Genomic DNA, 60,948 nt, shown 5'->3' with positions numbered 1-60,948 from the left:
GCAGGTGTTCCTCAGGACAGTATCCTGGGCTCAACCATCTTCAGCTGTTTCTTCAATGACCTTTCCTCCAGTAAAAAACATTAATTGATGGTTGCACATAGTCCTCAGACTCAGTCTGTACCCTGGATAACATTCAAGCTTAGATTGATGAGTGGCAAATAACATTCACACGACACAAGTGCCAGGCAATGACCATCTCCACCTCATATTCAACAGCATTTGCATCACTGATCATCCCCTATCATCAATATCCTGATGGTTATCATTGACCAGAAACTTAACCATCAGCCATATAAATACTGTGGCTATAAGAGCAGTTCAGAACTGGGAATTCTGTGGAGTGCAAATCAGTCCAAGTCCCCCAAAAACTACAAACCGTCCACAAGGCACCATGCATCACCATACTATAGGAAAAATATGATTGCGCTAGTACAGAGATGATTTACAAGGATGGTGCCTGTACTGGAGAATTTTAGTTATGAGGAAATATTGGGTAGGTTGGTGTTTTCTTTGGAACAGGGACCTATTTGGATTTTATAAAATTGAGTGGTCTAGATAGAGTGGATAAGAAGACCCTATTCCCCTTGGTTCCATAACCAGGGGGCATAGACTTAGGGTAAGAGGTTTACAGGGGATATGAAAAAAATGGTAGAAGAAGAAACCCTCATAACATTTAAAAAGTACTTGGATATGCAATTGAAATGTTATAACCTACAAGGCTACAGACTGAGCTGGAAGGATTAGGCTGGATGGCTTTATTCAGCCAGCACAAACTTGATTGTCTGAATGTGGCTGTAAATTTCTATGATTCTATAAATCAAGAATGTGGAGGAATATACTCCACTTGTCTGAATGAGTGCAGCTCCAACAACACTCAAGAAGCACGACACCATTCAAGACAAAGCAGCCTACTTAATCAACACCCCATCCATCAATTTAAAGTCACTTCCTCCACCACGGGGACAGTGGCAGCCATGTGTACCATCGGTAAGAAGCATTGCACAAACTCACTAAGGCTCCTACAACAGCACCTTCCAAACCTGCGATGTCTATTACCTAGAATGACATGGGCATCTGATGCACGGGAACACCAGCACCTGCAATCGCTCTCCAAGACACACCATCCTGACTTGGAAATATATCGCTGTTCTTTCACTGTCGCTGGGTCAAAATCCTGGAATTCCCTTCCTAACAGCACTGTGGATGTAACCTGCACCCACATGGACTGCAACATTTCAAGAAAGTGGCTCACCACCACCTTCTCAAGGGCAATTAGGGATGGGCAACAAATGCTGGCCCAGCTAGCGATGCCCACATCCCGTGAAAGAATAAAACCAAGTTGTTAGTGGTCATTGCCGAGATTGTGCATGCAAGTTTGTGTAGCTAATGCATGATTATGTTCAATTAAACTACGTTTAACCACTGCAAACATGACGTACGTACAAATGAGGAGAAGTAGGCCATTCGGGCCTTCGAGCCTGCTCCGCCATTCAATGGGATCATGGTTGATCTGATTGTAACCTCAACTCCACATTCCCACCCACCCCGATAACCTTTCACCCCCTTGCTTATCAAATTTTTAGTGAAGGGAACATGTGAAAATGTCTTACTATGTCCATTGGAACTGTGAAAAAACATTCAGCAATACAATAAAGTTATAGTTTTTCTCCTTCCAAATTTGGATTCTAACTAGTGAGACTATTTGACTTATATAACACTGTAGGGTGCAGAGGTTTGTGGTGATAAATACAAGTCTCAAACCAGAAACATATTGGCACACTGAAGTACACTTTAAGTACAAGTTTAAACAGTGGACAGTGGATATTTAAGGACATTTATCCCTAATACGGCAGAAATATTGTGCTTTTTTTTTTAAGACTGTTCATTTGACAGGTTCTTGGTGATGGCATTCTTCCACCACCAATTAAGTACATCACTCTCTTAAAAGGGGCAGTTTAAAATTCACTACACGTTGCTTTATGTTCAATGATGCACAGAATTACTCAAATATTGCAGCAGAACAAAATTATTTATATGTCAGCTACTTTAGCACCTAGAAATCTAGTTTGAAGTTCCTGGTTTAGCAGACATTACTTAGCAGAATGAGTAACCTTTACTAGTCTTGATTGGGTTGTCAAATTCCAGGCCTTATTAGAAAAGCAAAAATGGGGTGATGGAAGAACTAGAATTGTACAGTTCAATGAAAACGAAATCACATTTTGGTTACACAGACATCCTCCAAAAGTTGCTCTTTCTGTTGGGGCAGAATGCAATCTAACAGGGATCCTGCAGTGGGTGTTTTGTGTTTATCAAACTGCAGCTAAATTATCAGTAGAGAACAACAGGCTTACCCATATAGGCAGCAAATAAGTTAATAAATCAAGGTATGAAAATATTCTCTCATTTACCAGTTTATTTTACAATGGTTAGGAATCATTCTACAAGTTTAAGGCAGTTATACTTATAATTTGATTTAGAAACTATACTCAATTATAACATAAATCTTAGTTGAAAACTTAAGTGTTATTAATATAAAAATGAAGACTAATTGTCATATTAGGATGTTGGAATAGCACTAAATGTCAAACAATGCATTGTGAGACAATATTGAATACATCTATATGATATTATTTATTTTTTTCTTAAAAAACATTGTAATTCAGCCTTTGATAATTGTAAAAATGAATAAAGTTGGCAACCAAATATACAATAGTCTTGAAGATATTGGCAACTGCTGAAGAAAATATTTTGGTTTCTGGAGAATCAAATACAAATGACGTGCTATGTGGCATCTCAGAATTGGGTTTTCTGCACTGAAGTTTCTCTTTTCAGGTCAGATGTAGTGCTGTTGTTTCCTTCTGAAATACATGTAACACCCTGGCTGTAAACCTTCTCCATGGAGCCATGAAAGCTTCTCTCCTTTTTAGACTTGGTGTATACAGGCCTTGTTAATGCAACAATCATAAAGCACTTAGTTGTCACCTTTAAGTGCTACAAGGCAGCTCTGCAGCAACTGCAAGTGTCCCTGTGGATAAGAAACAAATTAAATCACTTTGCTAGAATCTTGAGCAAATATAACACATCTAGTTTGATGCAATCATACAGGGTCAGAATATAAATTTTGCAAATCATGCCAAAGTTAGGCAATACTTTGTGCTATTCACTTACAAATACAGTTTCATGTTTCTTAAAATACTCAATGATATTTAAGGAGATTAGATAACAAAGATCCGAGAGACATAGATGTTTAGGATCAGCATTCAAAATTCAAGGGGGCGGTGGGTGAATTCGCCCTTGAAAGTGCCCAAAAAAGCCCTGGAAAATTGAATCATGGGGGCAACCAATGGAAGAAAAGCCACCCCCGTACATGAAGCTGAATAATCTGTGAGAAGCTGCCCCTCCAATCACAGTTTCTTTCTCGCGCTTGCTGCTGATAGGCTCAGCAAACATGGGAAAGAAACAGCCTGTGATTGGAGGAGCAGCTAGCAGTGGGAAGATGAGTAGCAGTGCATCAGCCTGACCTCTGGAGAGGCGGTGATCAGAGAGACTGGGGGAGGAGGTGGGGGGTGAAATAGTGGAAGCGAGGCTGCCGGAGGAAGAGAACAGTTTAAAACATGTCCACAAAGAAATACTCAGCTAACTGGAAGCCAGGGAAACTTGAAGTCGCTGAAATAATGAATTCCTTACAAATGAATGTGGAGTGTCTAGCTTAAGGATGTGTAAATTCAGGAGCTACTGTAGGGGAAAAAAATGCAGCAGATGCTATTATAATGAGCACGACGTTAATTGGGTAATTTAATACCAAGCAGTTTTATTTCATAAGAAGGATTTGCATTTATGGGTTACCACATCTCAAAGGGGTGAATTGCTTGAGGTGCAGTGACTGTGTTAGAGGCAAGCATGAACCATTTTACATATACTGAGATCTCAAATAGTAATGAATGACTTGCATTTTAATAGTACTTTTTAATCACCTTAGGACATCATAGAGTACATTACAGTTAATTAAATACTTTGGAAGTGTAGTCACTGTTGCAATGAGGGAAATGCAATGAAGTAAATGATCAATTAATTTAGGGGAATCTAGGACTAGGGAGCATAATCTAAAAATTAGAAACTATACACAAAGGGTGGTAGAAGTTTGGAACTCTTCCACAAACAGCAACTGCAGCTAGATCAATATCAATGTTAGATCAATTGTTAAGTTTAAAATCTGAGACTGAGATCTCAGATACAGTAAAAAGGGTAGTAATGTCTGGTTAAAATCTTCCAACTTTGTGTAAATGTAATGAAAATGCATTAGCTATGACCTCACCAGTCCAAAAAAGATGTGTTTAGGGTGATGGCTTTTATGTGCAGAAGTGTGTCAGGTATTTTGAAAAAAAAACTTTTGTTGCCAACTTATGCCTGTTGTCTTATGCCAATTTAAATATTGTGTCTAGGAAATTAATGCTTTCCTTGTGTGTTGTGGCTTTAAGTTTAATGGAGGGGTGACAATTATTGAGGATATTGGTGAATTCCGCTTCTGTGCGAGTCCAAGTACCCCATGTCAACACAAATAGAGAAGGTAATTTTACTCTGTGACTGCATCACCAAATAAAGGAATTAATGAGAATTACAAAGTAGCCCTCAAAAATCTCAAGAACCCTCAAAAAACTATTTTGACTCCTGTTTAGGATGCAAACGCTTAACTTACAAGTGTGATTTAAATTTAAGAATGACGAAAACTATGCAAGTCTCATTGACAGAGACCAACTCTTAAACATTTAACCAGCTATGATCCCGTCACCTCTGCATAGAATAAGTGAACACATATATAGGAAATGCATACACACAAATCCCAAAAAAACAAAAACTACTCACTCTTAATCAATCTCAAAAATGTTACTGTGCATAGCACTTATTGCAAAAAAAATCTCACGCAAGAACTGAAGATTTTTCTAATATTGCAATATGCACAGTTCAACTATTGAAGGCAATGCAATTTTTTATTTCTTAAGTAAAGCAGTCTTTGCAACAAAATTGAAACAATATTTTTGTGGGTTATGGCCTGGTTCATTTACCATCTCCCAGTGTGTTTGGTTTGGAAATCTTGGTGCTTTTCCAAAAAATGCAAGGACCATTTGGTGCAATGAGCAAATAGTACACTATAATCATAACATGACTAATCATAGTTTACTTCCATTTAGGTTAGCGCGCCTGAAGCATCTACACTCAATTTGTTTCGCAGAGATGGGTAAAGAGAGAGAAGAGGAAGAATAAGGGAGTTTGAATAAATAGAGGCAGGGAACAGGTAATTTTAAAAAAAAGGTATGTTCAGAAAATTGATGCAAGGTTATAAAATAGCTGTTGCTTTTGCCAGAAACTTAGTAATGTGCTTGAAGCTATCGTTCATAGCTGCAGATGACCAAAGAACTTCTGACGAAGGATAATTGATCTTAAACGTTAACTTTGTTTCTCTCCACAGATGCTGCCTGACTTACTGAGTATTTCCAGCATTTCCGGTTTTTATTTCAGATTTCCTGTATGTGCTTTTTGCTTCTGTCAAAGACAATGTCTTTGGCATCCTCGATGTTTAACTGGAGGAAATTTATGCTTATCTGGGACTGGGATATGGGACAAGCAAGCTGACAACACTGAGGCAGTTGAGTGGTCAATCGAAGTTGTGGTGAGGGAGACCTGGGCATCGACAGTATATGCGAGAACCTGATGTTCTGTCTTCAGATGATGGTGCCAAGGGGCAAAGTGGGGGAGTCAAGAACAGATCCTGGGGGGGATACAGAAGTAACAGTGCAGGGGTGAGAAAAGATGCCACTGCAAGAGATTCTCTGGCTCCGACTAGATAGCTAAGAATTTAACCAGGTAAGGGCAGTTGGCTCAGCTGGGCAATGGAGGAGAGGCATTGTAGAATGAAGGTGCAGCTTTGTCTGAGTGCAACAAGGCTGAGTGCTTAACTCTGGGAATTTGATGAGTGAGGAAATTTGGTACAGTGAGGGGGGAGGAGCTGTTTGGTCTTTTACAAAAAAAGGAGTGGTTTGAGAGGGAGCCAAAGACACCAAGACCTGAGAAATGGAGCCCAGAGTTGTGAATTAGGTGAGCAGGTAGGTGATTGGCAAAACAAAAACAAAAATACCTGGAAAAACTCAGCAGGTCTGGCAGCATCTGCGGAGAGGAGCACAGTTAACGTTTCGAATCTGAATGACCCTTCAACAGAACTAAGAAAAAATAGAAGTGAGGTGAAATATAAGCTGGTTTAAGGGGGTGGGACAAGTAGAGCTGGATAGAGGGCCAGTGATAGGTGGAGATAACCAAAAGATGTCACAGACAAAAGGACAAAAGAGGTGTTGAGGGTGGTGATATTATCTAAGGAATGTGCTAATTAAGGGTAGAAAGCAGGACAAGCAAGGTACAGATAGCCCTAGTGGAGGTGGGGTGGGATGAAGGAATCGAAAAAGGCGAAAAGGTAGAGATAAAACAATGGATGGAAATACATTTAAAAATAATGGAAGTAGGTGGGAAAAGAAAAATCTATATAAATTATTGGGGAAAAAAGGGAGGGATCGGAAAGGGGGTGGGGATGGAGGAGAGAGTTCATGATCTAAAATTGTTGAACTCAATATTCAGTCCGGAAGGCTGTAAAGTGCCTAGTCGGAAGATGAGGTGCTGTTCCTCCAGTTTGCGTTGAGCTTCACTGGAACAATGCAGCAGGCCAAGGACGGACATGTGGGCATGAGAGCAGGGTGGAGTGTTAAAATGGCAAGCGACAGAGGTCTGGGTAATGCTTGCGGACAGACCAAAGGTGTTCTGCAAAGTGGTCACCCAGTCTGCGTTTGGTCTCTCCAATGTAGAGGAAACCGCATTGGGAGCAACGAATGCAGTGGACTAAATTGAGGGAAGTGCAAGTGAAATGCTGCTTCACTTGAAAGGAGTGTTTGGGCCCTTGGACAGTGAGGAGAGGGGAAGTAAAGGGGTAGGTGTTGCACCTTCTGCAGTTGCATGGGAAGGTGCCATGGGAGGGGGTTGAGGTGTAGGGGGTGATGGAGGTGTGGACCAGGGTGTCCCGGAGGGAACGATCCCTGCGGAATGCTGCCGGGGGGGGGTGAAGGGAAGATGTGTTTGGTGGTGGCATCATGCTGGAGTTGGCGGAAATAGCGGAGGATGATCCTTCGAATGCGGAGGCTGGTGGGGTGATAAGTGAAGACGAGGGGGACCCTATCATGTTTCTGGGAGGGAGAGGAAGGTGTGAGGGCGGATGCGCGGGAGATGGGCCGGACACGGTTGAGGGCACTGTCAACCACCGTGGGTGGAAAACCTTGGTTAAGGAAGAAGGAAGACATGTCAGAGGAATTGTTTTTGAAAGTGGCATCATCAGAACAGATGCGACGGAGGCGAAGGAACTGAGAGAATGGGATGGAGTCCTTACAGGAAGCAGCTGTGAGGAGCTGTAGTCGAGGTAGCTGTGGGAGTCGGTAGGCTTGTAATGGATATTAGTGGACAGTCTATCACCAGAAATTGAGACAGAGAGGTCAAGGAAGGGAAGGGAAGTGTCAGAGATGGACCATGTGAAAATGATGGAGGGGTGGAAATTGGAAGCAAAACTCCTCCATCACCCCCTACACCTCAACCGCCTCCCACGGCACCTTCCCATGCAACTGCAGAAGGTGCAACACCTGCCCCTTTACTTCCCCTCTCCTCACCGTCCAAGGGCCCAAACACTCCTTTCAAGTGAAGCAGCATTTCACTTGCACTTCCCTCAATTTAGTCTACTGCATTCGTTGCTCCCAATGCGGTTTCCTCTACATTGGAGAGACCAAATGCAGACTGGGTGACTGCTTTGCAGAACACCTTCAGTCTGTCCACAAGCATTACCCAGACCTCCCTGTCACTTGCCATTTCAACACACCACCCTGCTCTCATGCCCACACGTACGTCCTTGGCCTGCTGTATTGTTCCAGTGAAGCCCAACGTAAACTGGAGGAACAGCACCTCATCTTCCGACTAGGCACTTTACAGCCTTCCGGACTGAATATTGAGTTCAACAATTTTAGATCATGAACTCTCTCCTCCATCCCCACCCCCTTTCCGATCCCCCCCTTTTTTTCCCAATAATTTATATAGATTTTTATTTTCCCACCTATTTCCATTATTTTTAAATGTATTTCCATCCATTGTTTTATCTCTACCTTTTAGCCTTTTTCGATTCCTTCACCCCACCCCCACTAGGGCTATCTGTACCTTGCTTGTCTTGCTTTCTACCCTTAATTAGTACATTCCTTAGATAATATCACCAACTTCAACACCTCTTTTGTCCTTTTGTCTGTGACATCTTTTGGTTATCTCCACCTATCACTGGCCCTCTATCCAGCTCTACTTGTCCCACCCCCTCTTAAACCAGCTTATACTTCACCTCACTTCTATTTTTTCTTAGTTCTGTTGAAGGGTCATTTGGACTCGAAACGTTAACTGTGTTCCTTTCCACAGATGCTGCCAGACCTGCTGAGTTTTTCCAGGTATTTTTGTTTTTGTTTTGGATTTCTAGCATCTGCAGTTTTTTGCTTTTATCTTAGGTGATTGGCAAGTCAGGTTTCTTTTCTCTAACCTAGGACAGTAGTGGGAGTTGTAGCCAGTGGTGGAGGGAGTGAATGTTTAAGGCTTAATCTTAAACAATCAATCACTAGGAAAAAAGTACTGGGAAAACAAATGGGACAAAAGGCTGACAAGCCCCTTTGCACCTGATGGCCTGCATCCTGGGTCTTAAAAGAAGTGGCTACAGAGATAATGGATGCAGCGGTTGTAATTAACCAAATTTTTCTACATTCTGGAAAGGTCCTAGCAGATTGGAAAACCACAAACGTAATAGCTCTATTCAGAAAAGGAGAGAGACAGAAAGCAGGATTAGCTGATGATTGGCATTGGGAAAATGCAAGAATCCATTATTAAGGAGGTAGTCACGGGACATTTAGAAAACCATAATACAAACAGGCAGAGTCAAAAATGGTTTTGTAAAAGGGAAATTGTATTTGACAAATTTATTAGGGTTCTTTGAGGATGTAACAAGTAGGGTGTTAAAGGGGTATCAGCAGATGTAGTGTATTTGGATTTCCAAAGGTATTCAATAAGTTGCCGCATAGAAGGTTACTACACAAGGTGTTGGGGGTGTTGTATTAGCATGGATGGAGGATTGGCTAACTAACAGGAAAATGAGTCAGGATAAATGGATCATTTTCAGGTTGGGAAACTGTAAAGAGTGGAGTGCCACAGGGATCAGTGCTGAGACCTCAATTATGTACAATCTATATATTGATGATTTAGATGAATTGAAACCAATTGTATTACAGCCAAATATGCTGACGATACAATGATAGGTAAGGAAGATGGTTGGGAGGTTAAAAAGAGTCTACAAAGGGATATAAGTAGTCGTTTGGTAGTACAGAACTTGAGTATTGCTGAAAAAAGAGACATGTCTAAGCTTTTCGTCTTGCACTCATCAGGACATTCGCAAGAATGCCAATATAAGGGGGAAAACAACAATTTATACTGTATGTGAAGAATGTGCTGATTGGTTGGCAAATGGTGTTGCCATGGAGAATGCATCATTGATGGTGACTAACAATTAACTGCCAAGCGTTGTTTGAAATTTAAACCAGGCAGCTCAACCCTGATTGGTCAAGGCATTGCCTTGAGGAATGAGTCAGTGAATGGCTGTCACTTATTTTGTTTAGCTGCAATAGGCACAATGTATGAACATGTTCTTTCTGTCTGCAAAGAACAGGGCCCTGTGTATTGATATATGTAGCTTCCAGTACACGCAAATACACCACACTGTGAGCCCGACTGACAATCTTAAATTGGTTGTCAGCGTAATTCTTAGCACATTGAGGATTATTTAGCAAATGTTGTCCAATGTGCTAAGAATGTCTCTTTTTTTCAGCAATCTCAGGATATAGATAAGTTAAGTGACTGGGTAAAACTTTGGCAGGTGGAGTATAATGTGAAAAAAATGTGAGGTTTGGCAGGAAGAATAGAAAAGCAGAATATTTCAATAGAGAGAGATACTGCAGATTGCTGTGGTACAGAGGGATCTGGGTGTCCCTGTACATGAATCATAAAAAGTTAGTATGTAGATACAGGAAGTAATTAGGAAAGCAAATGGAATGTTGGCCTTTATTGCAAGGGGGATGGAATGTATAAGTAGGGAAATGTGCTAAAACTGTTGGTGAGGCCACAACTAGAATACTGTGTACAATTTTGGTCTCCTTGTTAGGGAGGGATATACTTGCATTGGAAGCAGTTCAGTGAAGGGCCACTAGGCTGATTCCTGGGATGATGGCGTCATCTGATGTGGAAAGGCTGAACAAGTTAGGCCTATACTCATTGGAGTTTAGAAGAATGAAAGGTGATCTTATTGAGACATAAGATCCTGAGGGGGGGCTTGATAGGTTAGATGCAGCTAGAATGTTTCACCTCGTGGGGGAATCTAGAGCTTGGAAGCAGAGCTTAAAAATAAAGGGTCTTCAATTTAAGACTGAGATGAAGAGGAGTTTCTTCTCGCAGAGGGTCATTGGTCTTTGGAATTCTCTTCCCCTGAGACCAGTGGAGGCTGGGTCATTGAATATATTAAAGGGTAAGCTGGACAGATTTCTGATCTACAAAGGAGTCAATGGTTATGCAGAGGGAGGTGGCAGGCGGAAAAGTAGAATTAAGGCCACAATCAGATCAGCCATGGTCTCATTGGATGGTGGAGTAGGCTTGATGGGCTGAATGGCCTATGCCTGTTTCTACTTATGATTTTAGGATGGTGTGATCAACCACGTGAAAGGCTGCAGATAGGCTGAGAAAAATGAGAAGGGATAGAGCATTATGGTCACAATCACAACCATAGACTGATCAGTGCTGTTTTGGCATGGGAAAATTCTGATTGGAAACAAGTTGAGGAAATATCACATTACATTTTTAAATTGTTGATGCTAGCCTGATATTACTAGAAGAAATTGCAAAACTGCATATTTTGTTAGTTTCGTATCAAGGAGGTGCAAGTTAAGTCTGTTAGTGACATAAACTGTACTGATTTCTGCTACTGCCTACTTTCTACTTGCAATAAACCAGATTTTAATATATAAATGCGGTCAAACAGGTTCATACTCATACAGCGAGCAGATGTCAATGTAATGAAATGATGCATAGCAAGGGTCTTGTTTCAGCAACATCTTATTTACTCTTAATTCTATTAGGTCAGATGGACAAGATTTTCCAGAAGGAAAAAAAAGTATCAGATGGGATATTATCTGCAACACTGTTGAAAAAACAGTGGAGTCTGGAAACAAAGACAAAATAATTCAGAGCATAATGGTCAAAGGAACTTGGGACAAATCAATAGTTTTGGGATACTTATGAAAGCCTTCAAAAGGTTATAGTGGATGATGAAATTTGGTTCTTGTGCTTCAAATTTTAAAAATGTTAAATATCAATATACATTTAACACAAGCTCTAAACTTAGAAGGATCTTAAATGGATTTAATACTTCAAAAATATTACCTTAGAATGCTTTAGTTCCAATTCTGCCAATTCTACAAGATTTTTTCGAAATGCTGAAACTCTTCGAGTTTTGAAGTCTATAAGCTCTAGGAACAAAGTTTAATCATCAAGGCTACATGATCTCAAGGAAGACAGATACATCTTTAATCATCAAGACAACAAGTGACAGATGCTCAAATACATACTCCATTCATGATTTAATTAGAAGATTAGTCCAATCACTCCTAAGTAATCTGCAGATACAATCATTATGTCAGTCAATAAAGGCACCATGGGCTGGATTTTACCAGCCCTCTGGGGGCAGTCTGGGGTGTGGGAGAGAGGGGGAAGGCGACATAAAATGGCAAGGGAAGGTGTGAGGTGGGAGTGGGGGGGCACTGCTCGTCATCTTCCTGCTGCCATGCCATTTTAACAGCGCTGGAGCAGGCGCAGGCTGGCCTTCCTGCCCAGAGGCCGTGAGCCACGAAAGTGGTCATTTTTTCTTGACACTGCTGGCATTTTAGCAGCACCATTTGGGCCCTTGACCACATTGGGAGGCTGCCTAGTGAACCCTGGTGGCCTCCCTGCTGGCTTGGGGCGGGGGCGGAGTGGGTGTGCCTCCTATTCAGGCATTGTAGCCCCTTAGACAGCAATAGATGCCCCCATGGCAAACCACCAAAGGCCTCATCAACCACTCCTTAGCTTCTAGCTTTATGCTGCTCCACTAAATCGATAGCCCAGAGAATGAGATTGAGAACTCTCTCTTCTCAGGAGTAGCCCAACAACATGAAGATTTTGCTTACAAATGTAATTCTGAAATTTAAATGACAGGAAAACATTTACCTTGTTTTGCTGACTCTGAAAGTTTCTCAAATTTCTGACAACATAACTGCTGATTGGTCTCAGCTTGAAGCACATCTTTATTTTTAGCTCTTGATTTATCCAGCAGTTTGTTTGCATTTTCATAATCCACTAATGACCTTGCTCGTCTATAAAGGAGGTCCTATGTACAAAGTCAGGCAGCATGAATAATTTTATTTAAAATAGTGTATATGAAGTCCATAAAAATTACACAGGATTATACAGATTGAACTTATGCATATAACTCAGTTTTGAATGTCATCACTGTAACTGCTGTTTAATACTTTGCGTTAAGTAAAAGTCAAAGAAACTGCAAAGGCTATGGGCCCTAACAATCTTCCGGTAATAGTACTGAAGACTTGTGCTCCAGAACTTGCTGCGCCCTGAGCCATGCTGTTCCAGTACAGCTACAACACTGACATCTACCCAGCAATGTGGAAAATTGCCCAGGTATGTTCTGTGCTAAAAAAGCAGGACAAATCCAACCTGGCCAATTACTACCTTTTCAGTCCACTCTCAATCATCAGTAAAGTTAAGAAAAGGGTTAACAACAGTGCTATCAAGCGGCACTTGCACAGCAAAAGCCTGCTCGCTGTCCAGTTTGGATTCCGCCAGGGCCACTCAGCTCCTGACCTCATTTCAGCCTTGGTTCAAACATGGATAAAAGAACTGAACTCCCGATTGAGGTGAGAGTGACTGCCCTTGACACCAAGGAGCCCTAGCAAAACTGGAGTCAATGGGAATCAGCTGGAAAACACTCCGCTGGTTGGAGTCATACCTAGCACAAAAGGAAGATGGTTGTGGTTGTGGTTGTAGTCATCTCAGCTCCAGGACATCACTGCAGGAGTTCCTCAGTGTAGTGTCCTCAGCCCAACCATCTCCAGCTGCTTCATCAATGACCTTCCTTTCATCATGTCAGAAATGGGGATGTTCGCTGATGATTGCACAATGTTCAGCACCATTCGCGACTCCTCAGATACTAAAGCAGTTCATGTCCAAATGTAGCAAGACCTGGACAATATCCAGGCTTGGGCTGACAAGTGGCAAGTAGCATTCGCACCACACAAGTGCGCCAGGCAATGACCATCTCCAACAACAGAGAATCCAACCATCGCCCCTTGATGTTCAATGGCATTACCATCACTAAATCCCCCACTATCAACATCCTCGGGGTTACCATTGACCAGAAACTTAACTGGACTAGCCATATAAATACTGTGCCTCCAAGAGCAGATCAGAGGCTAGGAGTAGCGCGACGAGTAACTCACCTCATGATTCCCCAAAGCCTGTCCACCATCTACAAGGCACAAGTCAGGAGTGTGATGGAATACTCCCCACTTGCCTGGATGAGTGCAGCTCCCACAACACTCAGGGAGCTTGACACCATCCAGGACAAAGCAGCCCACTTGATTGGCACCACATACACAAACATTCACTCCCTCCACCACCGATGCACGTTAGCAGCAGTGTGTACCATCTACAAGATGCCCTGCAGGAATTCACCAAGGCTCCTTCGACAGCACCTTCCAAACGCATGACCACTACCATCTAGAAGGACAAGGGCAGCAGATAGATGGGAACATCATCACCTAGAAGTTCCCCTCCAAGTCACTCACTACCCTGACTTGGAAATATATTGCCATTCCTTCACTGTCGCTGGGTCAAAATCCTGCAACTCCCTTCCTAACAGCAATGTGGATGTACCACCCCACATGGACTGTAGCAGTTCAAGGCAGCAGCTCACCACCACCTTCTCAAGGGCAACTAGGGATGAGCAATAAATGCTGGCCCAGCCAGCGAAGCCCACATCCCGTGAATTAATTTAAAAAAAATTGACACTGCCTCCACCACAATCTCAGGCAGTGCATTCCAGATCTGAACCACTCGCTGTGTGAAAAAATTTTTGCTAATGGCGCCATTGGTTCTACTACCAATTACCTTAAACCTGTGCCCTCCAGTTCTCAATCCTTCCACCAATGTGACCTATCTGATCTATCCAGACCCCTCATAATTTTGAATACTTTTATCAAATCTCCTCTTAACGTTCTCTTCTCCAAGAAAAACAGTCCCTACTTCTTGAAACTTCCTATGTAATTGAAGTTCTTAATTGCTGACACTATTCTCACAAATCTTTTCTGCACCCTTTCAAATGCCTTCATTTCCTTCCTAAAGTGCGGTGCCCAGAACTGGACACAATACTCCAGTTTAGGCCAGTGTTTTATACAGGTTTAACATAACTTCCTTGCTTTTGTACTCTATGCCCCTGTTGAAGAAGTCCAGGATGCCATATGCTTTATTAAACGCTCTCTCAGCCTGTCCGGCCACCTTCACTGATTCATGCACATATACGCCCAGATCCCTCTGCTCCTGCACCCCCTTTAGAATTATATTCTTGGTTTTATATGGTCTCTCTGCATTCTTCATACCAAAATGAATCACCTCACATTTCTCTGCACTAAATTTCATCTGTCTTTTTTGAACAAGGGTGCAACATATGATCATTAAAATAGGAGCAGGAGTACGCTATTTGGCTCCTTGAAACTGCTCTGCTATTCAATAAGATCATGGCTAATCTGATTGTAGCCTTAGCTCCACTTTCCTGGCTGCCCTCCATAACCTTTGCTCCCCTCTAGAACATTTGCAACTCCACAGTCCTCTGGCACCACCCCTGACTTTAAGGAAGATTGGAAAATGATGGCCAGTGCCTCTGCAATTTCCAGACTCACTTTCTTTAGTATCCTCGGATGCATCTCATCTAATCCTGGTGCCTTATCAACTAAGTACACACAGCCTATCTAATACCACCTCCTTATCAATTTTAAGCCCTTCATGTGTCTAAGCTATCTCCTCTTTCACCAAACCTGGGCAGCATCTTCTTCCTTGGTAAACACTGATGCAAAGTATGAATTTAATACTTCAGCCATGCCTCCTGCCTCCATGCGTAAATCCCCTTTTGGTCCCTGATCTGCCCCACTCCTTTTACCACCCTTTTACTATTCATATGCCTATAGAAGACTTTTGGATTCCTTCTATGTTAATTACCAGTCTCCCCTCACACTCTCTCTTTGCTTCTCATTTGTTTTTTTTTCAATTCCCCTCTGAGCCTTCTGGTTTTCAATTGTATTATCCACCTGGCATCTGTCATAAGCACAATTTTTCTGTTTCATCTTAATCTCTATTTCTTTCATCATCCAGGGAGCTCTGGATTTGTTTGCCCTACATTTCCCCTCTGTTACTGCACTTGAGCTCTCTCTTTAAAGGTAGCGCATTGTTGAGTTACAGCTTTGCCTGCTAATCGTTGATTGCAATTTATCTGGGCCAGATCCAATTCATAGCCCATCGAAGTTGGCTTTCCCACGGTTAACTATTCTTACTCTGGATTGCTCCTTGTCCTTTTCCATTGCCAACCTAAACTTTATGACAGTAGGCATTGTCACCGAAATGTTCCCCTACTAACACTATTGGCACAAAAGCAAAATACTGCAGCTGCTGGAAATCTGAAAGAAAGAAAAGAAAATGCTGGGAACACTCGCAGGTCAGGTAGCATCAATGGAAAGACTTAACGGAGTTAAATTTTCAGGTCTGAAAGGTTAACTCTTTCTCCACAGATGCTGCCTGACCTACTGAGTATTTCCTGATATCTTGGCCCATCTAGTAACAAACTCAAATAATTTGCTTTCTAACATGTAGCTTTCCTCCAAAGCTGCCAAGGCACTCTTTTAGAAATCATTCTGGTATTCATACAGATTTTTCCTATCTTGGTTCAAAGCATTATAATACATCTTATCAGTGAGTAGAACATTTTACCAAAAACAAATTTGACAACCTTCCCACTGTTTATGATCCTTGGTGCCTATTTTTGTTTGCCCTTACAATCTTGGCATTGTACTTTTCTTTCCTATGGCAGGAGGCTCTGAGTAGTCTGACTGATGTAATCTTAGGGGATTGACGTGACCCTTGTATGTCTTTGGCTGTGGGCCACTTCCCTTTTAAGAAAGTAGTGAACGTGAATGCACTTTGTAAGCCACTATATGGAATGCAATTGAGATTACAGAAAACATTCCTTAATCGGGGTGAAGCAGGTGTTGAAATAGGATACACACGTATTCTAAGCAGTTGGGTAATTAAAATGCTGCATGTCTAGTTGGGAGTAAAGCTCACATGCAGGAGAAGAAATGAGGTGTAGCACTGCCTTCCACTGGGCTTGAATTATGCCTTTCATGGGCCTCCTTCCCTCAGGGCTAAAATGCCAGGTCCTCCTTACCAGATTAGACAATTAAACCTCAATTTAAGCGTCTTCAGGCACAATGTCGCGCCAAATTTGTAGACACAAAATAGGCACCTAGATCTTCTGAAACCAACTTCTAGCTGCACCAGATTTTCTGCTCCCCCGCAAGCAGTCACCATGTATGGGTTCCAGTAATGTCGGGTACCAGCCATTAACATATAATGAAGGTGCACCAAAGAAAATTGGGGTGTTCGACATTTCACATCACACTGACATTAGGAGCAAGAATCCTGACTGACTTTCCTTTAAAACACATTAAGTGCATTGAAACATGCCGCTAAAGGAGATTTTAAAAATATAAAATACAATTTAACACAATTTGCCAAAGGCCTATTGTAGTACCAATATTCTTTCCTTGGCTGAAAGCGGTTAACATGGCACCAAGCAGATATCTGGGCTAAGGGGTGTACGGGTGGATTTTAACCTTCCTTGCCCACCGAAACCAAGCAGGCGGGCAATTAAAATGCTCTAGGTTACTTACCAACTGGAAAACCTCCAACATCCTCATGTTCCTCATTTTAATAGACACTATGCCACCCACCCAGAGCTGGCAGACTCCTAAATCATATCTGCTAATTGCAGTCTGATGATGTCATTAAGCCCAACAACGATTCTAACTTCAGCTTTCCCGCCAGTTGGAGGCCAGCATTGAGAAGGTTCCGAAAGTTGAAAGATGCCAACTTATACTCAATATGGCATCTTTGACATAATGCAATGTCCCAAGGCACTTCACAAGAGCATAATAAAACAAAATATGACACTGAGCAACATAAGGAGATATTGTCAGATGGCCAAAAGCTTGGTCAAAGAAGTAGGTTTTAAGGAGTATTTAAAGGAGGAAAGTGAGGTAGGGAGGTGAGGGGGGGGGGGGGGGGTGGGATAAATTATATAACTTGGGTCCTAGGCAACTGAAGGCACGGTCCCCAGTGGTGGAATAATTATAATTGGGAATGCACAAGAGGCCAGAATTAGAGGGAAGTAGATTGTAAAGAACATATCTTTTTATTTCTGTTGGACTGTGGATTAAAATTACAATGGGTACTGTTTGAAAGACATGTCTACTGGAACAGAGTAAGGAATATATACAATGTTGCTGTCCTGGAACAGAGTGTGCCAATAAAGACAGGATGGTGCTGAGGAGGAGTCTGGTCTAACGGGGAACTGCCTGGCAACATTTAATTGGTTCCTAACCAGGTGACCAGGGCTTGTGCGAGAGCAGTGCAGCAGAAAAGCTCCTAGCCTGAAAAGAGAAAAGACCTAAAACCTTTCTCCCGTGTGTTAAGATTCCAGTAATTCTACAATAATAGCTAGTTGGTTTTGTTTTTTTCCCTCATGTCTCTATAACCGCTCTCTCTCTGAAAAACCCCTGTCAAGAGGCAAAGGGGAAAATTACTGTTAGAGACATTGAAAGGCAAGTGCTCAACCAGTGAACTAAATACTGAAAGTACTGGAAGATCACTTTGTGTCATCCACAAGAATTGAAAGGAATTTTGAAGACATCGATCAAAATCAACCCATCGAATCCTGTACTCCAGAATTGGTGCTATTGAACTGTTTTATCCCACCCTCAAAACCATAATTTTGTGTGCCTTATATGTGTTTGTGTATAAGGATTTAAGAAGAGTTTAGGTTATAGAGTTAGAAATTAGCAGTTCATATTTCTTTCTTTTTCCACTGGTTGAAGACAATTTGTTCAACAAACAGTTATATACTCATTAAGTTTACAAACCTGTTGCTCGTATTGTTAACCTAAATTAACCAATTGGTTGTTTGATCAAACTGTTCACATTTGTCGCAGCTTAGGGAGCAGTGAGCCTTGATATTGCAATGCGCTATCCCCAGTGAGTTGTGACAAAGTTATCTTGGTGGGTTGTAAGGCTGGAGGAAATTACAGAAATGGGGGGTGGCAAGGACATGGAAGGATTTGAAAACAAGGATGAGAATTTTAATGTCAAGATGTTACTTGCCAGCAGCCAATGTAGGTAGCGAGCACAGAGGTGATAGGGGAATGGGACTTAGCTGCCTGTGTCTTAACATGCACCAAGTTTTGGATGACCTCAAGTTTACAGAGGGTAGAACGGGGAGAGCAACCAGGGAGTGCCATGGAATAGTCTATTCTAGAGGCAACAAAGGCATGAATGAGGTTTTTAGCAGATGAGCTGAGACAGGGGCACAGTTACGGAAGTAGAAATACGCAGTCTTAGTGATGGCATGAATAGTGATGGAAGCTCATCTCAGGGTCAAATGTAACTCAAAAGCTGCAAATGGACTGTTGCCAGGGAGAGGAATGGAGTCGGTGCTGAACGAACAGAATTTGGAGTGAGGACCAAAAACGATGGCTTCAATCTTCCAATATTTAATTGGGGGTAAATTTCTGCCCATCCAGTAATGGCTGTCGAATAAGCAATTTGATAATTTAGCAACAGTGGAGGAGTCAAGAGAGGTGGTGGCAAGGTACAGCTGGGTGTCATGAGCATTCATGTCAAACTTAATGCTGTGCCCTTGGATGATGTCACCAAGGAGCAGCATGTAGATGAGAAATAGGGGGGGCTAAGGGTTGATCCCAGGGGGAAGATCACAGGTAATGGCAGGAAGAGGAGCCATTGCAAGTGCTTCTCCAGCCACGATTGGATAGATAAGAATGGAATCACTTGAGAGCCTTCCCACCTAGCTGGTGACAGTGGAGAGGCACTTGAGGACAATGGTGTGGTGAACTATGTCAAAGGCTACAGACAGGTAGAGAAGGATGAGGAGGGAAAGTTTACCTTTGTCACAGTGACACTGGAAGTCATTTGTGACCTTGATAAGAGCTGTTCTGGTACTGAGGCAGGGACGGAATCCTGATTGGAAGGTTTCAAACATGGAGTACTGGGGAAGATAGGAACAGACTTGGGAGGCAAAAACATGTTCAAGGACCTTTGAGTGGAAAGGGAGATTGGAAATGGGACAGTGCTTTGCAAGGACTGTGGGGGTCAAGGATTATTTCTTTTTGAGGAGAGGGGTGATGACGTCAGACTTAAAGAGGAAAAGAGGGACACAACACCTGAAGAGAGCTCTGTTTAAAATATCACCTAACATGCAGCTCTGGAGGGGATTTTTGGTGGTTAGGGGGATTAGGATCGAGGGAACAGAAGATAGGTCTCATTGTCAAGACAAGCTCAAAGAGGGTATAATGGAGATAGAAGAAAAACTAGAGAAAATATGCGAGTTCAGTGCTAGAGCAGCAGGGAGCATCAAAGGAAGTTGACCAGTGAGAGGAATGCAGCAGAGGCAGTTATCAGATTGTCTCAATCTTAGTGACTAAGAAGTCAACTTGTTGTTGGATATGAGGGTGGAGGGATAGAGTAGAGAGGTTTAAGAAGATGGTTTGCAATAGAGAAAAGAAGCCAGGGGGTTATCTTTGCATTCCAGGGTTATCCTGGGGGAATGACCAAGGTGAGAGGGTGTAACGGCTTCCTTGGGACTAGGACCTCAGAGTTGGAGGTGAGGGTGCGACTGAGTAAATAAGTAACTTAAGAAATGTTGCAGGAAATGGAAGACCAAAGGTTGGATAGTTGGGATTTTGAACGTGCAGTTGTAAGTGAATTGTTGTTTTCCAGGTATGGATACAGGAGAGGGTAGGGTTAGAGCGTGGAAGGGATATGTGGCTGGTGAGTGATATAAGGAAGTGATCTGAAATGGCTTCATCTGTAATTGATATGATGGGGCCAGCAAGACCAGGTGAGATGGCAAGGTCAAGAGGGGGCTGTGAAAAGGAGTTTACAGCCTCCAGATAACTTTATTTGTTTTTCTTTGCGAGGCCAGAATGGTGCCACATTCCAGAGACCAGCAATTGCTTCCTACCAATTCCAAGCAGGAAATGGCACCTTAAAGATGCTTTGTGGTTAAAGTCATTGTGGTCTCATACTACTGTGGGTGTTCAGGAGGTTAATGTTGAATTTGTGTTGCAATGAAATGCATGCTTTAAATTGGTAAAAAAGCACAGCTGTCCCCAGTTGGGGAATGATTAGGGAATCATTGTAAGAGTACATAAACCAGTGTACATACTCAGTGTCTGGGGAGGTGTCAGCTGTGGCTCAGTTCATAGCACCCTCGCCTTTGAATCAGAAGGTTGTGGGTTCATGTCCCACTCCCGGAAACCAAGAACTGTGAATGTACTCAAAAGAGTTACAATCTGTGACTGTTGATAACTCGAAAGAGAAAGAGTTACTCAGTGTCTGGAAGGAACTAGAGTCTGTGACTTGGCTTTGCTGTCTTGGAAATAAACCTGTTTTAAGGTACAAGCTAGTTTCACTCATTCTTCTTCAACATACAATTATTAGAATTAACACAGGAAACTAACTAAAATGAGTGGTTTCCCACCAAATCCCCACTGGCAGTTAAAATTAGTCTTTCTCCCTTTGAATCTGTGATCATCCTGGTCTGTGCCACTCACTGGTTAAACCCAAAAAAATTAAGGAAACAGCCAAAAAATATCAGAAAATACCAAATTTTATTTAAAGAAAGTAACTGGTTAAAAAATAATTTACCTTACCAGCTTGCGATTCCCTTAAGTAATACCTCAAAAGATCAGAAAGTTTCAGGTCTTCATCTGCTGACACTCGTGCCTCTATTTTCTGGAAATGAAATGCAAGAAATCAAAAAGAAAATGTTAGCAACCTCTGCATGTTGGGTCAGAGAAGCTTGAACCAAACCATTTATTATCAAAATCACTAGCCTATATTTTTCAAAAATTTTTATATAACATAATAGTTTATCTAAACTGAATGCTTAAAACATGTTCATGCATACCTGCCAAATAGGTAATTGTAGCTAATCTTTTGTACCCATTTCTAATAAATGGGTAACTACACAAATGCTTACCTTGACTTTTTGGATACAGATAATTTACAAATATCCTGAAACCTCCTGCAATAAAATACTAAGTTTTCAAATATTGTATATTTTCAAAGAAACACAAAAAACACACTTTTCAATTCACTGCATTCTTCACAATGGAAAAAGAGATATCTGGTTATAATTTTAGCACAGAATGTTACTTATTTGAAGAATCAAGCAGAACATGATTACATAATAAATTATTCCTTGTAACAGCCAAGGTAAAAAAATTACTATAAGCAAAAATGGCAAAGCAGCAAATGTAACTGCAAATAAATGTAATTGATTTTTTTAACTAATATACTAGTTTAAGTTAGAGATACACAAGCTATGATATAAAGGGGAAATTATAGAAATTATAGTATAGAAGGAGACTATCACACCTATCTCCTTCAATTGTATTTTCCTCCAACTTTCCCTCTATATGTATCAATCAGTCCACCATGTTCAGACAATTACTCCTACGGGTTTGTAGCCAAGACTCATGAATGCAGAAACTTCACTATAAACCATATCGAAATAAATTTAATGACCGATCACAGCCTGATATCACAAGCAGTTTATATCCACACATTGAACACTGGTAGTTTGTAGGTTAACATCTATAATTCCCAATAAAGTAAGGTCCCAGAGCCAGCAGGAAGTCAAAGGGAAGATTGCCCAGCTCTGCACTCAAAATGCACACTAGAGCCACATGGGAAATTGTGCAACTTTAGAATGTGATTTTCTGTCCATTAAAACAGGCCTGTCTAGAAAATTTATTCTTTACTTTGGTGTCGCTTCTTGGCACCTTCTCCTTCTTTGAACATCTCAATCTGCTCAACTTCTTTAAAATGCTCATTGACTTTCGAAGTTTTTCACCAAGCTATCCTTCTTTGTTTCCCCCCCTCAGCCTATGCAATGAGTAATTATTTCTCCTCACTAATTTCAACCTCCTTCTCAACTCGCTCTCCTGCAAATTAACACACACTCTTATTCTCCCTAAACTACTTCCTTTAGATAACTCCTAACCAAATCCACTGTCACACCCTAGATCTTGCTCTCTGTGCTTCCATGGTCTGATCATCAACAAGGCCATCTTCAACCACTTTCTATAACCACATCATCCACCAAACACGTCGGCCCACCCCCTTGGAGCAAAACTCCCAAATTATTTACAATTGTACTTTTGAACTCCCAATTGCTAAACTTTTGGCATTTGATTTACTGCAATACTTCTGCAGCCGTCAATTTGCTCTTCTACTACCTCACCTCTACCCTTGATGCCTTTGTCCCTATAAAAACTTTGCTTTCCTGATCTGGGTCATTCCCACTGCTAAGGGATCATCATCACTCCCTCAAGTTCAAGGGGTACAGACTTCAACATATCTAGCGCACAACTAGTTTAGCCGTCCAACACCAGATTTGGTTGGAGCACATCATGCGCTATTGGGCCTCACTTTCCACCAGCAAAATCACCCATGACTCCAGGATCATTTAGGAGTGTAAAGACAAAATTCATAATTTTTATACTATCATCGATCTCCTTAAACTTCTCTTCTCCCCCTCCACTCTCACCTTTCAACAAACATAAGTGGTTCAAGAACAGTTTTGTCACTCTGCTCCTCCCCTCTTTCCACCAAGCCAAATCACACCCAGCTTCCTCCCTGTCCTAGCTCTAAACTTCCACATTTTCTCTCCTATCGCCCCAAGTGCATTCGCCGAGCTCATCTTGTTCCACTTACTTCCCTCGATTCCTTTCCTACAAAAACTGTTGACCATCCAACTTCATTCCCTGGTCCCTATGCTAGGTGACATTGTAAATGATTCCCTCAATTCTGAGTTTGTTCCCCTCCCTTTCAAAGGTACCCCTCTTAAGACCCCTCTTGAAAACACCACCCCTCAATCTATCTGATCTTCCAAACCTTCATCCAACGATGAATTATCCCTCCTCGCTGCAGCTGTTGACACCATCCTCCTCCAAGACTGTCCTCTGTTGCATCAACTCAGTGGGGCTTCCCTCATTTTGATACATTCTTACTTATTGAATCATAGCCAAGACATCTCAAGCAATACCTCAGTATTCCCTTAAAGGTCTATCCTAGACACTGACTCCTCGTCTGCATGCTACTTCTCGGCATTGCCATTCAAAGACATGGGTTTAGCCTTTACATAAACACTGATGATACCTAGTTCTATCTACTCCCCTACCTTTCCCAACTCCAAAGTCTATGCTGTCAAACTATCCGACATCTAATTACAGACAAGCTGTAATTCTTTTCCAATTAAACATTGGAAGGCCAGAGCCATCACCTTCAGCCCTGACCACAAACTAATTCCATCTGTTTCTCCAGCCATTTTTGTCGGGCTGACCCAGGCTATTTTGCAAACTCAGAGCATCCCATATGATCTAGAGCTTAGAGTCTGACCCCATATCCTTCCCTACTCTCATCCTTGTAACTTTGCTGACCTCCTCCCTGATGGGAGCTCACCCTCAACTATTGCCATTTTCACCTCCAATCAATCAATTACTCCTAGTTAGCGTCCCTCCCTTCATGCTCCTAAACTTCAGCTCATCCAAACCCTGCTGTTATAAGCCTTACTCACCCATCACCCCTGATCTCACTAACCTACTTTGGCTCATAATCTCCCACACATTTAAAATTTTAATCCTTATGTTTCAATCCCTTCATGGTCTTGCCCACCCCCAGCTCTATAACTTCTACCAGCCCCAACACCACCCCAACCTCCCGCAAACTCTACATTCTTCCGACTCTGGCTTTTGCACATCCTCCTTTCCCCTCATCTCACCACTGATAGCCATGTCTTCAGCTACCCTGGCCCCACACTCTGGAGTTCCCTCCCTGACTCCCTCTTCCTCCATGTTTCCTCCTCAAAAACCCATTTCCTTCAATCAAGCTTTTGGTCACCCTTCATATGCTGAATAAGGTGGTAAAAGTCCTATGGCTTATGAACAAAGACCAATAAAGGAAAGTTCAGCTAAGTTTCAAAATTTGGGAAGTTAGTCAAACTAGATGCATGCAAGTCAAAATTGACATACCCTTGTTTTTTCAAATAACTCTGATATCTTCAAGAAAAATCTGAAACAAAATTATGAACATATTACTAAACTGTAAAGTCTTTTTCCAAAAATATGGTAATTAATGAGAAAAGCAAATTTATTAAATTGATCATTCAAACAAATGTACTTTATAAGTTACCATTCAAAACTAAGGAAAATCGTGTGGTTCATAGGGTCAAACTATTGTCTCAACACTTTCCGGACTTGGGTTTGAACGATGAGTCTGCTCTTAATGATGCCTCTAGGAGCCCTAAGTGAAATAATTTTGGCTAGTCTTAATCCAATGGATAAAAATTCATACCACAATATTGTTCGTAACATGGCCGTTGTTGGAAGCAGGAATGTTACACAGTGCAGTAGGGATACTTCAGAGTTTGAACCATTGCTTAATGCTGGACAGAGTAGGAAATTCTGTGCTAGAACTGATTCAGAAGTGTGATACAAACATTGGTAAAAGTGGAAAGAATATTCCATTTCTCTGTCACCGGATGGAAGAGCAGTTTAACTCAAAAGCATCACATTCAAAATTAGTAAATACAGCATAGTACATTTTAGTGCAAACAAATAAACTTGATAAAAAAACCAATTCATAGGCTTATTTTTGGAAATGTTAATCTCTGATTGGCTATATTTGCAATATATTAATTGCATTTACTAAATAGAGTCCTGTTTATTCATCTAGCTTTCAATCGGCACCATCATCGCAAAAAAAAAGGTTGTCTGTCTCAATGACTGGTTACACTTAACAATTTTGTCTGGATATACCACAAAACAAAATTGCATCATACTTGCTAAAACCCATGCATTTTAATTCTCTCTAAATCTTCACTATCACTTGTTTCTGTGGTACTGTGGATGCATTGAAAAAATGAAGGTCTTTATTGGTGCTTTTGATGTACATTTCAACAATAATTGCAGACATGAAAGAATAAACTTTTCAGTTTACACTCCTGTGACTCATGTAACAGTATTGATCTGCAATGATGGCTTTGCAATGGCTCTCTTGGGGGAAGATTCCTTCTGTGCATTATGTAATAAACTTGTTCTCTAGAATTTATGACTTTATGATTTAATTACACATATGCACAGAGGAAATCTTGCCCTTTAGCTTGTAATTGCTTAGTTCAACTGACTGAGGCTATAATTGTTATAACAGAAAATGTGTAATTTTCTAGAGGCCACTATAATCCAATTGAGCTTAACTGAGTGGCCTGTTCCTAACTTATATATCCATATGTAACCTCTAATATGAATGCTGAATATGCATGTCTGTACTGTAACTGATGAAAATATAGATTGCAAAACAAAAATAACAAAATATCAAAGTCAATGTCTAGTTTGTGCAAGCGCAAAGTCACACAATTTGTTTTGTCTCCCTGTTCTATGTCAAATGTTTAACGTTATTAATTGTTACTATGAATTACAATACTTTTCAGCAGTCTTAAGGGTCAGGAAACTACCTGCAAGCTAATCAGAAAAACATGAATTATACAAAACCCTGACATAAATAAATAACATAATAAAAGCTGGATTTTTTTTCTTTAGTTCAGCAGTTCACATTCTGGAACAGTGGAAAACTCCACAACATGAAGCATACATTATATACTGCAATTGACACAATAGTATCAAAAATGGCGCAAAATAACTAAACCATTGAATTCATTGTGCCTGTAACCCGGACAACGTTTTACAGAATGAGAAGACAATATTTCTTCAGGATAAATAACCAAGAAAGATGATTAACCCATCACAGATTTAAATCATAATGGCCTGAATTTTCCTGTTGGCGATTTGGGGGCGGGACCCGCTCACCGACAGGAAAATGACGCGGGATGAAGTCGGGAGGAACCCTCGATGTCATCCCGGTCCCTTTAAATTTTTAGGAAGGTGGGCAGACAGCAAAATCAGCTGTCCACCCGCCGACCTGTCAATGGCCAATTAAGGCCATTGACAGACTAATTAAGATAATTAAAGACCTGCCCGTCCAGCCTTAAGGCCGGCGGGCAGGCCAGGAGCCCCAGTGGACTTCTGATAAAGCATGAAATCTCAACCACTGGCGGGATGAGGTTTCATGTCAGTTTTTAAAAAGTTTAATAAAGTTTGTGTCATTTTTGTTAACATGTCCCATCTCGTATGACATTGTCACAAGGGGGACATGTTAATAAATTTTTAATTTTTCTATTTTTTGACTTTTCTTACCTGTCAGTATTCTCCCTGAGACAGGACTTTCGCACTTTGACAGATGGGGAATCCCTCCCCCACTGCACAGGAAGCGCTATGCACTTCCTGTCGGGCAGGCCACTGGGTGGGCCTTAACTGGCCAGCCCACTCAAAATGGCGGCGGGCCCCATTTCAGTGGCGGGGGTCGGCTGTCCGCCCGCCACCGAGCCGGTGGGACTCACCCGCCATCCGAGGGCAAAATTCTGCCCAATGTTTAATATTCTGCAATAATACAAGAAAAATTAAGTGCTTTACATTTTTATTTGAATCTGGATAATTTCACTTTAGCATAAAGAATGCTAAAATGGCTTTAAAAAAAAGTACAATTGCAATACTGATGGAAAGCCTAGTCTAACTATGTTAAAAGTCAGAGGACAATTAGTCCTTTGAAAGATTTGCCAGGGTTTGTATGAAGATAAGATTTTCCGATGAACTGAACAGATTCTTTGCATCAGTTTTCCTTTCCGACATGATACCATGGTCCCAGTAGTACAGGCTAGGTGTGAGACTATAACTACGTCATTTTCACCAAGATTAATTGCTCTGTTGAACCCAATACCATTTACCCATGGTTTCTCAAGGAAATGGAGAAGTTAATAAGTCAGACCAAATGAGAAGGTTGCAGGTTGAGTAAGATAAGTTAAGCAAAAGAGCTTGTGTGTGGCACATGCTATTTAATGTGGACATGTGCAGTGACTGCCGGAAGATAGGAAACTCTTGGAATGTTCACACAATGCAGGAGTACCAATTAAAGGTAGCAGTCAATAATTGGTTAAAGATGCATAATCAATAGGAGAAAGCAAATACATTTTTAGGCTGTACTGCCAGGGCCACTTAATACAAAGAATCATATATTTAGGCAAGGTAAGGCTCTGACAGGTTATTGTAATCTGTGTCCAGCTTTGGTTGCTGCACATAGTGAAGGAACTCTGCTGAGTTGGTTAAACGGACAATATTAAATCTTAGACCCCATCACAACTTTCAGATTTTTACATGATTCAACAGCAAGGTCACTCATAAGTTGCATACCCTATAATGCACCTTATGCTGATCAGAACCGAGTTAAAATGACAGCATGACCCTGGGACCATATTACCAGCTACTGTACTGTCGAATGTGCTGCCCTACGCATACAACTGTTCAAGAAGGGGGGCTGAAAAACATTATTGAGATGAGGCATGACCTCAAACCAACAAGCTTGTTTAATTTACAAAAAAAACCGAACAGCATACAGCATTAACAATTTTTTCTCATTTTTGGTTATGGAAAGACAATACAGATGCCACCTTAGACCGGTTTGGTTTTGGTCACCATATTTCAGGAAGGGTGTGATCAGATTAGAGGGGATACAGAGAAGATTTAGGAGGATGTTGCCAGTGAAGGAGAGTTTTAGCTATGAGGAAAGATTGGATAGGCTGGGGCTCTTGTCTTTGAAACAGAGGAGATTGTGCAGGGATTTAAATGAGGTGTATAAAATTATGAGTTGCCCAATAAAGTGGATAGAAAGGACATATTTCCATCAACAGAACAATCAATAACCAGAAGGCATAGATTTAAAGTAATTGTTGAAGGATTAGAGAGTCGTTGAGAAGTTACTTTTTTCTCCCTACATAAAAAGGACGGTGAGGCAGAAACTCTCATGGCATTTAAAAGATATTTGGATATATACTCAAGATGCTGTAACCTACAGAACATGGAACAAAAGCTGGAAGGTAGAAGTAGCCTGGATAGCTCTTCTCAGCCACAGAGACATAACAGGCTGAAAGGCCCCTTTCTGTGCTGTAAATCTTTCTATGTTTCCATGCTATTGCTCTAGATGTAAACCCAGTTTTGAGTTAATCAAAAGAGAGCTTGTTTTGATGGGATGCGTGTGGGTGGAGTGTGTGTGGGTGGGGTGTATGACCAACAGAGAAGAAACAAACCCGGTGAGCTCCTTCTTTAAATAACATATCAGAAGTTCAACCATATTCAGCCATCAATTGGAGTTATCTTAAATAAAACGTCTTCCTTTTGTTGAGAACACAATACTTGCCCCATTCACTCTCCTAGCTGTGCAAATGAATGAAATGATGCTGGAAAAAATAATAAAGGTGCCACCTTAGACCTAGCTAGAACTATGAGCTATACTGCATTGAGTTCGGGTGTCACAAGGGAACTGCTTACAGCAGTAGCATGAAGTGCTTGAGACTTTGTGTTTATGAATTAACATTCCAAATTACTTGTGTAGAGACAAAATCCAAGTAGCTGACTTATTGTTGAGGAAAATGCTGCAAGTAGCCTTAGAAGTTAACCCATTCTTATTTATAACTAATGTTACAGAAATATTAGAAATTAAGAAAATCAGTGCAGGAAATATAGGTTAAATAAAAACCATTACAAGTCTGACTACAAGTATAGGGTCCAAGAATTGGGTTATTTACTTCGGAATAACAGTTGTAGAGGGAATTACAATTGAAGCTTTTAAAATTAAGGAACTGGATACAGTCTAGTTAAATAAGTCATTTGAAATGGATAGGGAAGGTAGGACTGGACGTTATGTCTATAAAAATCAATAGGCAGAATTAGATTAAATGACAGTCATCAGCCTCTGGTACAAACTGCTGAGACACATTGAGTATTGGTTGCTATTGCCCTGTACGAGAGAACCTGACATGGTCACAAGAGAAGGGTACGTTTCCCAATTAAGTTGCAGCTTAGTTGTGACTGTGATAAATCACACACAACCACAGGCTCCTGAAATTTAGCTTGATTATTTTACAGAGTCACAAAGGAACACCCCAGAGTTTTTCCCTGAATTGGGTGCAGTTTTTTTCCCCACACCCAGGGTTATATGGTTTCAAGGTTGGCGAGGAGTATGTAAGGTTGCACCACTGAATGTATGGGGAATGGTTGATCGTGTTTTTTCACCTTTCATTTTGTACATATATACAACACCCTCCTTTCAGAGAGGGTATGCAGCATAGCATGACAATATGCCTAAAACAATGAACATATTACAATATTGTATAACTTAATCTTCAATATCACGCAAGTCTACTTGTAAAAACATACATTTTTGAACCATTACAGAGGGGGTGATAAAGGGACTACTGACGCACAGGAAGACTGGTTTATAAAACTAGTTGAGACAAAACCATCACATTGTTAATTGAATTTTATTCTCACCACTTCCAGTTATAATGTTGCCATCTTAATTTTCATCCCCTACAGCCCCCATCACCAGACCTTCCAACTCCTCCAAAAGCACCTACTCTCTGTGGAATCCATCTTCACAGGCATTGGCAGCATTCTGTCACCTCACTCACGTGCGTGATCTTCTTTCATGTGTCATTGAATATCAGTTGGTTATTTCACTGTGGAGGGCATCATAGCCAAGCCAGATCCTGCTCTCATCACACGTGGTCTTTCCAACACGAGTCAGTATGACAAGCAAAAGTGGGCATCCTTGTTGACATTTTTCTTTCCATAGTCCAGTAAAACCAAAGTCAATTACAGTAACCCAACTATTGCCTCAACTAAAGTGAGTTGCATGAGCACAAAGTGGGAATCAAACAAAACACATTCTAGAGTTATAACTTAATATTCCACCAGGACCAACGTGCCATCAGAAAACACCCATTTCATAATTCAAGCGATACTAGAATTAATATAGAATACCTAGAAAAAAGCATTTTATAAATCTTACTTGCATAGATCTGTTGAGTCTTGCGTTCCTAAAGTGTACAGTGTTGAACTAATTCTACTATTGTCATCTGCCACATCTGAAAAGGAAAAACATGTTAGTTACTACAGCAAGATATTTCACATAAATGTAACATAAGTTTTGTTTCTTAGTACCCTGTTCAACATGCATTATTTGCATTATGCATTGCCTTTTTCCTTCCATCCCAGTTACTATATGACACTCACCCAAGCCCTAGTTCCTTTGCCAATCTTTCACATCTCTTTTTGTATTAAAGTAAAACCCTCCCTCCACCCCAATATTGATTACTGCTTCAGTCTCTCAATGCTACTTAACAGCTACTCACCATGGGTGAATCAGCTATGCTGCCACTTTTATGCAGATTGGATGCATTCTATCATTGTGAACTGAATAAATGACTACATAAAATTGGAACATAATTATTTGTGTAACTAACCAAATGAAAACAAGAATTTTGTGGTAGTTGATGTCTACATATCTTCACTGATTTAGCTACTAGTCACACAGGGGCAACTGAAAAACTAGAAAAGATTGCAACACAAAGAACAAGAATGGGTATTTTGTTTAACATGCCAATATCCTCTACATCTCAATGGCATTGCTCCACATTGCAACGCCTGAACAAAAACTGCTACTTACTCTTGTGCGATTTTGTCAATTTGTCTGCCTTGATTGCTGCATCCTTTATTCTGTTATTATATTCTAGAAGGAAGGTTTTCTCGTGTTCGAAGAAATCATCAACATCCTAAAAATATTTTACAGCTAGTTTAAAATCAACAACTTAATACAGAATTCAAACACTTGGTTTGCTTAAACAGCAATCCAATTGATAAGTGCTTGCTTGAGTACTTGTGTTCTCAGGTCTAAATCTCAATACTAGCTGACCTTTGTCAGCTAACCAATGGAGGCCATATTGTAATTTCTTGTTAGGAGATGTACCCCATCAAGTTTTCCTTTATGCAGCTGCAACCAAATAATAAGTAGTCTAATGCTGTTTGTGAAAATAGGTAATGTGACATTTACAGATTTCAAATTTCTCATTAATACTTTTGTAAATAGGTATATAACTTACATTTATATAGCACCCTGAAAGAAAGATCTTAAAATGCTTCACAACAAAATGGCAGCAAAGCCAGGAAGGAAAGGGATTGGAAGGGTGATCAAAAGTTTAATCAGAGGTGGATTTTGAGAAATCAGAGAAAAGGATTGCAAGGTACAGAAGGCTTACACAGCAAGAGACAAAATGGCTGAACACTCTTAAACCAATAGTAGGGTGTATGAAGAAATTTATAAGAGTTGGATTCAGCGGTATGGAGCATATGGGAGGAGAAATAGGGCTGAATGAGATACCAGAGATTGCATGGAGGGTGGAGGGATTTCTAAACAATGATAACAATTTTAAATCTAATCTTCTTGAGAATACAGAATCAGTATAGGTCAGTAAGGACAGAAAATGGTAATAAAATCATGTTTTAGGGTTTCAAAATGTGGAGGGGCTGAGATAGAGGTGGAAGTATTTTTTAGTTGCAGTTCGAGATTTAGCAAACCTTAGAAAAACTGTTACACAAAACATTAGATTAATGTAACTACAACACTAAGTACAGAGATGTAGTTAATTAATTATGAGAGTTAATTTGACGATTTGGTAATCTCGGACAACATTCAAGTAGTCTCTATTTTCACATGACTCTGAATTTACAATGTTTCGATCTTTTAATCAAACCTTGATGTAGCTAAATTCTCTCTCCTGCTTTTTTCCTAGTCTACTGTAGTATATATATATCTTCTTTATAAGCAGCAGCTACCTCAGATAAAAATCTTCAAAAGGCCTGAAGCAACATTCCCACTAAAAAAGAGACAACAGACCTAAAGCAATCTTGTGGCAAAACCAACCGCCATTGCACCATAAAATAAACATGTTTGGATATTATATAGATGATCAATTTGATTCACAGACATGTAAAATCTTTTAAGATAAAAAAAAATTAATTTACACAAGAAACCATAATATATCTGTTTATACTCAAACAGATTAAACTTCCCAAAAGAACAATAATCTCCATCTATAAAGCATCAGTGATACAGCCAATAAATGACCTCTTTCAGGTTAAAAAACATCCAGCAAACTTTTTTGGATCATTTTCCCAGCATCCATGATGATATGTGCCAAGAGGTGAGTGACTAAACAAAGCTGAGGTTTTCATAACATTTTAAAACTGACACATTTAGAATTTTCTTCAACTGTGTCATTAACTCCTTAAGTAGGAAAATCCATTTTGAAAATGTACAACAGCATTAAGTGAAAGTGATGCAAATGAACAAAATTTCTTGAAGGAAAATAGACAAGATTTAAATCCCTTTTCCAAGCAACCTAGTTTGCAGTTTGGTAGATGCAATAAGTTCAGCAACTCAATTCTGACATTGGTATATAATATTTAACACAAATACTAACTGATTTTGTGACCCTGCTAATGGATTTATATGGATTTCGCTCTTACCTTTCCCTGAGGCTGCAGGTAGGTGACAATCAGTACATCAAGGTGGTTGTTTTCTCTCAACTTACTTCCTCTCCCTACATCTTTCTTCTTCCTCTAAGAAAATTGCCTGCCTTTTTCTGTGAGATACTATTTTAATTCATAACTGCTTCTCTCCTCATCAGCTGTGCCATATTTTGGTTTGCTGTACAACTTCTGGTCTTGTTACTATCCTGCTCTGCTTTCTAGGAGTCTCCCTCAATGACATGCTCAAAAAACATCAATCAGCAAACAATCTGAAATAAATACAAATTCCAATATAACTGCTTTGTTTTTAATGGGGCAGGGAGAAGAATTTCTGTTTGGTCCTTAAGTTCATATGCCTAGGAGGGGCAAATCTTAGCAATAGATTGGTATATGGCAGGGATTCCTAATCGTGGGTTGTAACCCCCACCACCCCCCTCCCCCCCAACCCAATGAGTTCATGAGTTCCCCCACTCCAAGGCAGCAAAGGGTGACTGTGCAGCGGAGACTCTTGCGGGACAGCCCTGGGCTTGGCTGACTGGCTCCATCACACACACACACGTTTTTTTTCGTGCCATGGTTTGGAGAGTGCCTCCTAAAGGATATCAGAGGCCAGATCAATGCCTCTAGAGTCTGCAAAACAGTTGGTAAAAACCATTGATCCCTGCTTTCCACCCCCACCGCTCTCAACTCGCGACTCCCCCCAACAACTCTCCTCCCCACTGCTCTCACTATACAGTAAAGTCCTGCCTTTTGAGGCTTCTTTGTTTGCGTTTTAACTTACCCGCGTTCTGTACACCGCATCGCATGAGCAATGTTCGCTTATCCTGGTTTGAAATGTCCAAATTTTGCAAAAGATCTTATATTTTACAATAGCTGTCTGCAAGTGCACAAATCAGATTTGTGTCTCAATGTAATTTTATAGTTTATTTCAGGTTAACGGATTTAGGAGAAGCAGTGAACATGAGTTTGAACTATGAGAGAGTAGGAATAGGCTGGATATTAGGTGATTTGTCTTTCCTCAAAGAGTAGTGAGGCTCTGGAATATAATAGAGTGGTGTGGTAGGTGCTGACTCTCCAAATGCTTTTAGAGGGCAATAGACTAGTTCCTGCCGAGGATAGGAATCACATAATATAGAATTTAAATGTCTTTATAAATCTTTGTAATCCTTGGTTGGCTTCAGTGACCCGAGTTGGTGGGGCAGGGTGGGGCGGGGTGCGGGGGGTTGGGGAGAGGGTGGTGGTGGCGGGAGAGGAATTTTCCAGTATATATTTTACCCCCTGTCGGCATGCATTTTTCTCTTTTTCATTGACCACAATTTTTAAATGGGTTGCGAATAAAACTGCCGATGCTGGAAATCCAAAACAAAAATGTGGAGTAAACACAGCAGATCTAACAGCTTCAGTGAACAGAAACACAGGTTATTGTAGAGTACTGTAACCGTCCAAACCAATGCTGCCCTCACATGGTTGGAACCTATCTAATGGAGTCCAATTTGAAGGCATGTTCCTCCTTCACGATTTCGCCATTTGCAAGGTTTCGCGGGAACGTAACCCCCGCGAGCGGTAGGACTTTATTGTATTATAGTGTAACAATATTACAGATTAAACTTTTAATACAGATTTATCAAATTTCTTGGCCTTTAAAATACAAAAACATTAACGCACCTTAACACTTCCAACAAGTACTTCATCAGCTGTCTTTACCATATTCTTAAAGAAATCTTCCAGCTTCTCCTTCTTATTTTTTCCACGAATACTCAGCTTATAAAACAAAATAAACATTATCTTAGCCACTGCAGTGCTTACAGAAGTACTCTTCCACATAAATGTATGAATTAACATTTTAGTTTTAAACAAAAAAAATCTGCAATGTGTTATTTTTCCTCAATTAAAACTATACAAAAGGTTGTAGAGAGCAAGGATGGAGAGAGGCTCAAGTTTTGCTCTCCTTAGTTCCTAACCCCTGGCACCTACAATATACTTGAAATGGAGAAAATAAAGGAAGCAATCCAAACAACACTTTAAACATGAGCACAAAATACAGATATAAATATCATGCTACTTTCCTATTAACTTTTCTCATTTACCATAAATGAGTTGAAAAGCTGATCACTCATTCTCTGTAGGCATCAAGCCAGGTGGACCATAGCAGGATTCAAAGAAGTGAAAATTTACCCAACTTCCTCTTAAAATATATCTTTTAAGATCACATATATACAATATGATGGCAAATTACAGTAAATAACCAACATACGCACAATGTTACAGCAGCGGTGGTGGGGGGCACTACAGTACTTAATTTCCTCACATGATGAGTTCCCAATTCTCTGTAGGAGGGAACAAGGTGATATTGGACACCTTGCTAAAGGTACTACACATTTTATATCTTCAGGTATCTTAAGTCCTCAAAAGGCGAGGAAATAAACAGGCAGGCCCTTAATCTTCTGTTTCCATTGATTTCAAAGTTTAGCCTGCTGCAAGGAGATGCAGTAAAGCAGCCTAAGGCAACTTTTCCTTCCAATATTACCCTGATCATATTCTATTCCAGACAATATGGCTGACATCTGGAACATGTCATAAGAGAAATTTTCTGATGCTAATTGATGTTTTATCATTCATTTGTAGCACTACAACCAACTAACATTTTCATTATTTATTGTTACTGTGGACAGATTATATTTGAGAATTTACAAATAGCTCAGTTTGCATTTACAAGTTTGATTATACATCAGGTTCTGCGTGCAAATTTATTCAGTTTTTGAAAAAGGTTATTAATTTAACACCACAAATTTTTAAACAAAGGCAGGTCATTTATATCAAGGAGAATGATATCCATTCTGAATTTACACAGAGACCAGATTCAGAAAACTAGAGGTTGCTGCCAGTTAAAAAGGAGTCTTCATTCACATCAAGTTACAACACAAACTGTTTGTCCAAAAAAAATCCAATGTTTGCTTTTGCTTTACAATCAGTAAAGGAAACTTGTGTTTTGTGTTAATGTAATGCAGAAGCATTAAAACATAAACCTTTTAAAGACTGTAATTTTTTTTAAGCTCTGTGATTTAAGTCACTTCTAATTTGTTTCCATTATTGAACAACATGCATTAAAGCCATATTCCAAGCAAACCAAATACTTGAAATGCAGAAAATAAGGGAAGGAATCCAGCACACAGTATACATGAACACTGTCAAAATACAGGCATATCAGACATTCTCCAATTAACTGTTCATTTACCATAAGTTGAAAATTAAACTAATCTCAATATAAATGTTACAGATAAAATACTTCATAAAGTAAACTCAACTGACATCTTGATTATATTCCAAGAAGATATGAAAGTTTAAGTCATTTCGAAGAACTGGATGTGCAGCTACACGACACAAAAAAACCTCATGCATGGCAACGGTTTTCTTGAATATAGCCAAGTACTCACTGTAACAAGAAAATAGTTAAAGTCACCATTAAGAATTGCAGACAATGAGTTGGCTTTGTTAAACTGCATGGTATATAGCATGCTCACGCTTCAAGTTCCTGCTTCATCTTTGTGAACTCTTCCTTAGTCATTGATCCTTCTCCTTCCCCTAATTTCTGCAGTTTATCTCTTGAAGCATCAAAGTCAGGCTTTGGTGGTGCTGGTGGGATCTGTTGAGATGATACGTACTTTAGTTTTAGCTGGAGAATTAGGTACTCTTACTAAAAATACTTATTTTTGTGATAGACCCACTTTCCGTTGTTTAATAAAACTGCACTGGGGGGGCAAAAAAATAACAATATTCTATTACTCAGACTTCATGATAAGTTTTGCATTTGTGATTATGTAATTCAAGTTTAGAAGAAACTTGACCTGTAGCCTAACCAATGCAATTTATATCCCATTTCCAATTGCACCCAAAACAGAAATGCTACCCCTATACTTTTTATTTGTTGTAGCAGCAAATTTGTTTATTGGATCTTAAAATTCAGCTTACCAGAGTGATATTGTGCAGCACAAGTGTTGTGTTTAAAATAAAAGAAAACTTTACTCGAAAGGTGATTAATGTTTGGAATGATGCATCAGATGAATACTAGAATCAGAGCTGATAAGGTTGTTGGAAAACGCAGGACAGTACTAGACAGGGTGTAATGAAATGTCAGTACTAAGCCAGAAGAACCAAATTGCCTTTTCTCATCCTTAAAATTTTCTTATATTCCTGAACCAGAAACAGCAATTTGAATACATTTTGAAACCTTAATATTTTCAGCAATATCAGTAATCATGAAAAGTTAAATAAGGCTCAAACATTATGTAGCCAAATCATACTTCACAAAATTCTTGACTGCATTAGTAGTGCAGTTCTTAAAAATGGTCATAGACTTAAGTTGAACAGAAGAAAGTTAGCCTTACTAGCCAACAGAAGTAGTGGGCTAAAAAAGTTGTAAACTCTTGGGTACATAACTCAACAAAGAAAACAGAAACTCAATCTGTGACCATGTGCATGTCAAGGACTTGATCTTTCATAATATTGTGGTTTTCTGTTGTGGATACCAGAAAACATTTCCAATGCAATTTGTATTTGACCATACAATTTCCCAATACTACTTCCCAGAAAAAAGTAATGAATCAGCATTTGATCCAAGTATAAAGTATAATGCCAAGAAATTTGAAGACTTCCACAGCTCAGGACACTTGTTTCCAATTTAGCTAAATCAGGCTGGAGTTTACAATGCCTTCACTAGAGTTATAGATTATTTTCACTTAAGCCACGTGCTTACTTAGCATTATTTAACCCAAACTTTAATATGCTGTACTATTAAAAAAAAACAAACCCACTCAAATGTTATCGCTCTACCCCCCTCTTTCCCTCCTGCTCTCCATTCAGTCTATTAAAATGGATGCCTGGCATTTTCAGGATCTGTAAGCCCACATTTAAAGCAGGCACAAATAACAGCTGATTTTGGAGATAGAGAATATGTTTTAGAATTTTGCTTCATTTTGCATCACTGAGTCATAGAAATATACAGATGGAAGGAGGCCAATCAGCCCATCATGCCCACACTAGCTAACAAGTAGCCATCCAGAGTAATCCCACTTTCCAGCCCTTGGTCCATAGCCTTGTACGTTACTTCAAGTGCATTTCTAAGAACTTTTAAAAATGTTGAGGGTTTCTGCCTCAACCACTCTTTCAAGCAGCGAGTTCCAGATTCCCACTACCCTCAGGGTGAAAAAAAATCTCCCCTTGAATTCCCTCTAAACCTCTTATCCCAAATATATGTCCCCTGGTTGAAGACCCCTCAATCAAGAGTTGGGCCGTCTTATCCACTCCATCGAGACTCCTCAATTTTATGCACTTTAGTTAAGTCTCCCCTCAGCCTCCTCTGTTCCAAAGAAGCCCTAGCCTATCCAATCTTTCCTCATAACTAAAATTCCTCCGTCCAGGCAAGATACCCGTACATCTCCTCTGCACCCTCTCTAGTGCAATCACATCTTTACAATAATGCAGTGACCAGAACTGCACACAACAGTCCAGCTGTAGCCTAACTAGTGTTTTATGTGTTTTAAAAGTCTGCTAAAACAGATAGTGGTACTAACTTGGCAATGTCTACATCAAACTTAAACCAAAGGAAATAACTAGCAGAGATATAATTTCAAGAGTTTTACTTTCAAACAAAGTAGATAAAAAGTATGCCAAAATTTCAATGTCACCACATTCAACTTGTGTCTTCAATTTATTAGGCTCTTTATTTGACATTTAAAACTAGAACTATAATTAACTGGTCATTTAAACTTATTCCAAATTGATACCAAATTGAAGGATCCCTCAAAAACATGAAATGATGTGCTTTATAAGTTATTACTTCAACAATTTTCCCTCCCCCCATCCTATGTTTTTCTGAGAATAGGTTTGCTTCCAAAATGCATTTTTTTTAAAAAAAGGATAGAAGTCAAATTAGAATAAGACAAGCAACAATATACAATTCTGTGTTACCTTCCCTCCCCCACCCATTTCCCCATTCATAGGTGTTAAAAATGGGAACTTTGGTTTTATAGGTCTATGTAGCTAATCTTTTCAGTTTAAAAAAAATGAAGGTGGAGCTAATTAGTTGGTTTCAATACATATTTTTTCATATGCTAGAGTAACTAACTGAACATAAAAAAGCTCCAAGAAATGTCTCACCAAAATGCCATTTGTTTTCCTCTCAGACAAAAAGCTTTGACAACAGTGCATTTTTCAGCATCAACATTTGCTCCATTATTTCAAAATTGTTTGGAAAATGTGAACAGAAAGTACACAAGGCAAAGAAAAAAAAATCCCATCAATGGCATTGACTGAACAATACTGATGGAACTCTAGGCACAACACATATACTCAGGGTTTAAGACTAAATTCGGCACAAATGCACAGCTTTGGGCAAACATATTGCCAAAGTCAATCACTTGGCAGAGGCTGAGCATTCAAATAAAAACTTCAAGGAATATATTAAAACAAAATAAAATGTATCTGTTGAATTGTTTATGTTATTAAGAACAATGCCTCTGAAAAAATTGCTTATTTAGGACAGAAACTTCTGCAGAGGAGGGAATTTTCTGATTTATTTCAAAAAATAGAATGATTCAATTAGCTCACTGAATTGGCAGTTTTGAAACGAGTTTCCCATTTCATAATGTTTAACTATTAACATAAGAATCCTAAATATTTACATTTATTTCCACTAAAAATGTTGGTATTAAAATGTTACAGGAAGCAACATTTTGTAGACAGAATGTACATGTCATAGGAAAGATAAATATAAAAGTATTTTATAAATTGCATCAGGACAGAACTTAGCTTGTGTCACATTGGCAGGCTCCCCCCTTTAGGACACTCCTGTACTTTTAAAGATTATTCATTCCACTTTATTTCTTTTGCCCAAGCGATATTTGAACTATCTTAGCAACTGTCTTAAATACTCAGAGTACTAATGATTTGTTTTGCTCTATAATTGTTTAGAAAAATAATGCTCAATTAAGTAAGTTGCAATCCATCAGATTACACTATTGATTCTAGCATAAAGACCACCAACAACTCAACTATTAAAAGGGGAATCACTGCCATTTGGGAGGGGAAGAAAACATCTTTCAAGAAACAACGTTTATTAGGCAAATTCAACTTTTTCTTCATTGTTTGTCATTTATAATTTCAAGAAACATTTACAGGTTATCTATATAAACTCCAAGTTGTCTTAAGATACTTAAAACATTGACAGTTGGTAAGGAAAAATGTGTTGTATTGTAATCAGCAGACTATTACATTTCTATAACACTCACAACATAGCCAGCATATTCTTCATTTTCAACAAAAGCATCATGAAGCCAGACAAATTCTTCATGTTGACGCACTACAGAAAATTCATCCTGTTTGAAATTAGGTAGGGAACTCTGCAGGAAAACAAGCACACTTTAACAATTTAGCTTTACCCTGTTTTAAAGAGAAAATGAATTATGTCATGTCTTAGATACAATATGAAAACAAAGACATTGCCCAGGTAGTGGGATATTATATAAATGCAGTAGCAGAAACATCATAATCAGGTTACATAAAAAAGCTGCCACCAATAAATGAAGTTGTAAAGTGGGTAGTATGTGGATTTTAAACATGGATGCATTAAGTACACAATCCTGGGCAAGATTAGCAGTAGCCATGCAGGCATGGGAGGAGAAACTATGAGGAAAGATGTGGTATATGCACTAAGATAGGTAGAATGGCAACTTGAAGTTTGGTGCCACTGAAGTTGGTCAATGAGAGGTGTTAACGGAGAAAGGGATGAACATTAGTGTTTATGGCAAGCAAGAGGTTGAAGATCAGCAAGAATAGCGAGCCTTAACTGCAGTGACACAAGATATTATTGATGGCTTTGATCTGGGTGATTTTGATGTTGAGGAATTAGCAGAAAGCAGTTTAAAGGGACTCAAACCAGGGTAGCAAATAGCAGTAGGGACACAATGAACCATTAAAAACCCTTGATAAGAAACAGGAATTTAAGGGCTAGATATGTACTCTGAGAGGACAAAGGTGTTGATGACAGACTTCTTAAATATGTTTGGGGTGATGCAGCAATATTGAAAAGGGTGGGAATTAGGTCCGATGACAAAACTTGAACCATCAGTATGAAGCCAAGTCAAAGAAGTTGAATGGTCAGGAGTTGCATGGAAATAGGTCAAAGGAGGAAATGACAGCGTTATTGGTGGAACAGAGTCTAATAAGTGTTTTACATTACTCAAACAGAAAATAATTTTTTGTACATCACTTTGGCTATCCCCGAAGAAAAATCCAATTAATCAGTGTCAACATAACACAAATGGCAAACCAAATTAGCAATAATACTGTGGAGGATGAATTCATGGGATGTGTATGAGATGGCTTTTTAGACCAGTACATCCAGGGACCAACTGGGGAACAGACTATCCTAGATTTGGTATTGTGCAATGAGAAGGGGTTAATTAATAATTTCATTGTGTGGGGTCCTTTAGGGAACAATGACAGTGGACAGGCAAAGGTTAATATTTAAGGAACTAATGCATGGATTGTAACAGTTGTACATTCCTCTTTGGTGCAAAAACACAACAGGAAAAGCGGCCCAACATGGTTAACAAAAGAAATTAAAGATCGTGTTAGATCCAAAAAGGAATCATATAAAGCTAGAAAACGTAGCAAGCCTGAGGATTGGGAGCAGTTTAGAATTCAGCAAAGGAGGACCGAGAGATTGATTAAGAGGGGAAAAATAGAGTATGAGAGTAAACTTGCAAGGAACATAAAACCAGACTGTAAAAGCTTCTATATGTAAAAAGAGAAATATTAGTGAAGACAAATGTAGGTCCCTTACAGTCCGAAACAGGAGAATTAATAGTGAACTGCTTCAATTCTGTCTTCATGGAGGAAGACACAAATAACTTCCCAGAAAAGCTAAGGAACCAAGGGTCTAGTGAGGAGGAGGAATTGAAGGAAATTAGTATTACTAAAAAAACAAGTGCTGGGGAAATTAATGGGACTGAAAGCCAATAAATCCTCAGGGCCTGATAATCTACATCCCAGTGTACTAAAGGAGGCGGCCATAGAAATAGTGGATGCAATGGTTATCATCTTCCAAAATTCTATAGATTCTGGAACAGTCCCAGCAGATTGGAGGGTGGCAAATGTAACCCCGTTATTTAAAAAGGAGGGAGGGAGAAATAGGGAATTACAGGTCGGTTAGTCTAACATCAATAGTAGGGTAAATGCTAGAATCTATTATAAAGGATGTGACAACAGGACACTTAGAAAATATAACGGGATTAGACAAAGTCAACATGGATATATGAAATGGAAATCATGTTTGACAAACCTACTGGATTATTTTTTGAGGACATAACTAGCAGAATAGATAAGGGAGTGGATGTGGTGTATTTGGATTTTCAGAAAGCTTTTGATAAAGTCCCCCATAAGAGTTAGTGTGCAAAATTAAAGCACATGGGATTGGGAGTAATATATTGGCAGGGGCTGAGAATAAGTTAACAGACAGGAAACAGTAGAAATAAATGGGTCTTTTTCCAGAGACGAGGTGACTAGTGAGGTCCCGCAGAGATCAGTGCTTTGGCTCCAGCTATTCACACTATATATCAATGATTTGGATGAGGGAACCAAATGTAATGTTTCCAAGTTTGCTGACAACACAAAATTAGATGGGAATGTGAGTGGTGGGGAGGGTATTGTGAAGCTTCAAGACAATTTCGACAAGTTGAGTGAGTCGGCAAATATACAGCAGATGTAGTATAATGTGGATAAGTGTGGAGTTACCCACTTCAGCAAGAAAAACAGAATGGTAGTGTTATTTAAATGGTGCTAGATTGGGGAATGTTGATGTACAAAGGGACCTGGGTATCCTTGTACACCTATCACTGAAAGCAAGCATGCAGTGATGGCAAATGCTGTATTGGCCTTCATTGCAAGAGGATTTGAGTACAGGAGCAAGGATGTCTTACTGCAGCTGTACCGAGCCTTGGTGAGACCACACCTGGAGTACTGTGTGCAGTTTGGTCTCCTTATCTAAGAAAGGATATACTTGCCATAGAGGAAGTGCAGCAATAGTTCACCAGATCGATTCCTGGGATGGCAGGATTGTCGTATGAGGAGAGATTGGGTCAACTAGGCCTGTATTCACAGGAGTTTAGAAGATTTGAGAGGGGATCTCATTGAAACATATAAAGTTCTGATAGGGCAGGACAAACTGGATGCAGGGATGATGTTTCCTCTGGCTGGAGGATTTAGAATAAGGGGTCACAGTCTCAGGAAATGGGGTAGGTCATTTAGGATGGAGATGAGGAGAAATTTCTTCACCCAGAGGGTGGTGAATTCTCTACCACAGAAGGCTGTAGAGGCCAAGTCACTGAATATAGTTAATAAGAAAATAGATTTCTAGGCTCTAAAGGCATCAAGAGGTATGGGGAGAGAGCGGGAGTTTGGCGTTGAGATAGAGGATCAGCCTTGATCATACTGAATGGCCGGGCAGGCTCGAAGGGCTGAATAACCTACTCCTGCTCTTATTTTCTATGTTTTTAAACGGTAAAATAAATAAACGAGAACAAAAGGTCGACCTGAAATGCTAACTGTTTCTCTCTCAACAGATGCTGCCAGACCTGCATATTTCCAATTTTTCCTGTTTTTATTATACTTATGAACATGTCCAACAAGTATCTGCTTACCAGAAACTCTGCGATTGTCTCTATGCCTATTTTGTATCGACTAATTAATCATGGAAGCTATGTAAAATACCTTGTCTAAATTATAGCATGATTTTTCACTGTATATTGCAGATCACTAAAAAAGGACAAAACTTAAAACGGCAAGTGATTTTTAAGGTGGATAGATTTTTTCCTAATTACGCACAAACTGTCAACAAATTTGTTTTAAAAAGAGGCTTTAAAATTTGTTGAGTCTGTTGCCTTAAATAACAAAGAAGTGAGCAAAAAGTATTTTCTTGACAACATAAGGCTTGGATTTTAGATAATAGGAAACAGAAAAAGAGGAACTAAATCCATTTGTGGTTTCCGCAATTATTGTAATTGCAAATTTCTACAGAACCTGATACAGTCACCTAGAGTTTACAGGAACCATACCACCATAATGAAGATTAGCTTCATGTAGCCACATCTATTCCAGTTAGAAAAATAATCAAACCCAAAATTCTAGGACTTTTTCAGCAATGACTGATATTTCAATAGAGATGTAGAATTGGGCTGTGAAGTACTAGTCTCTGTTAGTACACTCTGCTAGCATAACACAATATTGCATCCATGTTCCCCACAAGTGAGTTTTCAATCTTTATCAGCACCACCAATGTAGGCTCTCTGGAGGGCCTATAACCAGGAATTAAGTTTGCCTTTTATTTGGGTATTATTAATGAATTATCACTTCCATATATTTTGACCACTGTCACTTGTAACTAAGCAAAAGTGCCAAGCAATAGAAATATAGCAAGTGTGTTTAAAAAGAAAACTTGTATTATTCTAACATAGTCCATCCAGAATATTAGTCCCTCAACCCATAAAGTGTACACAGCAAGTCAGTCACTCATGAAAAAAAATCCTTGAAATTTGGGTCAGGATGAAAAAAATTCAGGCAAGAAATTCAGGCCCTTGGTAAATTTTTGCTTAACAGAAATTCTGTGAATAAAGTTACTGAGAATAATGAAGTTTCAGATAGCCACGAAAGCCACACACAAATTTCTGCACAAATTATAGCACAATATTTCACTGTTTACCACATATTAGAAAGTAGTACAGGTTATTTAAAGGGTTCAGTTTTCACCTTAAATTTTAAATCCCTTTACCTTTGTGTGAACTGTAAATTTTACTTTATCTCTTTCACTAAGAGCATCAGAAATGTCAACCTGAAGAAAGGCATCTGTTTGAAGATCCACAATGACTGGTCTAGGCTGAAGTGGAAAAAAAAATTGAAAAATAAGCCTCAAAATGTACATTTCATTAAAAAATAAAGTTGAATATAAAGTTTAATGTAGAAAAATGTGAATTAGTAATTATGCTATGAGAATGGGGAAAGGAAACTATGTTAAATGGTAAGATTTTAGATTGAGTAAAGCAGCAAGAGGAACTTGGTGTGCAGCTATGTGAGCCACTAAAAGTAAAAGGACTAATGAAACTCTTGTTTTTATATCTCATGTCATGGAATACAAAAGCAAGTTGGTGATGTTAAACTTGTACAAGACTTTAATTAGCTGAGAGCAATATTTTGGGTTCGCCCATTACAAGATAGATATATAAGAGCAACAATTGTGTAGCATGGATTCACTAGGAAATTGCTAGAGGCGAGGTGTTTTAATTATGAAGACATTTGCAAAGTTGGTGATTTTTCACTGGAGCTGAAATGGTTAAGGGCTGTTCTACCAGAAGTCTTCAAGGTAATGAAAGACAATTGTAAAATACTGAAAGATCATTTCCACTACTTGGCAAACAAGGTAACATAAATTTCTTAAAATCACAAACAATTGAAGGGGAAGTTAAAAATAAGTTTTGTTACATAGCTAGTGATTAGAATGTGGAATTTCATGCCTCCAACTATTGTTGAAGCAGGGTCTACAAATTCTTAGAGGAGAATTAGATAGCTGAACAAAAAAGAAAAATCTTACAGAGTATAATGTGCCAAGAGAGTAGAATTAGACTAGGTGCCTCATGTGGGGGAAATATTAGCAGACTTGATGGGCCTGTGATTCTAATCATAGAGGTCTACAGCACAGAAAAAGGCCCTTCAGCCCATCGAGTCTGCGCCGGTCAAACAAGTACCTAACTATTCGAATCCCATTTTACAGCACTAGGCCCATAGCCTTGTATGCCATGGCATTGCAAGTGCACATCCAAATACTCCTTATGTTATGAGGGTTTCTGCCTCTTCCACCCTTTCAGGCAGAGAGTTCCAGATTCCCACCACCCTCGGTGAAAAAATTCTTCCTCACATCCCCTCTAAACCTCCTGCCCCTTACCTTAAATTCATGCCCCCTAGTTACTGATCCCTCCACCAAGGGTAAAAGTTTCTTCCTGTCTACTCTATCTATGCCCCTCAATTTTATACACCTCAATCATGTCCCTCCTCAATCTCCTCTGCTTCAGGGAAAATAATCCCAGTCTATCCAATCTCTCCTCTCAACTAAAACTCTCCAGCCCAGGCAACATCCTGGTAAATCTCTGCACTCTCTCTAGTGCAATCACGCTTCACTAATCTACTGGAGTTTTTTGAGGATGTAACTAGTAGAATAGAAAAGGGAGAACCAGTGGATGTAGTGTATTTGGATTTCAAGAAGGCTTTTGGTAAGGTCCCATATAAGAGGCTAGTGGCAAAATTAAAGCATATGGGATGATGTTTTAAGAATGTCAAGATTTTCATGAAGGTAATCTCAGAAAATCTAACACGAAGTCCAACTGCAAGTACAAATGACTAAGTAAATGTTTCATTATTACATTGAAAAATCTGCAACCGATGACTTCTTTGTGCTGACATACAATTTTCTTTCTACCAATTGCGAGCTTTAGTTCATTTGCTACAAAATAGTTCTTCCATATTAAATCAACTTCTTTGCTGCAACATTTTATCCTTAAACTAAATGCATGTGTGTAAATCGACAATTATTACCTTATCTGAACATTAGACCAACAAACAGAAAGGATTTAAGATTTTGCCAAGACCAAAATATCCACAATTGGGCACGTGAAGAAAGAAAACCCAATAAACCAAAAGGCATGAGCATTTTTAAAAAATCCAAATATATTGTCAAGATGGCGATTTATTCGCCAACAAAATTCAAGCTTATCAATAAACTGTGCAATTCTGATTAAAGACAAGCACATTGGTTTCCTTTCAAAATAAACAATCCTTTATGCAAGTTTTAATGCATATTATAAAAAAACAAGGATCTTAACATTAAATGGATTTGGCCATGGGCACTCAGCTCCTGATCGCATTACAGCCTTGGCTCAAACATGAATGAAAGAGTTGAACTCAGTAGGTGAGGTGAGAGTCACGGCGCTTGAAATCAAGGCCACATTTGACCAAGTATGCCATCAAGGAGCCCCAGCAAAACTGAAGTCAATGGGAATCAGGGGGAAAATCTCCATTGGCTGGAGTCATACCTAGCACAAAGAAAGATGTTTGTGGTTGTTGAAGGTTAATCATCTCAGTCACAGAACATCATTGCAGAGTTCCTCAGGGTGGTGTCCTAGGCCCAACCATCTTCAGCTGCTTCATCAATGACCTTCCCACCATCATAAGGTCAGGAGAGGGGATGTTTGCTGATGATTGCACAATGTTCAGCACCATTTGCAACTGCTCAGATATTAAAGCAGTACATGCCCATATGCAGCATGACCTGGACAACATTCAGGGCTTGGGCTGATAAGTGACAAGGAACTTTCGCACCACACAAGTGCCAGGCAATGAACATACGAAATGGAGCAGAGTAGGCCATTCGGCCCCTCGAGCCTGTTCTGCCATTCAATAAGATCATGGCTAATCTGTTTGTGTTTCGAATTCCACATTCCTGTCTAACCCCAATAATCATTGATTCTCTTGCCTAACAAGAATATATCCACCTCTGCCTTAAAAATATTCAGTGACCCCGCCTCCACCGCCTGAGGAAAAAAGTGTTCAAAAGTCACAACTCAAAAAATTTCTCCTCACCTCTGTGCTATTAGGGTGACCCCTAATTTTAAAACAGTGCCCCCTAGTTCTGGACTCACCCACAAGAAAGCATCCTTTCCACGTTCACCTTGTCAAGACCATTCAAGATCTTATACACTTCAATCAAGTCATCCCTCACTCTTCTAAACTCCAGCAGAAACAAGCCCAGCCTGTCCAACCTTTCCTCACAAGACAACCCGCTCATTACAGGTATCAATCTAGTAAACCTCCTCTCAGCTGCCTCCAAAGTAGTTACAATTTCCTAGTGAATCCATATCAAAGGAGACCAAAACTACGCACAGTATTCGAGATGTGGTCTCACCAATGCCCTGTACAACGGAAGCATAACATCCTTACTTATATGTTCAATTCCTCTCGTAATAAAGGATAGCATTCCATTAGCCTTCTTGATTACACTCTGTGCCTGCATATTAACTTTCTGTGGCTCATGCACGAGAACACCTAGATCCCTCTGCACCTCGGAACTCTGCAGTCGGTCTCCGTTAAAGTAACACTGTTTTTTAAGTTCTTCCTGCCAAAGGTGAACTTCATATTTTTCCATATTATGCTCCATCTGCCAGATTTTTGCCCACTCACTCTTATCTACATCCATCTGCAAAATCCTCGTCTTCTTCACAACATACAAAGATAGGTGGGAAAATGTCGTCTGCAAATTTAGCTACCATGTCTTCACTCGCCTCATCCAAGTCATTGATGTAAATTGTAAAACATTGTGTCCCCAGCACAGACCCCTGTGGGACTCCACCTGTCACATCCTGCCAATCAGACAAATATACTCTGTTTTTGCCAGCAAGCCAGCCAATCTTCTATCCAGGCTAATATGTTACCCCTTACACTATGAGCTTTTATTTTCCACAATAACCCTTGATGTGGCACCTTATCAAATGCTTTCTGGAAATCCAAGTACAGTATGTCTACAGGCTCCCATCTATCCACCGCAAGTTACTCCTTCAAAGGATTCTAATAAGTTGGTTAAACATGATTTCCCTTTCATAAAACCATGCTGTCTCATCCAGATTACTGTAGGCTTTTCTGAGTACCCAGCTTTAACCTATTTAACGATCGGCTCTAACAACTTCCCCACGACAGACGTCAAGCTAACTGGCCTATAGTTTCCTGTTTTCTGCCTCCTTCCCTTCTTGAACAATAGGGTTATATTTGCTACTTCCCAGTCTGATGGAACATTTACAGAATCTAGGGAATTTTGGAAAATTAATACCAATGCATCGACTACCTCATTATCAATCTCCAACAAGAGAGAATCAAACCATTTCCCTTTGACATTCAATGGTATTACCATTGATGAATTCCCACTAACAACATTCTTGGGGGTTACCATTGACCAGAAACTGTACTGGATCGTATAAATACTGTGGCTACAAGAGCAGGCTGGGAATTCTGCAAGTAACACCTCCTGATTCCCCAAAGTCTGTCCACCATCTACAAGGCACAAGTCAGGGGTGTGATGGAATACTCTCCACTTGCCTGGATGAGTGCAGCTCCAACAACACTCAAGAAGCTTGACACCATCCAGGGCAAAGCAGCCTGTTTGATTGGCACCACATCCACAAACATTCACTCCCTCCACTCCCTCTGACGCACAGTGGCAGCAGTGTTCCCCATCTACAAGATGCACTGCAGCAACACACCAAGGCTCCTTTGACAGCACCTTCCAAACCACGATCTCTACCACTCAGAAGGAAATGGGCTGCACATGCATGGGAACACCACGAACCTGCAAGTTTTCCTCCAAGCCACACACCATCCTGATTAGGAAATATATCGCTGTCCCTTCACCATCACCAAGTCAAATTCCTGGAGCTCCCTTCCTAACAGTACTGTCTGTGTACCTACACCACGTGGACTGCAGCAGTTCAAGAAGGTGGCTCTCCACCACCACCTTCTCAAAGGCAATTAGGGGTGCGCAACAAATGCTGGCCCAGTCAGTGACACCCACATCCCATGAAAGAATGAAAAGAAGTTGGATGCCGGTTCCTAGTGGTCACTCCTGAGATTGTGCATGCAAGTTTGTGTAGCTAATGCATGATTATGTTCAATTAAACTATGTTTCACTGCTGCAGACATAACATATGGACATACAAATTAGGAGGAGTAGGCCACTCGGCTCTTTGAGCCTGCTCCATCATTCAATGTGATCATGGCTGATCCGACTGTAACCTCAACTCCACATTCCCACTTACATCAATAATCTTTCATCCCCATGCTTATTGAGGATCTATCCACCTCTGCCTTGAAAATATTCAGACTCTGCTTCCACTGCCTTTTGAGGAAGAGTTCCAAAGACTCAGCCCTCAAAAAAATTTCTCCTCATCTCTGCCCTAAAAGAGTGACCCCTTATTTTTAAAAATTCATTTACTGGATTTACAGAATGCTAGGCCAGCATTTATTGCCCATCCCTAATTGCCCTCAAGAAGGTGGTGGTGAGCTGCCTTCTAGAACTGCTGCAGTCCCTCTGGTGTCGGTACGCCCACAGTGCTGTCAAGGAGGGAGTTCAGGATTTTCACCCAGCGACAGATTTCCAAGTCAGGATGGTGAGTGGCTTGGAGAACTTCCAGGTGGTGGTGTTCCCATGTACCTGCTGCCCTTGTCCTTATAGACGGTAGTGGTCATGGGTTTGGAAGGTGCTGCCTAAGGAGTTTTGGTGCGTTTCTGCAGTACATCTTCTAGATGGTACACGCTGCTGCCACTGTGCGTCAGAGGGAGTGTTTGTGGATGTGGTGCCAATCAAGCAGGCTGCTTTGTCCTGAATGTTGTCAAGCTTCTTGAGTGTTGTTGGAGCTGTACTCATCCAGACAAGTAGAGAGTATTCCATTGCACTCCTGACTTGTGCCTTGTAGATGGTGGACAGGCTTTGGGGAGTAAGGTGCTGAGTTACTTGCTGCAGGATTCCTAGCCTCTGATCTGTTGTTGTAGCCACAGTATTTATATGACTGGTCCAGTTCAGTTTCTGGTCAATGGTAACCCCCAGGATATTGATAATGGAGGATTCAGCGATGGTAATGCCATTGAACATCAAGGGGCGATGGTTAGATTCTCTCTTGTTGGAGATGGCCATTGCCTGGCATTAGTGTGGTGTGAATGTTACACGTCGCTTGTCAGCCCAAGCCTGGATATTGTCCAGGTCTTGCTGCATTTGGACATGGACTGCTTCAGTATCTGAGGAGTCACGAATGATGCTGAACATTGTGCAATCATCAGTAAAAATCCCCACTTCTGTCCTTCTGATGGAGGGAAGGTCATTGATGAAGAAGCTGAAGATGGTTGGGCCTAGGACACTCCCCTGAGGAACTCCTGCAGTATGTCCTGGAACTGAGAGGATTGAACTCCAACACCCACAACCATCTCCTTTGTGTTAGGTATGACTCCAACCAGTGGAGAATCTTTCCCCCTCATTCCCATTGACTCTAGTTTTGCTAGGACTTCTTGATGCCACACTTGGTCAAATGCTGCCTTGATGTCAAGTGCATTCACACTCACCTCACCTCTGGAGTTCAGCTCCATCTTTGAACCAAGGCTGTCAGGAGCCAAGTGACCCTGGAGGAGCCCAAGTGGAGCGTCATGAGCAAGTTATTGCTAAGCAAGTGCCACTTGATAGCACTGTTGATGACCCCTTCCCTCACTTTACTGATGGAGAGTAGACTAATGGGGCGGTTATTGGTCGGGGTGGATGCATCCTGCTTTGTGTACACAGGGCCTAGCTGGGCAATTTTCTACATTGCCGGGTAGATGTCTGTTTTGTAACTCCTTTGAGGACAAACAAACAAACTAAATTAACAAAATCAGGGACTAATTTAAAGATAGCCCAACTAAAGGGAAACTGCAAAAACAAGAGACAAAATCTAAAGGAAACTTGAGCACGGTAGATGCCCGTGTTGTAACTGTACTGGAACAGCTTGGCTAGGGCCACCGGAAGCTCTGGGGCACAAGTCTTCAGTGCTTTTGCCGGAATGTTGTCAGGGCTCATAGCCTTTGCAGTATCCAGTATCTTCAGCTGTTTCTTGATATCACGTGGAGTGAATTGAATTGACAGAAGACTGGTATCTGTGATGTTGGGGACCTCTGGAGGTGGCCAAGATGGATCTTCCACTCGGCACTTCTGACTGAACACTGTTGCGAATGCTTCAGCCTTATCTTTTGCACTGATGTGCTGGGATCCTCCATCATTGAGGATGTGGATATTTGTGGAGCCTCCTCCTCCAGTGAGTTGTTTACTTGTCCACCATTATTCACGATTAGATGTGGCAGGACTGCAGAGCTTCGATCTGATTCGTTGGTTGTGGAATCACTTAGTTCTGTCTATCACTTGCTGTAGATGCTGTTTGGTACACAAGTAGTCCTGTGCTGTAGCTTCACCAGGACGACATCTCAATTTTAGGTATGCCTGGTGCTGCTCCTGGCATGCCTTCCTGCACTCTTCATTGAACCAAGGTTGATCCCATGGCTTGGTGGTAATGGTAGAGTAGGGGGTATGCCAGGCCATGAGGCTACAGATTGTGGTTGAATACAATTCTGCTGCTGCTGATGGCCCACAACGCAGTGACCCCTAGTATTAGATTCTCCCGCAAAATGAAAGATTCTCTCCACATCCCTCTGTCAAGATGCCTCAGGATCTTATGCGTTTCAATCAAGTCACGTCTTACTCTTCTAAACTCCAGCAGATACGAACCTCGCCTGTCCAATCATTCCTCATACGACAACCCACCCAATCCAGCTATTAGCTTAGTAAAGCTTCTCCGAACTGCTTCCAACGCCTTTACATCCTTCCTTAAATAAGATCAATACTGCACACACTACTCCAGGTGTGGTCTCATCAATGCCCTGTATAACTGAAATATAACCTCCTCACTTTTATATTCAATTCCCCTTGTAATAAATGATAACATTCTATTAGCTTTCCTAATTATTTCCGCGATTCATGCACTAGATCCCCTAGATTGACCAACCTCACAGCCTGGCCACCTTTCACCATTTAGGTAATGTGCTTTTTTTATTTTTCATGCTAAAATGGACAACTTCACTTTCCCACGTTATACTCCATTTGCCAGGTCTTTGCCCACTCACTTAACCTTTCTATATTCCTTTGTACCCTCTTTGTGTCCTCTTCATATCTTACTATCCTACCCATCTGTGTGTCATCAACAAATTTAGCAACCATACCTTTGGTTCCTTCCAAGTGTAGTTTAACAATGTAGTAAAATCTCCCAAGGCGCTTCACAGGAGCGTTATCAGACAAAATATGAGACTGGGCCACAAAGAGAGGTGAACAAAAAGGATAGTTTCATGAAGCACTTTAAAAGGAGAGAGGGAAAAAGTTTAGGCAGAGTATTCCAGAGCTAAGGATTTAAGCAGATGAAGGCACACCCACCAATGATGGAGCGAAGGAAATTGGGAATTCATAAAACAACAGAATTGGAGGAGTTTTGAGACCCTGGAGGATTGCAGAACTGGATGAGGTTATAGTAATAGGGTGAATACGTGGATGTAAAATTTAAAAATTGAGGCATTGTAGTACCAGGAGCCAATAAAGGTCAGTAGCACATGGTCTTTTTCACATAAAAACAATATGTTAAAACAAATCAACATTTTTTAAATTGCAGTAATTAATTCGCGTAAATGCAGCAACAACACTAACTCTGCACTTCACATACCACTAAATAGAACAAAGCAGTGCATACTTATAGCTTCAGCAGGTCACAGAACTAGACAAAGCTCATTCACATACTATACATTGTTCCCTACTCTTACTGATGAAGTAAAAGAAACAATTAACATGACAGTTGTTAAAATCTAAAGTTTATTAAAATCAAAACGGGAAGATGGTGGCATTGTGGTAATGTCAGTAATCCAGGTTAGCTCAGGCTAATGTTCCGGGGTCACAAAAATCAAAAATCCCACCATAGCAGCTGGTGGAATTTAAGTTCAATTAATAAATCTAGAATATAAAGCTAGTGTCAGTAATGATGGCCATTACAACTATCAATTGTTCTAAAAGCCCATCTGGTGCACTAATGCCTTATAGGGAAGACAATCTGCCATCCTTGCCCAGTCTGGCCTACATGTGACTCCAGACCCACAGCAATGTGGCTGACTCTTAACTGCGCTGTGAAATGGCCTAGCAAGTCACTCAGAGGTAATTAGGGATGGGCAAATGCTGACCTTATCAGCAATGCCCACATCTCATGAAAGAATAAAGAAAAAAAGTTACAGAAAAATTTTTTAGAAAATAATTATGCTAATTTTACAAGGGTGGAATAAGTGCTTTTTGTTGAAATTTAACAAGCATTTGAAAAATAAACTGGTTCTTCCAAAAGAGGATGTGACTTTTTTTTTTAGAAGAAATGCACCAGCTCATTTTTACTGCTAGAAAAATAATCTGATAGGCTAACTAAACTGCCACATGATACAAGCCTTCACTTCAAAGATCACCTTAAGAAAAAATTATCAAAGCTTGCCTCGATGCAACTCAGTGCCAGGCATATTAACTTACAAAATCAAGATCAAAACCAATTATGTTCTCCATAAAAGATAACAATATTTCTGTATTCATTCAGATATTGAAATCATATTTAAAGATTTGCTTGCTTTAAGCTATCAGCTCATATTAAGCATCTTATCTGGGTGCATTTGTGCCATCTAGGTACAAATGTCAAATGTACAGGAGATCAGGGTCAACAAAACACATTTTTTAATCAATTATTCCATTGCACAGACATCCCATGATATATATGAATACAATACAATCAAACCGAACACCAAAACCAGTGACAAAAAGATAGTGCAGTGTGTTACATACAAACAAATCAAGGTACACAAAAATTTGTTCCATCGCAACCATCCTTCTGTAGAAACTTACTGTCCCTGCATCACATCATCGAACTGTCTTTTTAATAAATACAGCTTTTGCCTTCATTACTCTAGAATGATCCCGCCATCAGTCTTTGCATGAAGTGCTATCTGAATCCTCAACTTGTCTCTTACCAGTTTGCACCAATATTTCCTTTGTCTGACATTAAAGGTCTAGATTGAAATAATGCCCTAAATTAACCATTTTCAATCCACTTTGGTATTTTATATATGTTATGATGCCAAATGTCCTCCCCAACATTTATTCTTCAACGAATACCATTTATTTGTTGAATGGTGCTGTGCTCAAATTGGTTGCAGTTAGTGGCTATATTTCAAAAGCACTCTGTTCATTGTGAAGAGTTGTGCCACATTCCGAGGCTATTACAGGCGCTATATAAATGCAGGTTCTTTTTTTCAAGAAGGTTCCAATACATTCAATTCCTTTCATAGCTGAAGAGTTCAAGCTTTTCTAACTTTACTTCATAACTCAGTTGACATGAGGGACCCAATTTTAACCCATTCAAAACCCATCGACCTGCAGAACGCTAAAATCAGGTCCGATGAATCAGCCTTATAGCTCTTAGTACTGTTTCCATGTTTGGTATTTCTCTAAAGCTTCAGTAACTGTAGGACTCAAGTTAAACTTTAACCAGAACACGAAATAACTTCTGCATGATGCCCTCAGGCTTATGCTCCACACTAATTTCACAATATGTTCAAACATTGTGTTTGTTCTGTTGACTGCTACTTTGCAATACTGGACATATGTTGAGTCTATCGCCCTTTGATCCCCTTCAGCTAGTTCAGCACAATTCAATAAATCTTGTGACAAAATGTAGAATTTCTGTAGTTTATTCAATGGGACTTTGAAATGGCTCAGAGCTAAAGTTCAAGCTGTCCCATTACTAAATGGCAAAATGATGGTCAGGGGGAAAGTTTCCTAAAAGGCCAGGCCAGATTGATTAAACTGGAAATAACCAGGATGGATGGGCTTTGTTCTATGTGCAAATTAAATTGTACATGGTCAAGACACTAAGAGCCACTGAAAATAAAACTGGCACATGCTCATTCACATTCTGTGCAATAATTTCTACTATTGCATCTTTAATCAGATTTTATTGACAGCTCTAACTTCAACAACCTTTGGACTGAAGATAAGTAAATTCCTCAGTGCTTCAGTCCTGGCAGGGAATCTATACTTAGGAAACTGATATGCAAATCAGCAAACAGTGCACCTGAAAGGTCTACAAACTTAACCATCACTTATTAGATTCCAAGCAATGTGTTCTGGGAAGTGTATTTTGACCACTTGTGGGGGGATTCCTAATTCTGTTTTTAAGTACTGTGTTGATTCAGTACTATTTGACCTTCAAATAAATTTGCACACATTCATCTGTATGTTCAGACACAATCACTGGTATTATTAGTAACAAGATCATTAGCAACACAATTTATGCACTTCAACTCAAAAATTCAAAATATGTTAGATCTAATTTAACATAAAAAGTACTATTCACACATTAAGGAGGGGGTGAAGTCACAAGTATGTTTTCAATATCTTTCAGACCTTCAACTACCCCACACCCTTGCAACATGCTTCTAGGCATGTTATTCCTGTAAATGATTTTTGCAACTTTATTTGGCAAATACTTCCATGTACATAGTGCAATCTCAGAAGTATATCACAATATTACTCAACTTACTGTTTACACTGATATAAACTAGGTCATGGGGGAAAGAAAAGAAAATAAAGCATAGTAATAACTTTATAATCTTTAAAGGCAATAATTTCTGGCATTATCAGTAGCTTGATAGAAGTAAGCCTGGTCAAAAAATTGACTTCATGATGCTCCAGATTTTTCACCATCATGAAGATCGGAGGACAAATTGATTTCCAGTTCATTCTGAACCATTTGAACCAACTGAGTTTCAAACTGAAGTAGGAATGGAGCTGCAGAGATCTCAGCCACGAGAGACCCTGATCTCTGTCCCCTCTTCCCCCAGCAAAACATTAAGCTTCCTGAGGGAAGGAAAATAATACAATTTACAAAAAGAACTTCCCTAAACCGCAATTTTTTTTTTGAGTCTGTTTCTTAACTGTTGTACAAACATATACTAATGTCCCCTTTTGTAGCAAAACTTCGTAAAGCAGACTTAATCATTTAAAACATGGAATTAACTCCAACAACAAATCAGAGAGTAAATGAATGTTAAGATCTTGATGTGAGAAAATAAGAGAATTAAGCAAAAAAAAAGCGAGACAATGGTACTGTAGCAACATACCTGACACTCAAAAGCGTCTTATCGGGAATAATTTAGGAAAAGAGAAGATTGGGACGGGGACAAGCGGATCTAAGGGGGGGGGGAGTGTGAAACGACAGCGCTGAACTTGCGGATTTCCCATTTAAGGCCCAAAGGAGAGACCGAGATTGGAGGAGCAGAAACTGAGAACAGCAAAAACTTACTCCTCTATCCTCCTCTGACAGGAAGTCGGGGCCGTCGTCCAAGCCTTCTTGCTGAGGGAACGGAAAACAACATTGTCATTGCAAACGGCAATACTAATGTCCGCGCCCCAAAACTTACACGTTAAGAAAGAAAGTGAAGCCACTAGTAAAAACCAGAATCAAATTAAACAAACCCACCATCATGGCTGCGCCGGAGAGGAGCCCGGCTCACGTGACACCCGGGGAACCCCGTGACTCAACAAACGGCGACGCAGTTCCTCCAATCGGCTGCCGTCACCCCCCGGGGGGCAGGGAGAGTGACGCCCAGTCAGCTGCTCTCAGCCAATGGGAGCAAGGAGAGTGACGCCCAGTCAGCTGCTGTCACCCGCTGGGGATAGAGAGTGTGACGCCCAGTCAGCTGCTGTCACCCGCTGGGGATAGAGAGAGTGACGCCCAGTCAGCTGCTGTCACCCACTGGGGATAGAGAGAGTGACGCCCAGTCAGCTGCTGTCACCCGCTGGGGATAGAGAGAGTGACGCCCAGTCAGCTGCTGTCACCCGCTGGGGATAGAGAGAGTGACGCCCAGTCAACTGCTGTCACCCGCTGGGGATAGAGAGAGTGACGCCCAGTCAACTGCTGTCACCCACTGGGGGCAGGGATAGTGGCACCCTGTCAGCTGCTGTCACCCACTGGGTGCAGGAAGAGTGATACCCAATCTGCTGCTCTCACCCACTGGGTGCAGAAAGACTAACACTCCATCTGCTGCCGTCACCCACAGGGTGCAGGGGGTGACACTCATTCAGCTGCTGTCACCCACTGGGGATAGAGAGAGTGACACCCAGTCAGCTGCTGTCACCCACTGGGGATAGAGAGAGTGACACCCAGTCAGCTGCTGTCACCCACTGGGGATAGAGAGTGTGACACCCAGTCAGCTGCTGTCACCCACTGGGGATAGAGAGTGTGACGCCCAGTCAGCTGCTGTCACCCACTGGGGAATAGAGAGAGTGACGCCCAGTCAGCTGCTGTCACCCACTGGGGATAGAGAGTGTGACACCCGGTCAGCTGCTGTCACCCACTGGGGATAGAGAGTGTGACACCCGGTCAGCTGCTGTCACCCACTGGGGATAGAGAGTGTGACACCCAGTCAGCTGCTGTCACCCACTGGGGATAGAGAGTGTGACACCCGGTCAGCTGCTGTCACCCACTGGGGATAGAGAGTGTGACACCCAGTCAACTGCTGTCACCCACTGGGGGCAGGGATAGTGGCACCCTGTCAGCTGCTGTCACCCACTGGGTGCAGGAAGAGTGATACCCAATCTGTTGCTCTCACCCACTGGGTGCAGAAAGACTAACACTCCATCTGCTGCCGTCACCCACAGGGTGCAGGGGGTGACACTCATTCAGCTGCTGTCACCCACGGTGCAGGAAGAGTGACATCCAATCTGCTGCTCTCACCCACTGGGTGCTGGAAGAGTGACACCCGGTCAAGTGCTGTCACCCACTGGGTGCAGGGAGTGTGACACCCAGTCAGCTGCTGTCACCAACTGGGGTCAGGGAAAGTGATACCCAGTCAGCTGCTCTCACCCACTGGGTGCAGGGAGATGATACCCAGTTATCTGGTCTGACACTCTGGGGGCAGGGAGAGTGACACCCATTGAGCTCTTGTCACCCACTTGGGGTAGGGAGAGTGGCACCCATGCAGCTGGTCAACCACTGGGGGCAGGGAGAGTGACATGCAGTCAGCTGCTCTCACCCACTGGGTGCCTGCAGGAAGAGTGACAGCCAGTCAGGTGCTGTCACCCACTGGGTGCAAGGAGAGTGACACCCATTCAGCTGCTCTCACCCACTGGGTGCAGGAAGAATGACAGCCAGTCAGCTGCTGTCACCCACTGGGGTTAGGGGTGTGGCACCCAGTCAGCTGCTGTCACCCAGTTGGTTTGGGGAGAGTGACACCCAATCAGCTGGTGTCACCCACTGGGGCAGGGAGAGTGATACCCAGTCAGCTGCTGTCACCCACTGGGGCAGGGAGAGTGATACCCAGTCAGCTGCTGTCACCCACTGGGGCATGGAGAGTGACACCCAGTCAGCTGCTGTCACCCACTTTAGCAACGAAAGCATGGAGACAGATGGAGAACATGCGCTGGAGACCTGCCTCACTGAAGCTGAGCAGCGTCACTCACCTGACCTCACCTCCCCCAGTTGGTGAAGGTGGGGAACGAGAAACTTACCCAGGACAAAGAATGAGGCATTGGAAATGGTAAACCGCTGCGCGGTGGCCTCCAATGGGCAGGATGGTCCCGTCCACTATGAGCCCTCTCTCGAGGACTGGGTGTACCACCTGCTCGGTCTTCAGGAAGAACACTACCTTCCGTACATTTTGAAACAGCAACAGTAGCTGAAGTGCTGACAAAACAAGCCATGACTTTCATGCATGTCTCAGTTGTCAGGTTGGGGTGGGTGTAACTCTTCACACCATACTTTTTGGTGATTAGTGTGAAAGAGAACAATGCTGCATGAGCAGCGGGAGTAACAGAGGCAGCTACTCATGCGTAGCTCTTTTCAGATACTGACATTGACGAGGGTGGAGTTGCCATTTTGGTCAAGCAAGCCACACCCATCCCTAGCCACCAGTTGATTGATGGTCTCGGACTGCCCAGAAGGGCAGCAGGGTGAAAGGAATGACCACCCCTCCCTTAGAATGGGATGATAGAGTGGCCTGCTCCCTTTCGTGCAGTCCAGTGATTACAATTGCAATAGGCAGTGAGACCAAAGTTTTAGAAAAATTATCTCCCCACAAATACAGAGGGAAAATGAAGGAGGAAGGTTATAGGATGGGCGGATGCTGCCAAGGTGTGCTCCCTTAATGGTTACAGTTTCTGTTGGTGTAGGGGGAGGAGATGTCTTCAGCCAGAACGGCCCAGGCTGTCCTCCAAAAAATCTTAAGGGTTAAATTAAATCAAATCTTCATCTAGGCAACTCCAGCTGCCCCGGGTTAGGCAATAAGGGAGGGTGGTGTTTCTTAATAAACCCACAACATTAGGCAGTATAGAGCAGTATATACACAGACACACCCTCACAATCCTGCAGCCTGCCTCCTTTTCTCCCATCACTTGCTGCAGCAGACTTTAGCAACAAAGTGCACCAAGCACCCACCTTTTGATTAGAAGTATCCTTGGTGTTGTTTCTCCCTAAGGGTGATCAGATTTTCAAAAATCAAAACCAGGACACTTTGAAAAGTGTTAGGAAGGCGGGGCTCTGTGATGATTGACACGTTGTGTGACCAATGGCAGGTATCTGAAGGAGTGCAGTTGAAGGTAGGAGGTCATGTGATGTCATCTCTCGGCATATATCCAGCTGGAGTTAACCCTATTAAGACAACCAATTATTGAAGGCAGCAGTTACGAACCACAGACTTTCATTTCAATGATATTTCTGACTCATTTTCTTAATAATACTGAACCAAGGCTTCGTTTGTCGTGTTACTCCAGCCAGAAACCTCTATCATCTCTAACTTTACTGAGCAATGCACAATGGTAAGACCAATTTCCATTTAAAGGACTTGTTTATTTTCATTTGCACACTGAGTTCTAACAGTAGACTTTCAGTCACAAGTTAGGTTTTAAACTAGCAAATGTACCTGAAGTGTGGAAGATTTTGTTTGCACCCAGAGCCAGAAGCAGGAAAGCACACAATCCTTCAATGAGAAGTTTGGTTGAACATGGTACAGCTCAACCAAACTTGCCTGCCACCTTCCTCAGCACCGATTGGTGGTTTACCGATGGATGCAGTCAGACTACCACTTCAAGGGTAGCTTGTGGTTGGCAGATACCGCTATCAATCTCTGTTGTTAGCCAGAGGCTGATTCCCTCCCAGCTTCCAGGTAGTCATGGAGTTAATTTATAGGAGGT

At 40.9% G+C, this 60,948-nt stretch overlaps 1 protein-coding gene across 1 annotated transcript; it reads right to left on the bottom strand.

Moving 5' to 3' along the window:
• Positions 1–2,395: 2,395 nt before the first annotated feature.
• Positions 2,396–57,339, bottom strand: snx6 (sorting nexin 6). The gene is made up of 14 exons (XM_078562815.1): positions 57,239–57,339; positions 57,062–57,112; positions 44,851–44,955; positions 40,313–40,423; positions 36,548–36,669; positions 36,336–36,459; positions 34,692–34,787; positions 31,165–31,270; positions 30,508–30,583; positions 24,582–24,621; positions 21,193–21,279; positions 12,358–12,517; positions 11,536–11,621; positions 2,396–3,025 (listed from the first exon to the last, which is right to left on the bottom strand). The coding sequence occupies exons 1-14, from the start codon at positions 57,242–57,244 to the stop codon at positions 2,972–2,974; spliced, it is 1,224 nt and encodes a 407-aa protein (XP_078418941.1). The 5' UTR covers positions 57,245–57,339; the 3' UTR covers positions 2,396–2,971.
• Between the last annotated feature and the right edge of the window lie 3,609 nt (positions 57,340–60,948).

This window comes from Cetorhinus maximus, chromosome 18, assembly GCF_964194155.1.
Source record: "Cetorhinus maximus chromosome 18, sCetMax3.hap1.1, whole genome shotgun sequence".
In the NCBI taxonomy this organism is placed as follows: Eukaryota; Metazoa; Chordata; class Chondrichthyes; order Lamniformes; family Cetorhinidae; genus Cetorhinus; species Cetorhinus maximus.
This window is presented reverse-complemented; position numbering and strand designations above follow the sequence as displayed.

Coding starts and splice junctions, on each gene's coding strand:
- snx6 (XM_078562815.1), bottom strand. Junction 31,271..34,691: donor TACTTGTTGGAAGTGTTAAG/GTGCGTTAATGT, acceptor AAATATTTTTAG/GATGTTGATGATTTCTTCGA. Junction 11,622..12,357: donor TTCAGAGTCAGCAAAACAAG/GTAAATGTTTTC, acceptor CTTTGTTCCTAG/AGCTTATAGACTTCAAAACT.